Here is a 69,794-nt window from a genome sequence, read left to right as displayed (position 1 = left end):
TCGGGGGAGGTTATAGTGTTTCTTCCAGCTCCTTGCTGACTGCCCCTGGACAGGGTCCCCACCCAGGCATCAGTGTTCACCTGGGTGATTCTAATAATATTATCAGGTGATGCATCGTCTCAGCCACTCCCCAGCACGGTCCCCGAGACATTTTTTGGGGAAAGGCTGAGAGCTCTAAACTATTTTCATAACAAGACCGAGTGATCTGCCTTTTTCACTGGGCTCCCGTGGCACAGACGGTGCAAAAGCCCCAGTGTGTAAAGCTGTTGGCTCCTCAGCAAGGATCCCGGTGTCGCCACGGGGCAGGGCCCCCCGTCTTCCTCACCACACACTCCCAAGGAAAGAAGCGCTTTCAGCAAACGTTCCTAATTTAACTGACTTCAGTCTGGGCCCTGGCGCGTGAGGAGTCGGGTGGCGCGAGCGTCCCGCTGCGCTGGGCTCGAGCGACGGGCGAGGGGTGAGAACCACTGACCGACGGGCCGTGGTTGTTCACACCGGGGTTCTTGGCAGACGTTTTCTCCAAAACGAGAAAAACAGCGGACAGTCTTTGTTGCCACGGTAAACTCGAGCTCTCCAGTGGGAATGAGAATTTTGGAACCTGCCAGCATCAGCAAGACAGCTTCCCGACCTGAAGGCCTTTCTCCAAGCTTGTGATGTAGGTGTGAGTTCCACGTGGACACGGAATGGGAGACTCTGAACCAGTGTTTTCCAAACGACCGATGCGCGATGTTACAGCATCACGGCGGCCAGAGACCCGTCCACGGGGCGAGATGGACCGAGGGTCCCCGGGGCCCCAGTGAGCCGTGCACGGGGTGGGCTCCCGGTCCAGACTGCAGCCGCCCCGAGAGACGCCACGTGCCGGGGTTTGGTGTCGGAGCAGAGGAGAAAGTCCGCGAGGATCCCAAAAGGCTGTTCACGTGCTCCTGCCTTTCCAGCTGCAAGTCTGGGCGAGGCCGGATTTTCTCCGGATGCTTTGACCAAGACGACATTTCCTAACTGACCGAAGGCAGACGTGGTGACGACGTCCAGCTGCCGCTGAGAAGCCTGATGTCAGGGAGATTCGCAGAAACGTGTATTCATGCCACTCTTCTTACTGAATTTTTTTTTTTTTGAAAATATAGTTTCGGGGGGTAAAAATGTTATTTATGTTAGCATGTAGTGTATTTATTTTTAACTGAAATAAACATTTAAAAAATTTCTCAGTTTTATTGCCTAACATGGCAAATATCGAGAGATAGCACCCTCATAAACCAAAGCTCTTTGGGGGCTCTCAATGCTTTTTAAGGTGTAAAGGGGTCTTCAGGTGGAGGAGCTCGTCCTGTCCTGCTGGGGACCCCCTTCTTGCCAACCACAATGCATGCTCCTTCTTGGGGGGGGGGTCTCTGACCTTGGGGGGTGGCAATGTTGCCCCCATGCAGAGGTGCTGACCCAGCCGGAGCGCCCCACGATAGACCTGCCCCTGCTCTGGGCCCCTCCCTGAGGGGTCCCAACTGGGGGCTGCTTCCCTGACCTGCATTTATTTATTTATTACTTCAAATAAATTTTCTCTCTCTTTTGAAAAAATTGTTTTTTTATTTTGGTAAAGTACACGTAACGTAAAATTTACAATTTTAGCCATGTTTAAGTGCACAGCTCAGGGGCGTGAAGCACATTCGCGTTGTTCTGCGACCATCACCACCATCCACCTCCAGAAGTTGTTCATCCTCCCAAACCGAAACCCTGTCCCCATGAAACACTCACTCCCCTCCCCTCCCCCAGCCCCGGCTCCACCGTCTACTTCCTGTCTCTATGGATCTGACTCCTCCAGCGACCTCCTGTGGGTGGAATCAAACAGGATTTGTCCTTCTGTTTCTGGCTTATTTCACTGAGTGTAATGTCCCCGAGATTCATCCACATTTACAGTACGTGTCAAAATTTCCTTCTTTTGTGTACCCATTCGTCCGTCAGTGGACACTTGGGTTGCTTCCATGTTTTAGCTGCTGTGAACACGGGTGTGCAAGTATCTGAGTCCCTGTTTTCACTTCTTCTGGGGACGTACCCAGAAGTGGGATTGCCGGATCAAATGGCAGATCTGTTTTAAATTTTTTGAGGACCCTCCGTACCGTTCCCACAGCAGCTGCACCAGTTTACATTCCCACCAACAGCGCACGGGGTTCTGGTTTCTCCATGTTCTCGTCTGCACTTGTTATTGTCTGTTTTCTGGACAATGGGCAGCCTGGTGGGTGTGGTGCCCTGGCCTCTAGCTTGAGGTCCATCCTTGGCGGGCCCCAGGGCTCAGACCAGGCCCCTTTGCCACCTGCCAGACGCTCCCGCCCGGGCTCCCGCGCCCCTCTCTTGCTGCCTCCTCTTCCCTGGGGAGCCCCTGTCCTTGGTGCCTGTCTGCTCAGAGGCCCAGGGGTTCTGCCAGGATAGGGTGTCCCGGGGTCTCCTGCCCCTAGAAGGGCCTGCAGAGCTTCCCCCGGGGCCCAGGTGTCTGTGTGTCTTGAGTCTCAGAACCGAGGCCTGGAGAGCAGCTGGGATTCAGGCCCAGGCCTCCCTGTCCTGTCAGGGAGGGCCCCAGCCCCCAGCCCGGGGGGGCAGGATGCTGGATGTGGGCCTGGGGACTGACGTTTGCCTGTCTTTCCGGTGTCCTATCTTTACTGCTCTGTGATTGCGTCAGGAGGTCCCCGAGGGGCAGGAAGCAGGCGTTTAATGGCCTTGGGCGAGCCTGGCCTTGGCGTCTCTGTGAGTGGTGTGACGTCACCCTGCCCACACCCACGTGGCAGGGGTTTGGAGAGACGCCAGACACACTGCTCCTTTCTGAGCGCCGGCCCTGCTCCATCAGCCCAGGAGCTGGACGCGCAGACCGCCGTCCTGGCCCTGATGGCCTCCCTCCCAGCTCTTCCGTGCAGCTCCTGGAGCCGTTTCTGTGTCTGAACATCTTGGGGACAATTTGTACCCAGTTCTCTTTACTAAGTAACATTAACTTCTCTGAACAGTCAGCGGCCTGGGGGTCCCATCCCGGCCCCTACAGAGGGGCCACACCCCGGCTCCCCTGCCCCTGCCTCAGGGCCCTGAGCCCCCGGTCCCAGGAGGCAAGGGTTCCCGCGCCTGTGTTTCCCTTGCAGTGAGCGTGGATCAAGAGTGACTGCTAGCCGCCCACGGACACCCCCACCAGCTGGAGGCCACAGGGTTCCTCAGCAAGGAGCGCCCACCGCCCGGCCAAGGGGCTGCGGGCCAGGGTCGCCCGCCTGGCCCAGGGGCAGCTGGTGGGCGGGCTGACGGGGACCTTCGTCCTGGAGGAATATGGCGGGTCTGCGGGGCTGGCGACACCCTTGCTGGGTGTGGTGAGCCTTCAGGGGTGTTGGTGGGTCTCCTCATGCCCCGGCCCGCTGGGCGCTCCCCCCTTTCCCTGGCTGTCACCTTAGACTGTTTTATGACCTCGTTCTCCCAACAGTATATCGGGGAAATGAAATCAAACATTAGATATTTGCTGCGAACTTGATTTTTAACGGCTGTGGGCTGTCCTGGGGTCCAGCCTCACGGCCCTTAATCCATCCAGGCCCGGTGCAGGACAGCAGGCCTTGGTTCCTGATGGTGGACGCTTAGGGGGGACGCTTATTATCTGACGTCACACAATGCTGCTCTAGGTCATCTCAATGTTCTTGCCCAGAAGCTCGGCTACTCCTCCAAGGAGCCCCGGTTCCTTTTATTGGAGGGTGGTGTTGAGAACACAGACCTGGGCTTTGGGTGTGGTCACTGCTTGTGAGGTGTCCTGTTTGCAGGCCCTCTCGGGGGACAGCACTAGAAAGACACCAACTGCATACACGTCTGTCACCCATCTATCACCCATCTGTCTATCTATCTATCTCCCATCTGTCTGTCTGTTATCTATCTATCACCTATCTATCACCCATCTGTCTATCTATCTATCTATCTCCCATCTGTCTGTCTGTTATCTATCTATCACCTATCTATTATTATTATTACTATTATTATCTATTACCTATCACCTTTCTACCTATATCCATCTATCTATCTATCTATCATCTATCTATCATCTATCTGTCACCTATCTAGCTATTATTATTATAATGATTATTATTATCTATTATCTATCACCTATCTATCTATCATCTATATATCTATGTATCTATCATCTATCCTGTGTTTATGGTTTGAACACGCTGGATTTGAGGTGCTGTGCTGTGGGTGATGGCTGATTTATACCTGTGGCTGGGACTTTGCAAGTTGTGTTTCTGGACTCCCTGGCCGGCTGGCTCCCTGGAAAGCACCATTGGTGGGTGGGGAGGGGAGAGAGAGGAGGAACTCCCGTCTCCTTTCTGGCTTCTTTTGGAGTCCCTGCCGTCCCAGAGGGTGGCTCTTGGGCGGTCCCACCACCAGCTGCGCCCTAGCCCCAGGAGGCCCCTCCTCTCTGCTCCCCCAGCCCTGGGGGTGGAAGCCACTTCTTGCCGCTCCTCCAAGGCCTCCTTTTGTCCTCACAACCTCCAGCACTTGCGTAACCAGCTCTGTGCTGAATCTCGTCTGTTTGAAATACCTTCTGTGGTTTCATTTTTCTGATGGGACAGTAAGTGGTACCGGGTGGATTTCCGAGGTCAGTCCAGGGTCCAAAGTCAGGAAAGAGACTGGAGGGCAGATGGGCACCCTAGAGACAGAGCCCCAGGGAGGAGGGGAGGCTGTGAAGGCAGTGTTTGGGGGACCTGTCAGGCACGAAGCAGCTGCGATAGACAAGAGGAACGAAAGGTCGCATATCAATGCCTCAGACTCCACCTTCAGAAATTAGAAAAGAAAAGGAGCAAATTAAATCCAAAGTAAGTGGAAGAAAGGAATATCATTAATAAGATGAAACAGCAAACAAAGTACTAGAGAAAAAAGCAAGGAACCCAAAAGCTGGGTCTTTGAGAAGATCAATAAAATAGATAAACCTCTAGCCAGACTGATAGAAAAAAAAGAAAGAAGACACAAATTACCATTATTAGGAATGAGAGTGGTGACATCACCACAGATTCTATAGATATTAAAAGGATAATAAGGGAATATTATGAACAATTTTCTGCCAATAAATTTAGCAACTTGGGTGAAATGGACAAATTCCTTGAAAGACATAATTCACTCAAGAAGAAGAAATAACTGAAGAGCCTTATATATTCAAGAAATAGAAAACAAAACAAAACCAAAAGCCTCCCCACAGAGAAAGCTCCAGACCCAGACTGCTTCAGTGGTGAATTCCATCAAGCACTTAAGGAAGAAATAATACCAAATCTGCAGAGACTCTTCCAGAAAGACTGAAAAAGAAGAAATATTTTTTTTTAAAAATTATTTATTTATTTACTTATTTACTTTTGGCTGTGTTGGGTCTTCATTGCTGCATGCGGGCTTTCTCTAATTGTGGCGAGCGGGGGCTACTCTTCCTTGCGGTGTGCGGGCTTCTCATTGCGGTGGCCTCTCTTGTTGTGGAGCACAGGCTCTGGGCGCATAGACTTCAGCAGTTGTGTTTCGCGTGTTCTAGAGCACAGACTCAGTAGTTGTGGTGCACGGGCTTGGTTGCTCCGCAGCATGTGGGATCTTCCTGGACCAGGGATCAAACCCGTGTCCCCTGCATTGGCAGGTGGATTCTTAACCACTGCACCACCAGGGAAGCCCCAGAAGGAATATTTTCAACTCTTTCTATGAGGCCAGTATTACCCTGATGCCAAAACCACACAAAGACACCCCAAGGGGGAAAAAAACTGTAGAGCATCTCCCCCATGAACATAGATGCAAAAAGTCTAAACAAAATTTTAGCAAATCAAATCCAGCAACATATGAAAATCATGACTAAGTTTTTTTTTCCCAGGAATACAGGGTGGGTTTAACATTCATGAATCACTATAATTCACAATATTACCAGACTAAAGAAGAAAAATTATAGGATCAGCTCAATAGATGCAGAAAAAGGCATTTAACAGATTTCAACACCACTTCCAGATAAAATCCGTCAGCAAACTGAAAATAGAAGAGAACTTCCTCAACCTGATAAAGAGCATCTTCAAAAAGCCTACAGCTGGAGTCATACATACAGACTGAATGCTTTTCCCTGGAATCAGGAACAAGATTAGGATACCTGCTCTTATCGCTTCTAATCAACATTGTGTTGGGAATCATTGCCAGTACAACCAGGAAGAGAAAGAAAAAAAAAAGAACTAGACTGGAAAGGAAGAAGTAAAACTGCCTTTAGTTACAGGTAACATGATCTTCTATGTAGAAAACCTGAACTATACAAAAAAGCTACTATAATTAGTGGGTGAGTTTATCAAGGTTGTAGGTACCACAAAAATCAACTGTATTTTTATATATTAGGAACAATCAGAGATTGACAGAAAAAGACCATTTACCATATGATAAAAAACATGAAATACTTAGACAAAAATCTGACAAAAGAAACGAAAGACCCATACATTGAAAACTATAAAACATTGCTGAGAGAAATTAAAGATCTAAATAAATGGAGAGTTGTACCTTGTTCATGGGTTGGAGGACCCAGTATTGCTAAGATTTAATTCTTCCCAAACTGGTCTATATATTCAATGCAATCTCAGTCACTACTAGCAGGCTTCTTCTTCGTAGAAATTGACAAATTGATTCTAAAATTCAGATGGAAATGCGGAGGACAGAGAATAGCCAAACAAAACAAAACAAAACAAAACCCACAATTCTGGAAAAGAAAAACAAAATCAGAGGGTGAGCATTAGGTGATATTAGAATTATTGCAAAGCTACAGTGATCAGAACAGTGTGGTATTAGCACAAAGACAGACAAATAGATCAGTGTGACAGAAGAGAGAGTCCAGAAATAAACTCACATGTATAAAAAACTAAATTTTTACACAGGAGCAACACAGGGAAGCAAGGATAGCCTTGTCCAGAAAGAGATGGAACAACTGGGAAAGGAAAGGAAACTTCAGGCCATGCCTCACACCATATGCAAAAATAATCTCAAAATGCATTGTGTAAAACCTAAAGGTATAATACTTCTAGAGGAAAATGCAGGAGAAAATATTGGTGACCTTGGGTTGGGCAAAGCTTTCTTACCGATACCCTATCATCCCGAAGGCACCATCCATAAAAGAGTAAATGGATAAACTGGACCTCATCAAAATGAAAACCTTCTACTCTTCCAAAGGCACTGTTAAGAGACTGAACAAAACAAGCCACAGAGAGGAAGAAGAATATTTGCAAAGAGTATCTCTAGTACCGAACTGGTATCTCGAATGGATAAACCACTCTTAGAACTCAGTTAAAAAAATCCACCCAAATAACCCAATAAAAAATTGGCAAAAGATTTGAGCAGACAGTTTACCAAAGAAGATAGGTAGGTAGCAGGTAAGCACACGGAAATGTTCTCAACTTCATTAGTGAATAGAAATGCAAATTCGAACCAGGATGAGATACCACCATGCACCTATTAGAACAGCCAAAATGGAAAAGACCAAAGGCATGGCTGGGACGGGGTCAGGGAGGTCTCATCCACCGCTGCGGGGATGTGATGCGCAACCCCTTTGGAAACAGCCTGGCCGTTTTGGAGAAAGTGGAACATGCACATGCTGTGTGGTCCAGACACTCCGCTCCCAGGTCAGTGCAAAGACGCCTGTGCACACGTTCATGGCAGTGTGATCTGTGATGGTCCCAAACTGGAAACAGCCCAAAGGCCATCAGCAGCTGAAGAAATGAACAGAATTTCCACCCAAAAGAAAAGAAAGAATTTCCACCCAAAAGAAAGCCACTCAGTAATAAAAAGGAATGAACCATCCATGCAAGCAACATTGTGGGTGCATCTCAAAATAATTATGCTGATTCTGTGAAGAGCTGGCGGCAATAACGGCAAACAGAGGAAGTAGCCAGAGACCAGAAGCCGGAAAATCAGAATAAAAACCAGTTGATGGGGACTTCCCTGGCTGTCCAGTGGTTAGGACTCCGTGCTTCAACTGCAGGGGGCCCGGGTTTGATTCCTGGTCGGGCAATTAAAATCCAGCAAGCCGTGCAGCGTGGCCAAAAAATAGGGGAAAAAAAAAAAAAAACAGTCGATGATCCCCTGAGAAACTGACCACCCATGTTCAGAAAGCAGATCCCCACAAAGTAAGTTTTCTCTTCCCCACCAACGTGTGTGAGGAATACGGGCTGACCCAATGAATGGAAATAAGAGGGAAAATAATTCAAAGTTTAGACAAAAGTACAGAAGAGACCTCAGAATTTATAATAGTCAAAAGATATGGATATATCCGGAAAATAGGCCAGGGTTTCAAAGGCTTTTGCTCCACTGATTTGGAAGTGGTGCTTTCCTAAGGGTGATTGTCTGTTTCTATAACCTCTCCAAAATAAAAGTCACCTTTTTTTGGAAAAAAAAAATTATGCTGAGTGAAAGAAGCCAAAACCAAAAACAGTACCTGGGTATGGATCTATTTACATAAAATTCTAGAAGATGCAAGCTAACCCTTGGGGCCAGGAAGCAGTTCGTGGGGAAGGGGTATGAGATTTCCTGGGCGACTGGTGTACATACATTGACTGTCCTGATGGTGGCGATGGCTTCAGGTGTGTATTTATGTCAAAACTGATCAAATCAACACTTTATTGTATATCAATTTCACCTCCGTAAAACTTCGAAAAAATATTTCAGATTGGTTCTGTTAGACAAAACTTTGTCCTGAGTTTTCCAGACCAGTGAATCCTAAGTGTTTTCCTTCTTGCAACAGAAAATCATAGCCATAATTTATAATGGCTGCATGACGTTCTAGAATTATTTTAGCGGTTAGAGATCTAAAATTAATCATAAAAATATATTCAAGCCAAAACTATAGCGATGGTGAAAAAGATCAATGCTTGCAGGGGTTTTGGTGGGGAGGGTTTAGGAGGTGAAGGGAGATTTGATACATAATGGGGGTGCATGACACTATGTATTTGTCAAAACCCATAGAACGCTGCAGCACAAATAGTGAACCTTAATGCATGCAAAATACAAGAGCTAATTAGGAGGTTGGGGGATCCCAGGATGGCGTGCAGAAATGTGACAAAGCCATCTAACTGTATTGCAAATGGATGAATCAGCTTCACTGGTGGGGGGTGCAGGAAAAGCGGGGGGGGGGGGCGGTGCTCTGTTCTTGGGGCACCACTCCAGGAAGGCAGGAGAAGCAGATTTCTCCCCTGGGGCTATGACACCTCCCAGGAACCGGATTTTCTGTTACTCATACTGGTTTCCGCAAAGAGCAACAGTCAACCTTCTTGAAAAATGGCCACACAATTGCCAAGTGGTGGACAGCGTGGGCTGGGGGCGGAGAGGACCACTGTGAGTGGCCTCTGGCTGGGCGAGCTCGGGGGGCTCTTTCACCTTCTCCGATCGTTGGTTTCCTTGTCTCTAGAATGAAGCAGTGTGAGCGCCTGCCTCCCAAGGTTGTGGAGGACTTTAATGGTAAGGGAATCAGAGATTCCTGATCCACCCACCTACCCACCCGGAAGCAAAGTCACTGAGTGTCTACTGTGACGCTCGCCCACACAGGCTGCTGCCCTCAAGGTGCTCACAGCCTGCAGGCCAGCAGTGGTCACGCAGTGCAGCCAGGGTGGTGAGGCCAATGGTCAGTGTAAGGGCCAGGTCTCGAGGCGGGGATGACTGCTGGGAGGTGACTGGTCTCCTGAGGTGCAGCGGCCCTTTACCCCCAGGGAGGCCGGGCCCGTGCCGTGGGTGGAGGAGCAGAGCCCGCTGACCTGGCCCTGCCCCACTTGCATGGGAACAAACACCTTTGTGTGTTAACCCGCCTACTCTTCAAGCATGGCGGGGGCAGATAGGTAGTGTCCTATTGTAAACCCTTGCAGGCCAGGGGAGGTGGTGTGGGGCCTGGGCCTGCACACCCCCAGGTCTTTCAGATCCTCTGAGGGTGCTGGCCAGGTCTGAGTTACCCTTTCCAATGTCTCGGGGAGCACATGGGGAGGGGGTGGGCATGGCTGGTATTTTGTTTACCTGCCTCTGAGTCCTCAAACGCTTACCCACCGGGGACTCTGTCCGGTGGCTGGCTGGGGCTGTGGGCTCCCTTGGGTGTCCAGAGGGCTAGGAAGCCACGGCTTCCCTGGGCACACCCTCCATCTGCCCACCGTGGCCGGACCACCGGAGCCGAGGGCCCGGGGTTGGGCCCAGGGTCTGAGAAGGGTCTACACATATAGATCCTTGTTCTTTTATAGACCCCCTCCGCCCCTCCTCCCTCCCACTCCCTGATGAGTCGTCCTCCCCCCCCACCCCTGCCCCCGTTCCCCACCCTTCCACTTCCTGATGAGGCAGAGTTTGTGGACAGACCGCAGTGGACAGTTGTTTTAGGCTGCGTTTCGTGATGTCTCTGTGGCCTCCTCCCTGTGGTCAAGACTGTGATTCCAGAGACTGTAGTCCTGGGAACAGTGTGCTGTTGGGATAAACACTGCTGGGTGTGGGACCTGGCGGGGGGAGGCCCGGGGCTGCCCAGGCCGGCGTGCGTGTGTGTGTCGGGGCGGGTCTGTGCCCCGGGCGGGTCCACCTGACTGGTGGGCAGGCAGTCAGCCCCCTCAGCAGCCCCCGGCTGTGGCTGGCCAGAGTAGTGTCCTGGTGGCCTTTGGGCGTCACAGCCTTGTCACAGAGGGACCCTGGGCAGTTTCCTCAACTCTGCCTCAGCGAGGGGTGGGGGTCCCAGTAGGGCGGGAACGGGGCTCCCGCATAGTGAGTGGAGCGTCGCAGGCCGAGGGGCCTCTTCCTGCATCCACAGGAGTTAGCGTGACGGACGGATGGACGTGTCTAAGCACCCAGGTGTCCTATTCAGGGACTTTCCAGGGACTTACCTGCTAGGGACCCGCCATGACTGAGTTTGCCCAGCGGCCGGGAGACTGACCAGAGGTCCCATGGGGGCACCAAGCCCTCTCCACCTCCTCCCGCCAGCTCCGTCCCTCCTGCCCTCTCCACGCCCACCCCAGTCCGCACGCCTGATGGCACTGCTCATGGGTCCCACCCGAGAACCTGCGTCTGTGCCAAGAGGGGTGTGGACCTTGGGACACCTGCTTCCCCACCCAGAGGGTCCATGGGGTCGGCCTTCTCAGACCCAGGGAGGACCCGACCCCACCTTCTCAGACCCAGGACCCCACCTTCTCAGACCCAGGGGGGACCCAACCCCACCTTCTCAGACCAAGGGGGACCCTACCTTCTCAGACCCCGGGGAGGACCCCACCTTCTCAGACTCGGGGCTGTGCTGCGTGTCCTGTCTCTGGCCGGCCAGGCATCTCTGATTCCCACCAGGGCAGCGGGAGCCTGGCATGGAAAATCACTGCCCCTGGGGGCCGCGGAGGGGGCCCTGTCCTTGGGTTTCGCCAGGGCTCGGTGCCAGCCCACGCAAGCTCCACGGGGAAGTGGCACAACGGGCCTGACGGTCCAGCTGCTCTGGTTTCCTCATCCCTGATCCTCCCGGTTCGAGCCAAACGCTGTCCCCCACGTGCCTGGGTCCCTGGGCCCCTGGGCCTGGGGCTGGCAGCACAGCAGGACAGGACGAGGGGCTTTACCTCAGGCCCCCAGGAGGGTTAGGCCTGGGGACCATGGCTCCCAGTCACCCTCTCTGACCCTGGGGGTACCGGTCCTTTGATGTCTTGGCTCTGCGGGGACCCCGGGGATCGTCAGGTGCTGTGAGCAGAGCTCGTGGCCCTGGGTGCTGTTGCTGTGGTGTGGAGGGCCTGTCTGCAGAGGAAGGGCCCCCGGGAGGTGCCAGGCCAAGGCCCCGGCTTCTGGTCACTGCCTCTGCGGGGGCGCCGGACTCAGGGAAGCAGGGCTCAGGGTCCCACGGCCCCCACCACTGGGTAGCCCCCTTGTCCAGAGTAACAGCTGAGATGAACCTCTCCCACTCGCCCCTGAAACTCGGGGACCCCGAGGTTGGAGACCGAGGCCCCCCCTGACCATCTGAGCTGTTGTCCACAATTGTGCTGGCCAAAGTCAAAAGCCGAATTCAAGATGCACGTTTGTTTTCAGAATGGAGGAATGCAGGGAGGGGAGGCCCCGACCTCGATTTACCCACCAGCGACATGGGTGCCCACCCAGAGGTTGCTAAGGTTTGGGGCCAGCGCAGCTCAAATGCCACGTCCTCAAGGCATTTCCAGACATGCTCGGGCTCACTTGGACGGTGTGAGATGCCCTGGAGGCCATAGCTCCTCTCTGGGGCAGGACCCTCTTCCCACCAGAGGCCCGGCCCAGGAGCACCTGCGTGGCCGCCCTGCCCTCCGCCCTGGTTCTCCCCACCATCCTGGGGAGGCTGCAGGGCCGGGCCTGTAGCCGTGCCATGTCCTGCCAGGCCGTGTCCATGTCCGGCCCTGGCCCCATTCCCCTTGGGGATGGCCACTCTCAGCCTCGAGCCAGATGCCCTGTGTCCCAGAGGATGTGATTCTGTTAAAGCATCCCCTGGCTGGGCTCCCCAAGTTCCAATTACATGTAATTACAGAGGCTGGCTTGGCCTGGGAAAGGAGGGGATTAGAGGGTGGGCCGGAGCCAGGGGCCCCTGACCAAGCTCAACAAGCTACGGGAAGGAATCGGTGCCGAAATGGGGCGCCCCCTGGACCCCACAGGAGCCCATGCCCTCCCTGCCTCGGCAGCGGGGTTCAGGGAGGGCAGGGGCCCCCTTACCCTGACCTGGAGCTCAGGCTCCTGGTTGGGGAGGCTGAGGTCCAGGATGTCTCCGACAGGCCCCCAGAGTGGGAGCCCACACCGGGCAGTGGTCCGTCGGGGCCCCTTGGGAGGCACCCCATTTGACATTCGCCGTTCCAGAGATGCTGGATGGGTGGGGTGGGGGCCTTGGGGAGCCTGCTGGCTGCCAGGACATGCTTCCGGACGTCCCTGGTGGCGCAGTGGTTGAGAGTCCGCCTGCCAACGCAGGGGACACGGGTTCAAGCCCTGGTCCGGGAATATCCCACATGCCGCGGAGCAACTAAGCCCGTGCGCCACAACTACTGAGCCTGTGCTCTAGAGCTCATGGGCCACAACTACTGAAGCCTGCGTGCCTAGAGCCTGTGCTCCGCAACAAGAGAGGCCACCGCAACGAGAAACCTGCGCACCGCAACCAAGAGTAGCCCCCGCTCGCTGCAACTAGAGAAAGCCCGCATGTAGCAACGAAGACCCAACGCAGCCAAAAAAAAAAAAAAAAATTAGATTCCACATAAAAAGAACAGGGGACCAGGTCCTCCCTGCCCCGGGCCTGGTCCCGCTAGTGGCTGGGAGGGACGGAGGTCCGCCTTGGGTGTGTGTTGGAATCGGGTAATTGGGGCTGCCGCATCCTGGGCAGAGCCAGCTCTACCCCGGGAGCAATAAAAAATAAACCTCAGATAACCTGAATCAATATTTCCCCACCAGGGCCCTCGGAGCCCCCACAGCTGCTTTCCTGACAACCTGGCAGGTGCCCCACCCACCCCTCGCCCCTCCCCAGCCCTCCCCACCCTCTGACGGCTCCACGGGGCCATATAAGGCCCAGACCCCTGACCCGGTCGCTCTCCCACACCACACTTCTGGCCACCATGGGGCTGCCACTAGCCCGCCTGGTGGCCCTCTGCCTGACTCTGACCTGGGCCGGGGGCTCAGAGCTCCGGAGAGGTGAGAGGGTGCGGGCAGGAAGGCTGGGCGGCCCAGGGCACATGGTCCTGCCTGGGGTTGAGGTGTCTCCCTCGGCCCGGGCTTCTGGGTGGACGGCCTGTGCCGGGCCTCCTGCAGCCCCACCGCTGCTGACTTTGGGTGGAGGGATGGAAGGAAGGAAGGAGGGGAAGGAGGGAGGAAGGAAGGGAGGAAGGGAGGAAGGAAGGAAGGAAGGAAGGAAGGAAGGAAGGGGGACTTGGGTTCCCACCATGCTTCTGAAGTGATCGCCTGGCCAGAGTGTGTATCCAGGGGACGGTCCCAGGTGGACGCACCGGTCTGGGTGGCTGTCCGTGGGCCTGGGGGAGGCAGGGGCCTGCCAGGAGGGGCCAGGCCAGGGGAGGCCCCCAGTCCCGGTATCAGGATCCCTGATACCGGGACTGGGGGTCAAGACCAAGCTGGGCCCTTCAGCAGAGCCAGCTGTTTGGGTGTCTGCTCAAGGGGTGGCTTCAGCCAGAGAAGACCATGCAGACGTAGGATGGGGACATCTCTGTCCCAGCAGGGCATTTGGGGACAGGGCGGTGGCGGGGCTGGGGGGAGGGGGAGCTGGCCCCACATGGATGAACATCATGCAGGCTCCCTCTGAGGGGTCTGGCACAGCTCTTCTGCTGGACGCGGGGCGGCTGGAGCGGCGGTGGGGTGCTGGCTGGGGCGTCGATGGACGGAGTGTGGTGGAGACTGGGGTGGGGAGCCGGGCCAGGCTGACAGGGCGCCAGGGAACCCGACAGCCCCTCTGGCCCTGCTCCCCGCTCAGCACACGGCCACATCGCCCGCAGGGTCAGGGTGGGAGGGCGCGGCAGCTGGAGACGCCCTTGCAGGGGGCTGAGACCGCGTGGGTGGGGTGGCCAACGCCCAGCAGAGGCCCCCCCCGCAGGACGACCCTCCCTGGGGCCTGGGCCGAGACCCCGACGGGCTCCGAGCTGCCGCGGGGCGCCTCTGGGGGGTCCTCAGAGGGCCGCTGCCAGGCCGCAGCCTCGGGCGGAGAGGCTTCCTGGCGACGTGGGCTGCTCACGCGCCCGCCCGCTGCGCCCCAGAAGGCAGGACCCGGAACCACGGCCACAGCGTCTGCAGCACATGGGGCGACTCCCACTACAAGACCTTCGACGGAGACATCTTCCGCTTCCCCGGGCTGTGCGACTACAACTTCGCCTCTGACTGCCGGGACGCCTACCAGGAGTTCGCTGTGCACCTGAAACGGGGCCCCGGCCGCAGTGGGGGCCACCCCCAGGTCGAGTACATCCTGCTGACCATCAAGGATGACACCATCTACCTCACCAGCCAGATCACTGTGGTGAACGGTGCCATGTGAGTGGGCAGGCAGTGTCCCTTCCCACGTCCTGTGAGCAAGTGCGACCCGGCTGGTGACCCCCCCTTGCCCTCCCTTCCCCCACTCCCCCCCCCCCCCGCCGGCTAAGAAGGAGAGTGTTGGGGAGGGGGCTTTACTAAACTAGTGAGTCTCCTCCAGCCCCTCTGCTGGCAGTCCAGGCTAGGGTTACAGGAGCCCACGGGAGGCCTGTTCCTCCTCCCCCCACGTTGTCCCGCATTGTCTCAGGAACAATGGGGCTCTGAGCTCATTCCTGCCCTGGGTGGGGGGGGGTGGGGTGCAGGGGGGTCCCCACCTGCAGGGTTTGCCCTTCCCCTGCTGCAGGGGATTTTGATTCCCTGGAGCGCAGGCTCAGAGTAGGGGGTGTGCACAGGGCCCACAGAGGCAGTGTGGCGTGGGCACAGCGCCTGCCCTGGGCGATGGGGCGGGTGGGGCTTCTCCAGCCCGGTCCTCCCGCCTCCCAGGGCTTTTACGGGCTCCCTGGGGGCGCTGCCCAGAACGGAGCCCAGGGAGGGGGTGTGGAGAGGGCGTTGGGCAGGTGGGTGTGGCTCGGCCCAGAGGACCTAGCCAGGCACGTGGACAGGGGTCGGCCGGGGCTCGAGCGCCCCCAGAGGGAGGCCACGCTGCTTCTGGCTCCCGGACGGGAGCTGGCCACCCCACCCACGCCCACAGCCTCAGCCCCTCTGCCACGTGGGTGCTGCGTGGGCCAGCGTGACCCCGCGTGACCCCGGTGCCCATCCCCCAGGGTCAGCAGCCCGCACTACAGCTCGGGGCTGCTCATCGAGAAGAGTGACGCCTACACCAAGGTCTATTCCCGTGCTGGCCTCACGCTCATGTGGAACCGGGAGGACTCGGTCATGGTGTGTCACGGGCCTCGGGGACCCCAGGGGGGCCAAGAGGGGGTCCGGGTGGGCTGGGGCGCTGTGTGGCCTTTGGGCGGGCGGAGAGGCTGGTGGCAGAGCGGGGGTCAGGCGGTCCACCCTGCGAGTGGACCCCCTGGCCCGGGGTGGTGGGCTGGCCCTCCTGGTCCTCAGCGCGGCCAGGGCTCCCCCCCGCCCCCCTCCCCCCAGCTAAGCCCAGCTCTCCCACCACGGCTGACACCCGTGCAGGCAGGGCTCTGAGGCTGACCTGGCTGCCCCGGGGCCTCGCGGTCCTGCTGCCCCACGGCCTGCTCACTTGTCCCCCTTCCCCGGACAGCTGGAGCTGGACAGTATGTTCCGGAACCACACGTGTGGCCTCTGCGGTGACTACAACGGTCTGCAGACCTACTCTGAGTTCCTCTCCGATGGTGAGGGCCTCGTCGGGCCTTGGTGGGTGGGCCGTGGGCAGGCTCCCCGCCCGGCCCCGCTGAACGGCTGTGGCCCCCAGGCGTGCGCTTCAGTCCCATCGAGTTTGGGAACATGCAGAAGATCGACAAGCCCGAGGAGGTGTGCGATGGCCCCCAGGAGGTGCCGACCCCCCCGTCCTGCTCTGAGCACGTGAGTCGCTGGCCATGGGGGGGGGGAGGGGGCTGTGGGAGCAGAGCCCGCACCTCCCCCCAGAGCTGTGCCCGCTGGCCTCCGCCGGGGACCCCGCCCCCGCCCTGGGGGGCGGAGGGGAGGAGGCCGTGAGCAGCCCCGCCTGTTGCCCGCCAGCGCGCCGAGTGCGAGAGGCTGCTGACGGACGCGGCCTTCGAGGACTGCCGGGACCTGGTGCCGCTGGAGCTGCACGTGCAGGCCTGCATGCAGGACCGCTGCCAGTGCCCGCATGGCACCTCCTGCGTCTGCAGCACCATCGCCGAGTTCTCCCGCCAGTGTTCCCACGCCGGGGGCAGGCCGCGGAACTGGAGGACCGCCTCGCTCTGCCGTAAGTGCCGCGCGGCCGGGAGCCGGGGGCACGCGGGGGCTGACCCACGGGGAGCGCAGTGCCCTTCGCGCCCTGGGCTGGGAGCCAGGCCGCGCCCACCGCAGCCGGGGCGCGAGGCCGGCACGGATCCTTCGTGGCGCCCGCCGCGCTCTGCTCCTCGGCTCAGGGGCCTGCCTGTGCCTGTCCAGCTAAGAGCTGCCCCGCGACCATGGTTTACCTGGAGAGCGGCTCGCCCTGCATGGACACCTGCTCACACCTGGAGGTCAGCAGCCTGTGCGAGGAGCATCGCATGGACGGCTGTTTCTGCCCAGAAGGTGAGCGCTGAGGACGCAGGCAGGCGGCCAGAGCGGGGGCCGCTGCCCTGAGGCGCCGCCCGCCGCCCGCGCCTGGGGGGACGGCCGCCTCGCTGCCTGGGCCTCGGCTTGCAGCCGTGCTGCGGGACGGCGACAGCTTGGGCCCCGCAGGGAAATCAGGGGACAAGGTCCAGGTAGGAGGAACACAAGTGCTGAAGACGCCCCAGCATACACACCGTAGTGTCACCTTCCTGCTCATCGCCCCGCGGACAGACCTTCTCCTGCCTGGCCCGTGGCTCCGAGCCTGGAAGCAGGTCCCTCAGATACAGTGCGGGGACCACCGTTGTCCCCCAAAGGACCATAGGTGTCTGTGGGTGGGAGGCCTGGCTGGCAGCGCCCCTCCAGGGAGGCCGGCCCCTGGCTGTGGCCCTGGGAACGGCAGCCCCGCCGGGGGGACTCTGGCACTGTTTGGGGCCGGCTGAATGGAACATGTCCCGCGCTGTCCCAGGCACGGTGTACGATGACATCAAGGGTGGCGGCTGCATCCCCGTGAACCAGTGTCACTGCAAGCTGCACGGACACCTGTACGCGCCTGGCCAACAGATCACCAACAACTGCGAGCAGTGGTGGGTCCCGGGGCTGGGGGTCCCGACGGGCTGGGGTCCAGGGGGGCTGGGGGTCCCAGTGGGCCGGGGTGGCGGTCGAGCCTGACCCTGGCCCTGTTGCCCGACAGTGTCTGCAACGCCAGTCGCTGGGTGTGCCAGGACCTGCAGTGCCCCAGGACCTGTGCCCTGGAGGGCGGCGCCCACATCACCACCTTCGACGGGAGGAAGTACACGTTCCACGGGGACTGCTACTACGTGCTGACCAAGGTGGCCGGCACCCGGGTGGGCATGTGGGTGGAGCCGGACCCCCGGCCCACCCGCCGTGTGGCTGCAACGCCCCCTGCCCTCCCCGCAGGGCGCCCACAACGACTCCTATGCCATCCTGGGCGAGCTGACCCCCTGCGGCTCCACCGACAAGCAGACCTGCCTGAAGACGGTGGTGCTGCTGGCTGACAACAAGAAGAACGTGGGTGCCCCTGCCCCCTGCCCTCCCAGCACCCCCGGGGCCCCCAAGGCCCTTCTCAGCCCCCGGGTACACTCGGCCTTGCCCACAGGTGGTGGCCTTCAAGTTGGACGGCACCGTCCTGCTGAATGAGCTGCAGGTGAACCTGCCCCACGTGACGGGTGAGTCCTGCTCCAAGGCGCCCATGCCGGGGAGGGGGTGGGGCGGGGGAGGAGGGGGGAGGGAGATGGGAGAGGGGGTGGGGCGGGGGGAGGAGGGGGGAGGGAGACGGGGGGAGGGCGACGGGGAAGGAGGGCAGCCCTCCCCCGAGCCCTCCACGGCCCCTCACCGCCCCTGCCTTGCCTTCCCTTGCAGCGAGCTTCTCCATCTTTCAACCGTCCTCCCACCACCTCGTCGTGACCACCGCCTTCGGCCTCAGGCTGCAGGTCCAGCTGGTGCCGGTCATGCAGCTCTTCGTGACGCTGGACCATGCCGCCCAGGGGCTGGTGCAGGGTGAGTGGCCCCGGCCGGCTCCCCCCCCACGCAGGCCACCCTTGGGCCTGCGCACTCTGACCCCCGACCCTTCCCAACCCTGTCCTGGCCCCTCAGGCCTCTGCGGGAACTACAACGGCCTCGAAGGTGACGACTTCAAGACGGCAGGTGGGCTGGTGGAGGCCACGGGTGCCGGCTTCGCCAACACCTGGAAGGCGCAGTCGAGCTGCCACGACAAGCTGGACTGGCTGGATGACCCCTGCTCCCTGAACATCGAGAGCGGTGAGGCTCGGCCGCTGCGGAGCCGGCCCTGCGCAGACGGGGCTCCCGGTGGGGCCCACGTGGCGGGTGGGGGTGGCGCGGAGACAACAGAGCCAGCCGTCCACCCGCTGCCGTCTGCCTTGCGGCTGGTTTATGGTGGCCCACGGTGGCAGCCTGCGCAGTGACATGGCAGAGGGGCTGGGGCTACTAATCACTGGCTGGTGGCCCTCGTCCGGGGGCTGGCCTGGCGCCTTGACCGGACACCCTAACACCTGCCAGGTCACCTGCCACGTCCACGAAGTGGAGAGAGGAGAGGGGTGGGAGCCCTTGCCTTACAAAGGGGCACCGTCCTGTGCTGACCTGCCCTGAAGGGAGGGGCCTGGGTTCGGTCCACCGAGGGGCCAGTGTCTGCTCCAGCCTGGGCGGTTGGGCAGCCTGACCTGGGGGACTTGCTGGGGGGGCCGTCCCCACTGAGGGGCTGAATCCTCTCCAGCCAACTACGCTGAGCACTGGTGCTCCCTGCTGAAGAAGGCGGAGACCCCGTTCGGCAAGTGCCACTCCGCCGTGGACCCAGCCGAGTACTACAAGGTGGGTGGGCCACCCGGGCACTCCCCTCCCCGCTGCCTGCGAGGCTCCTGTGGGAAACCGCTGCGTGTGTGTGCAGAGCACATGTGTATAGCTGGGTGTGTGAGCACAGCACATGTGTATAGCCGGGTGTGTGAGCACAGCACATGTGTATAGCTGGGTGTGTGAGCGCAGCACATGTGTATAGCTGGGTGTCTGTGCACACACCCAGTGCAAGGGTGGGTGTGTGCACGTGCGTAAGTGCTGCGTGTCTGAGTGCTCACATGGGCGTGATGTCCCCCAGCCAGCTCTCCCCGCTCACTGCCCTGTTTGCCCCCACAGAGGTGCAAATACGACACGTGCAACTGCCAGAGCACGGAGAACTGCATGTGCGCGGCCCTGTCCTCCTACGCCCGCGCCTGCGCCATCAAGGGCGTCATGCTGTGGGGCTGGCGGGAGCGCGTCTGCAGTGAGTGCCAGGTGTCCTGGGCTTGGGCCGGCCTTCCGGTCACTGCTGTCCCAGGTGGCAGCTCACCGTGGCCGTCGAGGGTCGAGGGTGCAGGGGGGCGACATTGCTCCCAGCTTCCTCGGCCAGGAAGCAGCAGGAAACCAGCGCTGGGCCACTCTGCTTGCAGGGAGGGGCCTGGAACTGTGGCCACGATACGTTAGCCCAGAAGGGGAGGTGCGTGGGGCTGGGGCACCTGTGTGGCCAGGGTGGTCCCGGAGTGACTGCCCTCGTTGGCCCCTTGGCTGGGTGGGTGTCCTGGCCAGAGGTGGGGCTCGGGGCTGGCTTTCGGGGAAGGGAGTTGGGGGCCGTCCTCCCGCCCCTCAGGCCGGCCCCTCCGCTCTGCAGACAAGGACGTGGACTCCTGCCCCAGGTCGCAAGTCTTCCTGTACAACCTGACCACCTGCCAGAAGACCTGCCGCTCGCTGTCCGAGCCTGACACCCGCTGTCTCAAGGGCTTCGCGCCCGTGGACGGCTGCGGCTGCCCCGACCACACCTTCCTGGACCAGAAGGGCCGCTGCGTGCCCCTGGCCGAGTGCTCCTGCTACCACAGTGGCCTCTACCTGGAGGCGGGCAAGGTCATCCTGAGGCAGGAGGAGCGATGGTGTGTGGCCTGGGGCCGGGGAGGGAGGGCCAGCTCTGCTGGGGGGCCCACACCGCTGCGCAGTCCCACAGAGCCACTGGGCCTGCCCCCCGAAGGGCCCCATTCACCCGCCGCCTCTCCCTCACAGCGTTTGCCGAAACGGGAGGCTGCACTGCCTGCAGGTCAAGCTGCTCGGCCAGCGTAAGTGGCTGCTGCCCCGTGCACGGCCTCCCGCCCCCCAGCCTGCTCCCCCGCCCCCTCCCCTGCCTGCACGAGCCCCCCACCCAGCTTCACCTGAGCTGAGGTGGCCCCTTCGGCCCCGCAGGCTGTACGGCCCCGAAGATCCACGTCGACTGCAACAACCTGACGGCGCTGGCCATCCGGAACCCCAGGCCCGTCAGCTGCCAGACGCTGGCTGCCGGCTACGTGCGTGCTGGGGGGGCGGCGCGGTGGGCCGGGTGCAGACAGGCTCCCGTACGGCCGGTCCTGAGGCTCCGCGCCCTAGGTCCTCTGGACACACGCGCTTCGCGGGCCCTCCCCATTCCTCGGGGGAGGTGGCCGCCTGTGGGTCCCCACCCAGCCCGCTGAGGGCACAGGGGCCAGTGTAGGGGCCCCTGGCAGGCTGCTGTCCCCCGTCTCCCAGCCCAGTGGTGAGCCCGAGGGCCGGGCTCCGGAGGCTGGACCAGGGAGAGACGTCAAGCGTCGGAGGGTGGGGGGGCCGGAGCACGAGGGGGTGTCTGCAGCATCAGAAGAGGGGCCAGCCATCCTGGGCCCGGCACCTGATCCCCGAACCCCACTCTCCAACCGCCCCCCAGTACCGGACGGAGTGCGTCAGCGGCTGCGTGTGCCCCGAGGGGCTGGTTGACGATGGCCGGGGCGGCTGCGTGGTGGAGGAGGCGTGCCCGTGTGTGCACAACAACGATCTGTACTCCCCCGGCGACAAGATCAGGGTGGATTGCAACACCTGGTGAGCACCCCGGCCCCCGGCCCCCAGCGCTCTGTGGGGGTCTCCTCCGTGGGGCCGGCTGGGGTCTGCAGGGCCCTGGCCTGGGTGGGGGCTGGGATAGGAGGGCCTGGAGGTGTGGTCTGTGAGCTGCTGGGGGGCTTTCCGCACAGCGCCGGGGTACACGCTGAGCAGGGGTGGGGGACCTGGGCCCCTGCAGCCCCTCCAGGCCCCCATCTCGCTCTCCTCAGCACCTGCCAGAAAGGGCGCTGGGCCTGCACCCAGTCCGTGTGCCACGGCACCTGTGCCATCTATGGGAACAGCCACTACATCACCTTCGATGGGAAGTACTATGACTTCGACGGACACTGCTCCTACGTGGCCGTTCAGGTGAGGCCGAAGGCAGGGCCAGGGCCTGCCTCTGCTTCGTGGTCCCTGCCCTGCTGGCCCTGGGCTGCTCCCAGCCCGGTTAGGAGGCTCCGAGTGGAGGGGGTCTGGGGTGGGAGGGGAGCCCTTCCTTGGCCCTCCCATTCCATGACCCTCCCGTGGGTTTCGGGGGTGGGGGGTGCACAGGGGCATGTGTGTTTGGGGGTTGAAGGCCCCTCTCAACAGATGAGGGGCTGAGGCTTGACCAGGCCCAGCTGGGGTGGGGTGCCCAGGACCCTCATGGCCGGGCCAGTCTGGCTCACGTGCCCGCGGGCCCCCAGGACTACTGTGGCCAGAACTCCTCACTGGGGTCCTTCAGCATCATCACCGAGAAGGTCCCCTGTGGCACCACGGGCGTCACCTGCTCCAAGGCCATCAAGATCTTCATAGGGGTGAGTGCTGCCTGCCCCTGGGCACGCACGGTCCCTTGGGGACCCTCAGACCCGGCCAGTGACGGGGCCTCTCCCCTGGGCACAGCGGACGGAGCTAAAGCTGGAGGACAAACACCGCATGGTGATACAGCGTGACGCGGGCCGCCACGTGGCCTACACCACGCGGGAAGTGGGCCAGTACCTGGTGGTGGAGGCCAGCGTCGGCATCATCGTCATCTGGGACAAGAGGACCACCATCTTCATCAAGCTCGCCCCCTCCTACAAGGTGCGCAGCCGCCCTGCCTGTCAGCCAGCGCACGCCTGTGCGCCCACCTGGGCCTCCCAGGCTCGTGAGCCGCCAGCCCCCACCCCGCACCCCGCGAGCCCCCGGCGAAGCCCCTGGCCGGCTTGTCTCCGCAGGGCACTGTGTGTGGCCTGTGTGGGAACTTTGACCAGCGATCCAGCAACGACTTCACCACGCGGGACCACATGGTGGCGGAGGGTGGGCTGGACTTCGGGAACAGCTGGAAGGCGGCCCCCACCTGTCCGGACGTGAACACCATCCCCGAGCCGTGCACCCTGAAGCCGCACCGCCGCTCCTGGGCCGAGAAGCAGTGCAGTATCATCAAGGGCCCAGTCTTCGGGGTCTGCCACAGCAAGGTGGGCGGGGCGTGCGCAGGCCCGGGGCGAGGCCGCCTCCCGGCTGCGTGACCTTGTGCCGTCTGTCCTCCGGCTTCAGCTCCATCTTCTGTGTCCTTTGGACACATGACCAGAGGTCCAGCCTTCCCTCTGAGACCCCTGGTGGGACCCCCAGCCTCTGTCCCTTCCAGGGAGGGAGAAAGGACACAACCCCCTAAGGCCCAGATGGCCCTTAGCTCCCGGCGGTGGTGGGGGGGTGGGCAGGGTTGGGCAACCGTCGCGGGACCTCCCCCGCCAGCCCCACTGGAGCCCTGGGGGGACTGGGGCTGGGTCACCGTACCCTGTCCCGGGGGCAGAGTCGGCCTCGGGGTCCTGAGCTTCTTGGGCCGCGGGGGGAGGCCTGGCCACCTGAGGGCGGTGTGGGCACCGGGCACACGGAGGCTCCTCCCCCAGGTGGACCCCAAGCCCTTCTACGAGGCCTGCGTCCACGACACGTGCTCCTGCGACACGGGCGGAGACTGTGAGTGCTTGTGCTCTGCCGTGGCCGCCTACGCCCAGGAGTGCACCAAGGAGGGGGCCTGCGTGTTCTGGAGGAGGCCCGACCTGTGCCGTGAGTGCCCGCCGGTCCTGGGCCTGGGGTGCCAGTGTGGCGGGTTGCAGGCTGCCGCACCGGGGGGTGGGGTGCTTGTGGTCCCCCCTCCCCCCGCCCCCGGCCCTCCCCGAGCCTGACCCCCCCCCTCCCCCCGCCCCCGGCCCTCCCCGAGCCTGACACCCCCTCCCCCCGCCCCCGGCCCTCCCCGAGCCTGACCCCCCCCTCCCCCCCGCCCCCGGCCCTCCCCGAGCCTGACCCCCCCTCCCCCCGCCCCCGGCCCTCCCCGAGCCTGACCACCCCCCTCCCCCCCGCCCCCGGCCCTCCCCGAGCCTGACCACCCCCCTCCCCCGCCCCCAGCCATATTCTGTGACTACTACAACCCCCCGGACGAGTGTCAGTGGCATTACGAGCCCTGCGGGAACCGCAGCTTCGAGACGTGCAGGACGGTCAGCGGCATCCACTCCAACATCTCCGTGTCCTACCTGGAGGGTGAGGGCCCTGTGGGACCCGGGACCCTGCGCTCCAGGGTGGGCCAGGCTCGTCGCGCTGCAGTTCGTTCATCAGACAGTGGGCTGGGAGCCTGAGCCGAGCCCCCGCCCTAGAGGAGAGAGGCAGCAAAGGGGCAGCGTGACACGCCACGTGAGGTCGGGAGACCACGTGAGGTCAGGAGCGACGCTGCTGTGGGGAAAGAGCAGAAGAGGGCGAGGTGGGGGCTCGGGAGGCCTCTGCAGCGTCTGTGAGCTGAGAGCACGCGAGAGATCTGGGGAGGGCGCGGTGGGCGTGCCCCCCAGGAGGCTGGCCGGGGCCTGGCTGTCCCTTTGGCCACATGGCAGTGTCAGGGCCCCAGGAAGGGGGGGAGTCCAGGCCCCTGCCTTCCCAGAGGACATCTGGAGAAGAGGACCTGCCAGGGTGAGGAGGATGGGTAGGGTCTGGTGGATGTGGGGTCCTCTGTGCCGGTCCAAGCCCAGTGCCCTGTGCCCACCAGGCTGCTACCCCCGGTGCCCTAAGGAAAGTCCCATCTACAACGAGGACCTGAAGAAGTGTGTCACACGGGACCAATGTGGTTGCTACATCGGGGACATTCACTACCCACCTGGAACGTCTGTGCCCACGGAGCAGATCTGCCACTCTTGGTATCTAAGCTCGCGTTGCAGGGGCCCGGGGGAGATCAGCGCACACGTACGCACGCACCCACATCCACGCACACACACTGGCACACAGTGTTCATGTACACACATGTGGACACACGGCCGCACGCACACAGGAACCAGGGGGAGGGGAGAAGTGGGCCCTCCTTCCTTCTGCCCCCCTTGCCTCGCCCCCTCCCTGCCCACAGTGGGAACCCAGGCGGGGGCTCCTGGACCCAGCCTTTGGGGTAGCGCCCTGAGGCTTTGGGCCGGTAGCAGAGGCGCGGGCTGGAGGGCAGAGGCCGGCTGGGAGAGGCCAGCATTTCCTCGGGCCTGCAGCCGTGCCCTTGCTTTTCAGCGTGTGTGACAACTCCTCGCAAGTTGTCTGCCGGCCAAAAAACGGTAAGCTGCCCGCCCCTGGCCTGTCCTCCTGGGCTGTGGTGGGCTCATCCTGCCCCTCCCCCTCCCCCTCCCCCTCTTCTTCCGTGTGGCTTCCCTGGGGCCCTCCCAGCTCAGATGTGCCTCTGATTTGCAGCAGCCCCTAGGGCTCACCTGAAATGTTTGTATTTCTCGTGATGGGGAGCAGATGCCCCGTCTGTGATGTAGCTTCTGTGTTCTGATGGGCACCCCTTAGGATTCTGGGAATGGGGTCCTGACGGGCGCTGGTTTGCCATTGGTTGGAGGTGGGGGAAACCAGTCTTCTCCTTATTAGGACAGGCTGAGGGGGGCCTTGTGAGTCTCTGTCTTGTTCCTGACGTGTCGACGTCGGCTTCCCCCCAGGGACGATTCTCAACAAAACCGAGGACAGCCCCTTCTGCTACTGGGAAATCTGTGACGTCAACGGGACGGTGCAGAAGCACTTCAACATCTGCGTGTACACCCCACCACCCTCGTCCCCCTCAACGCCCGCCACCACCGCCTCTGTCACCCCCATCACGCCCTCCACCACCACGAGCACCACTCCGACCACCAGTACAGGTAAGGTCTTGCCCTGATCCCAGCAGGGCGGCCTTTCTAGGTAGATGGGGGTGGTGCTGACGTGCCTCTCAACTCAGGGAGTGCCCCCTGCCTCCCAGCACCTTGACCACATCCCTGAGCCCAGACCGCAGTGACGGCGACTCGGGGCCGTCTCCCCAGACCCGCAGGAAACTGCCCCTAAGGGTTAGAGGAGGCAGAGAGACACCCTCAAGTCCCTGTGCGTTTGCTCGGGCTGAAATTGCAGCTACTGCTGAACGAGCCGCCAGGCGTATGACAGCCACCGGGACAAGAAACCGGTAAAATTAAAAGGTTTGAAAAACCTCAAAGCTATAGAATGACATTCTCTTTTTCCCCCATTTTACTGCAGTGTCATCTCCCTCGTCAGCAGCTCAGAGTAAGTCACGTTGACGGCGTTCCCAATGATACAGGGCGAGGAGCTGCAGAAAGCTGCTGGGCGCCTCCCTCAAGACCCAGACACGGGGCTGGGCTGGGTGGGCTGGACCACCGGCTCAGGGACCGAAGATGGTGTATTTTGGTGACTTGATTCCCGATTTGCTGAGCCCAGGGACTCGTGCAGGGGACTTGGCCAGCTCAGGGTGAAAACATTGGTCAAGAGTCCAGACCAAGTCCCTGCCGGCGCACTTCTTCGCTAGACTGGGTGGCCCTTTCCTTATTTGTTTGTTCGGCATAAGGATTTGAAAGTAGCTGAGGAAGGGGTGCTAGGCTGGCGCTCTGAGGCCTGGGTCTGTCACTGGCATGGCATGGGGGTCTTGGGTTTTTAGTTGCAGAAGGAGGGGAGAAGTGGAGGGTGGAAGTTAGGGCTCAGCTTAAAGTCTCAGAGCCAACACTGGGCCCTTTGGTGAGGATGGGGAGAGCTGGTCACGGGGGTCTCGGTTCTCCGAGTCCCACTGATCGCCCGAAAGGCGCGCCCCAGCCTGGCTGACCAACGCTGGGTCTTGCTTGTCTAGGGCTATGCTGCTTCTGGTCCGACTGGATCAACGACGACCATCCCAGGATCGGCAGTGACGGTGGAGACCGAGAGACGTTCAACCGTGTCTGCAGGGCCCCCAAGGATATCGAGTGCAGGGTGGCCGTAGAGCCCCACCTCAGCTGGCAGGAGCTGGGCCAGGAGGCTCAGTGCAATGTCTCCTTCGGGTTCATCTGCAAGAACGAAGACCAGTTTCGAAATGGACCTTTTGGAGTCTGCTATGACTACGAGATACGAGTCTATTGTTGCCTGCTGATGGATGAGTGTCCCACGACCCCGGTCACGATCCCCACCACCACCCCGTCAACCACCCCACCCATCACCACCCCCACCACCACCCCACCCACCACCCCATCCACCCCACCCACCACCACCCCGTCAACCACCCCACCCACCACCACCCCCACCACCACCCCCACCACCACCCCACACACCACCCCACCCACGCCACCCACCACCACCCCCACCACCCCACACACCACCACCCCCACCACAACCCCAGCCACCACCACCCCCACCACAATAGGGACTCCAACTCCAACCACTCCAGAGACCCCAACCACAACACCCACCACCACTTCAACTGGGACTCCAACGTCCACCACTCCAGAGACCCCAACCACAACACCCAGCACCACTTCAACTGGGACTCCAACTCCGACCCCCACCACAACCTCAACAGAGACTCCAACTCCAACCACTCCAGAGACCCCAACCACAACACCCACCACCACTTCAGCTGGAACTCCAACTCCGACCCCCACCACAACCTCAACAGAGACTCCAACTCCAACCACTCCAGAGACCCCAACCACAACACCCAGCACCACTTCAACTGGAACTCCAACTTCCACCACTCCAGAGACCCCAACCACAACACCCACCACCACTTCAACTGGAACTCCAACTCCGACCCCCACCACAACCTCAACAGAGACTCCAACCACTCCAGAGATCCCAACCACAACACCCAGCACCACTTCAACTGGGACTCCAACTTCCACCGCTCCAGAGACCCCAACCACAACACCCACCACCATTTCAACTGGAACTCCAACTCCGACCCCCACCACAACCTCAACAGAGACTCCAACTCCAACCACTCCAGAGACCCCAACCACAACACCCACCACCACTTCAACTGGAACTCCAACTCCGACCCCCACCACAACCTCAACAGAGACTCCAACTCCAACCACTCCAGAGACCCCAACCACAACACCCACCACCACTTCAACTGGAACTCCAACTCCGACCCCCACCACAACCTCAACAGAGACTCGAACCACTCCAGAGACCCCAACCACAACACCCACCACCACTTCAACTGGGACTCCAACTCCCACCCCCACCACAACCTCAACAGAGACACCAACCCCGACCACTACAGAGATCCCAACCACAACACCCACCACCACTTCAACTGGAACTCCAACTTCCACCACTCCAGAGACCCCAACCACAACACCCACCACCACTTCAACTGGGACTCCAACTCCGACCCCCACCACAACCTCAACAGGGACTCCAACTCCAACCACCTCAGAGACACCAACCACAACACCCAGCACCACTTCAACTGGGACTCCAACTCCGACCCCCAGCACAACCTCAACAGAGACTCTGACTCCAACCACTCCAGAGACCCCAACCACAACACCCACCACCACTTCAACTGGAACTCCAACTTCCACCACTCCAGAGACCCCAACCACAACACCCAGCACCACTTCAACTGGAACTCCAACTTCCACCACTCCAGAGACCCCAACCACAACACCCAGCACCACTTCAACTGGAACTCCAACTTCCACCACTCCAGAGACCCCAACCACAACACCCACCACCACTTCAACTGGAACTCCAACTCCGACCCCCACCACAACCTCAACAGAGACTCCAACCACTCCAGAGACCCCAACCACAACACCCACCACCACTTCAACTGGGACTCCAACTCCCACCCCCACCACAACCTCAACAGAGACACCAACCCCGACCACTACAGAGATCCCAACCACAACACCCACCACCACTTCAACTGGAACTCCAACTTCCACCACTCCAGAGACCCCAACCACAACACCCACCACCACTTCAACTGGGACTCCAACTCCGACCCCCACCACAACCTCAACAGGGACTCCAACTCCAACCACCTCAGAGACCCCAACCACAACACCCAGCACCACTTCAACTGGGACTCCAACTCCGACCCCCAGCACAACCTCAACAGAGACTCCGACTCCAACCACTCCAGAGACCCCAACCACAACACCCACCACCACTTCAACTGGAACTCCAACTTCCACCACTCCAGAGACCCCAACCACAACACCCAGCACCACTTCAACTGGAACTCCAACTTCCACCACTCCAGAGACCCCAACCACAACACCCACCACCATTTCAACTGGGACTCCAACTCCCACCCCCACCACAACCTCAACAGAGACTCCAACTCCAACCACTCCAGAGACCCCAACCACAACACCCACCACCACACCCACCACCACCACCACCACAACCCCAACCACCACCACCTTCACCACCCCACCCACCCACACACACACCGCCCCACCCACCACCACCCCCAGCACCCCGCCCACCACCACACTGACAACCTCCACAGAGCCAGTATCCACTGAGTGTTTGCCACACTGCCAATGGACTGGCTGGGAGGATTCTAGAAAACCAAACTTTACCAGAGAAGGTGGAGACGTTGAGTCCCTTGAGAACTTCTGTAATTTGGGCAGGGTGACCAACATCTCCTGCAGGGCCACCATGTTTCCCAAAGTTCCCCTCCAAGAGCTTGGACAAAACGTGGTGTGTAACACCTCTGTTGGGCTCATGTGCAAAAACCAAGACCAGAAGCCAGGGGGAGCCATCTCCACAACTTACTGCCTCAACTATGAGATCAATGTCTACTGCTGCGCTCTTCCATTTAACTGTGTCCCCAGAACTTCGACCACCACCACAGAGACCCCAACTACGACCCCCACCGCTACTTCAACAGAGAGTCCAACCACGACGCCCACCACCACCGAGACCACAACCCCCACCACTACCACACCTACAACCACAGAGACCTCAACACCAACACACACCACCATGGTGACCCCAACACCGCCACCGACCACAACCTCAACAGAGACTCCAACCACGACCCCTACCGCGACTTCAACAGAGACCCTAACACCAACACCAACCACCACTTCAACTGGGACTCCATCTCCGACCCCCAGGACAACCACAAGAGAGACTCCAACCACTCCAGAAACCCCAACCACAACACCCACCACCACTTCAACTGGAACTCCAACTTCCACCACTCCAGAGACCCCAACCACGACACCCAGCACCACTTCAACTGGAACTCCAACTTCCACCACTCCAGAGACCCCAACCACAACACCCACCACCACTTCAACTGGGACTCCAACTCCCACCCCCACCACAACCTCAACAGAGACTCCAACCCAGACCACTACAGAGATCCCAACCACAACCCCCAGCACCACTTCAACTGGAACTCCAACTTCCACCACTCCAGAGACCCCAACCACAACACCCACCACCACTTCAACTGGGACTCCAACTCCGACCCCCACCACAACCTCAACAGAGACTCCAACTCCAACCACTCCAGAGACCCCAACCACAACACCCACCACCACTTCAACTGGGACTCCAACTCTGACCCCCAGCACAACCTCAACAGAGACTCCAACTCCAACCACTCCAGAGACCCCAACCACAACACCCAGCACCACTTCAACTGGAACTCCAACTTCCACCACTCCAGAGACCCCAACCACAACACCCAGCACCACTTCAACTGGAACTCCAACTTCCACCACTCCAGAGACCCCAACCACAACACCCACCACCACTTCAACTGGGACTCCAACTCCCACCCCAACCACAACCTCAACAGAGACTCCAACCCCGACCACTACAGAGATCCCAACCACAACACCCACCACCACTTCAACTGGAACTCCAACTTCCACCACTCCAGAGACCCCAACCACAACACCCACCACCACTTCAACTGGAACTCCAACTCCGACCCCCACCACAACCTCAACAGAGACTCCAACTCCAACCACTCCAGAGACCCCAACCACAACACCCACCACCACTTCAACTGGAACTCCAACTCCGACCCACACCACAACCTCAACAGAGATGCCAACCACTCCAGAGACCCCAACCACAACACCCAGCACCACTTCAACTGGAACTCCAACTTCCACCACTCCAGAGACCCCAACCACAACACCCAGCACCACTTCAACTGGAACTCCAACTTCCACCACTCCAGAGACCCCAACCACAACACCCAGCACCACTTCAACTGGACCTCCAACTTCCACCACTCCAGAGACCCCAACCACAACACCCACCACCATTTCAACTGGGACTCCAACTCCCACCCCCACCACAACCTCAACAGAGACTCCAACTCCAACCACTCCAGAGACCCCAACCACAACATCCACTACCACTTCAACTGGAACTCCAACTTCCACCACTCCACAGACCCCAACCACAACACCCACCACCACTTCAACTGGGACTCCAACTCCGACCCCCACCACAACCTCAACAGAGACTCCAACTCCAACCACTCCAGAGACCCCAACCACAACACCCACCACCACTTCAACTGGAACTCCAACTCTGACCCCCACCACAACCTCAACAGAGACTCCAACTCCAACCACTCCAGAGACCCCAACCACAACACCCACCACCACTTCAACTGGAACTCCAACTCCGACCCCCACCACAACCTCAACAGAGACTCCAACTCCAACCACTCCAGAGACCCCAACCACAACACCCAGCACCACTTCAACTGGAACTCCAACTTCCACCACTCCAGAGACCCCAACCACAACACCCACCACCACTTCAACTGGAACTCCAACTTCCACCACTCCAGAGACCCCAACCACAACACCCAGCACCACTTCAACTGGACCTCCAACTTCCACCACTCCAGAGACCCCAACCACAACACCCACCACCATTTCAACTGGGACTCCAACTCCCACCCCCACCACAACCTCAACAGAGACTCCAACTCCAACCACTCCAGAGATCCCAATCACAACACCCACCACCACTTCAACTGGAACTCCAACTCCGACCCCCACCACAACCTCAACAGAGACTCCAACTCCAACCACTCCAGAGACCCCAACCACAATACCCACCACCACTTCAACTGGAACTCCAACTCCGACCCACACCACAACCTCAACAGAGACTCCAACTCCCACCACTCCAGAGACCCCAACCACAACACCCACCACCACTTCAACTGGAACTCCAACTCCGACCCCCACCACAACCTCAACAGAGACTCCAACTCCAACCACTACAGAGACCCCAACCACAACACCCACCACCACTTCAACTGGGACTCCAACTCCTACCCCCAGCACAACCTCAACAGAGACTCCAACTTCCACCACTCCAGAGACCCCAACCACAACACCCAGCACCACTTCATCTGGAACTCCAACTTCCACCACTCCAGAGACCCCAACCACAACACCCACCACCACTTCAACTGGAACTCCAACTTCCACCACTCCAGAGACCCCAACCACAACACCCAGCACCACTTCAATTGGAACTGCAACTTCCACCACTCCAGAGACCCCAACCACAACACCCACCACCACTTCAACTGGGACTCCAACTCCGACCCCCACCACAACCTCAACAGAGACACCAACCCCGACCACTACAGAGATCCCAACCACAACACCCACCACCACTTCAACTGGAACTCCAACTTCCACCATTCCAGAGACCCCAACCACAACACCCACCACCACTTTAACTGGAACTCCAACTCCGACCCCCAGCACAACCTCAACAGAGACTCCAACTTCCACCACTCCAGAGACCCCAACCACAACACCCACCACCACTTCAACTGGGACTCCAACTCCCACCCCCACCACAACCTCAACAGAGACTCCAACTCCAACCACTCCGGAGACCGCAACCACAACACCCACCACCACACCCACCACCACCACACCCACCAGCACCACCACCACAACCCCAGCCACCACCACCCCCACCACCCCACACACCACCCCATCCACCCCCACACACACCGCCCCACCCACCACCACCCCCAGCACCCCGCCCACCACCACACTGACAACCTCCACAGAGCCAGTATCCACTGAGTGTTTGCCACACTGCCAATGGACTGGCTGGGAGGATTCTAGAAAACCAAACTTTACCAGAGAAGGTGGAGACGTTGAGTCCCTTGAGAACTTCTGTAATTTGGGCAGGGTGACCAACATCTCCTGCAGGGCCACCATGTTTCCCAAAGTTCCCCTCCAAGAGCTTGGACAAAACGTGGTGTGTAACACCTCTGTTGGGCTCATGTGCAAAAACCAAGACCAGAAGCCAGGGGGAGCCATCTCCACAACTTACTGCCTCAACTATGAGATCAATGTCTACTGCTGCGCTCTTCCATTTAACTGTGTCCCCAGAACTTCGACCACCACCACAGAGACCCCAACTACGACCCCCACCGCTACTTCAACAGAGACTCCAACCACGACGCCCACCACCACCGAGACCACAACCCCCACCACTACCACACCTACAACCACAGAGACCCCAACACCAACACACACCACCATGGTGACCCCAACACCGCCACCGACCACAACAACAGAGACTCCAACCACGACCCCTACCACGACTTCAACAGAGACCCTAACACCAACACCCACCACCACTTCAACTGGGACTCCAACTCCGACCCCCAGCACAACCCCAACAGAGACTCCAACCACTACAGAGACCCCAACCACAACACCCACCATGACCACAACAGGGCCTCCAACTCCGACCACTACAGAGACCCCAACCACAACACCCAGCACCACTTCAACTGGAACTCCAACTTCCACCACTCCAGAGACCCCAACCACAACACCCACCACCACTTCAACTGGGACTCCAACTCCCACCCCCACCACAACCTCAACAGAGACTCCAACTCCAACCACTACAGAGACCCCAACCACAACACCCACCACCACTTCAACTGGGACTCCAACTCCGACCCCCAGCACCACCTCAACAGAGACTCCAAGTCCGACCACTACAGAGACCCCAACCACAACACCCACTACCACCTCAACAGAGACTCCAACTCCGACCACTACAGAGACCCCAACCACAACACCCACCACCACTTCAACTGGAACTCCAACTCCGACCGCCACCACCACAGAGACAATCCCCACCGCTGCCAGAACCACAGAGACCCCAACACCAATAACCACCACCACAGTGATCCCAACACCACCACTGACCACCACCTCCACAGCGACTCCAACTCCGACCCTCACTATTAGCACCACCTCCACAGAGACTCCAACACCTACACCCACCATAACAGAGACCCCAACTCCAGCCTCCACCACCACAGAAACCCCCTCCCCCACCACTACCACAACCACAGAGACTCCAACCCCACCTCCCAACATTAGCACTACCAGCAGCACATCACAATCTCTTCCTACGTCCTCCCCTCCAACCTCCCAGTCCACCTCTCCCTCTTCCACGGAATCTACCACGCTTGTGACCACCACCCCAACAACTGAGGAGACATACAGCACACCACAGACCCTAGCATCGACAGAACCAGCCATCAGTACAACAGGAGGCACCACGCCCTCTCCACCTACACCTGGCACCACCCCTCCAGGTACACAGAGACCATGGAACTTACGTGGTTATTGGTGATGCGCTTACGGTTCCTTCTCACACCAGAGGAGCTTTACAGCTCTTGGGACTTGAGACAGGTGCCCCCCACTCTACCCAGTGAGAGCGTTCCCCAAGAAGGCTCCAGGAGGGCTCGCCTGCCTCTCCTGCCCCAAAGTCCCGCTGCTGAGCATTCAGGGAGCTGCTGACCCCGCAGTACGTCTTTCCTCGGGCATGGCTGCCTGTGGCCACGATGGGCTACGTAGACAAAGCCATCCTGAGGGGAGACCACCGAGGCATGTGTGGCCTCATGGGGAGTAGAGGCTGCCAGTCAGGTGCCCTGGGAGACACCCCCCCCCCTCTGTCCCCCCTCTTCCAGCTGCACTTCCCCCCTGGGGCTTCGGAGGGCAGCTGGCCAGCCTGTCTTGATGGACCACTGTCCTGTGGCTCTGGTGCTGCCTGGAACTGGTGCCTCACCCCCGTGGCCTCCCTATTACCTACACCATAGACTGTGGGCCCTGACACTCTGCCCAACCCTGAGACTAAGAGCTGGGGAAATGGATGTGAGGCCTCCCATGCCAGGTACCACGTACCTCGAGTGAGCTGCCCACACGCACTTGCCGCCAGGCCGCCTGTGCATCTACGATGGGTGGACGCCCTCAGCCCTCACTGCACCCTCCATTCTTACAGGCTCGCCAACCTCGGGTCCCACCTCCTCGAAGACCACTCCCACCCACGGAACCACGACTGGGCCCCCTTCATCCACCACAGGGCCCCCTTCCACACCCACACCCACTCCCAAGACTGTGTCAACGACTTCCACGGGAACTTCCACACCAATAGGACACTCGTCGACCATGCCACCCACGCCACAGACCACCAGCACCTTGACCTCCAGTGTGACCACCCCCACGGTGATCCCATTAACCTCACCCAACATCACCACGAGCGTCTCAGTCTCCACCGCCACCCAGAGGATATGCTGCTATTTGAATGACACGTATTATGCCCCAGGTACCCAAGCTTTTCATTCTGACTCAGGCAATGCAGGCTGGCGGGACTTTGCTTTCCCAGTGCCTAGGGGTCAGTTGAAGGTCTAAACTGGGGGCTTGCTTGGGAAGCTGGATGCCAGCACGGGTGGATGTCTCCGTGGCCAGCCCCATGTGCTGCCACCACAAATCGGGGAAGTGAGGGTGGTGTGGACTTCTCTCCCATGGCCTCTGTGGGGACCCACCTGGGTACTCTGGTGGCCAGCCCTGTGTGGACGGGGTAAGGACTGGGTCTTTCCCCTTGCAGGTGAGCTGGTGTACAACAGCACACAAGGAGACACCTGCTACTACGTGAACTGCTCGCTGGAGTGCACCCTCGAGATCTTCAACTGGTCCTGCCCATCCACACCCTCCCCAACTCCCAGCCCATCCATACCCACCACTCGGCCATCCATGGCATCCAGTGTGCCGTCCACCACCAAGCCCCCTGCATGCCTGGACTTCGATCCTCCCAGACAGGTCTGTGTCTGTGGGTGGCTTTTGTCCCCTCGGGCACACACACCCACTATCTGGGCATTCAAAGCCCCAGGCGCTACCTTTCTGCTGGTCATGCCCCTGCCCCTATGCCCCACATCCCCAGTCGGGCCAAGGCTTTAGGCAGCTTCCTGGGCTCAGGGTCTGCTGCGGCCCTCCTACCTTCTCTCCCACGCGCCCCTTGCTGTAGTGAGGTGGCTGGCGGGTTGCCCTTCACCTTCAGCCTCCTGGGCAGGGCTCTTAGGTGCTCACCTGGGGCCACCCCTCCTGTGTGAGCCTGGGTGCCAGGCTGGTGCCGCTGACCCTGTGCCCTCCCCGCCTGCAGGAGAACGAGGCCTGGTGGCTGTGTAACTGCACCATGGCCATCTGCAAGTACAACAACACCGTGGAGCTCGTGGAGGTGAAGTGCGACCCCCCACCCATGCCCACCTGCTCCAACGGCCTCATGCCAGTGCGCGTCGAGGACCCCGACAAGTGCTGCTGGCACTGGGAGTGTGACTGTAAGCCCGGCGCCGCAGAGACCCTCCCCACCTGCTCCCCACTGTGTGTGTGTGTTGGGGGGGGGCTGCAGACCCCAGGGGGTCGTGATGGCTGAGCATCCACGGAGAGTCAGGCCCACGTTTGGAGCAATTTCTCACGCCTCCTGCTTATTCCCCATCTCAGACCAGGGGTCCGGGGGGAGGGAGGGGTTTGCCTGGTGGAGCGTGGCCACCGCCGAGGGGCCTGGGGCGGGGGTGGGGGGGCAGAGCTGGAGTTGGAACCGAGGCCTGGCCGCTGCCAGCTGAGTGCGGAGGGCACTCTTGGGGCCCAGATGTCCCACGTGCCCCAGGAACCAGACTTCGGGGCTTCCCTCAGTGTCTGCTTGCCCTTCCCACCTGACCCTTGACCCTTGGTCCCTGTCCTTGACCCTGTCCCTGTCCCAGCCCCCAGCCCATGGCTCGGCACTGGCTCACCCCAGCTCCCTCTGCAGGCTACTGCACGGGCTGGGGGGACACGCACTACGCCACCTTCGATGGGCTCTACTACAGCTACCAGGGCAACTGCACGTACGTGCTGGTGGAGGAGATCACCCCCACCATAGACAACTTCGGGGTCTACGTCGACAACTACCACTGTGACGTCAGCAGCCAAGTGTCCTGCCCCCGCGCGCTCATCGTGCGCCACGAGACCCAGGAGGTGCTGATCAAGACCGTGCACACGATGCCCATGAGGGCGCAGGTGTGTTGGCTGGGGAGGGGTGTCCACGGCGGGGCGCACTGGTGAAGGCCCCCTCAGCCGGTGGGAGGCTGGGCTTCCTCCCCCAGAGCCAGGCTTGGAGAGGGCAGGGCGGCGCTCAGCAGACACATTTCTGTGTCTGGCCCTCTGGAGGCGTTCAGGGACCCCTTGACCTCCCCCTCTCATGCCCCTGCCACCCACCCTGGGCACAGGTCTCTGTGGCAGAAGCCCCCTCCCTGAGGACAGGGGTGAATGGGGAGGGGCTCTGAACACACTGCATAGGGTTGTTGGTTCCCGTGGCCTGGGGAGTCCTACCCCCTGCATGAGGGCCCCCAGGTCTCCGGGGGATTCTGAGGACAGCGGCTCTGCCACCTTGCCCCTGAGACGAGTCAGGACAAGGATCTGGCCCAGCGCGATGGAAAGGAAGAGGGGAAGGGGGAGTGGGGCGGGCAGAGATCCCCCCACTAAGCACTCAGCCTTAGGACAGGTGGGGGTGGGGTGACCCCAGGTGCTCTCTGGAGGCACAGCTCGTCCCGCCCTGCTGGCCTTCCCTGACCCCAGATGTCTCGGCCACAGGTGCAGGTCAACAGGCAGGCTGTGGCGCTGCCCTATAAGAAGTACGGGCTGCAGGTGTACCAGTCAGGCATCAAGTACGTGGTGGACATCCCTGAGCTGGGCGCCCTCATCTCCTACGACAGCCTTTCCTTCTCCATCCGGCTGCCCTACCACCGGTTCAGCAACAACACGAAGGGCCGGTGTGGTGAGCCTCTCGGCCCCTGTGCCCTGCCCCAGGGAGGGTGTCCGGGCTGCGGCTGGCCGTGGGCACCTGCCCCCCGCAGCTGTGGTTCTCAGCGCTGTGCAGGCCCCCACCGCCTTATCTGGGTTTGGCCCCTGTGGGAAGCCAATAGGAGCCTAGTCTAGTCTGTGCCCTCGGCCCCGGCCAGCCGGCCACCAGGGACCTGGGCTGGGAGGTGGGGGGTGGTCCCGGGGGCTTGCCCAGCCTACTGGATGGCTGGGCTCGGCTCAGGGACACGTGGCCTTCCCGCCGACACAGGCACGTGCACCAACAACACCTCAGATGACTGCATGCTGCCCAGCGGGGAGGTCGTCGCCAGCTGTGAGGTTGCGGCTGACCACTGGGTGGTGAATGACCCCTCGGAGCCGCACTGTCCCCACAGGGGCTTCACCACCGAGCGACCGGCCACCTGGCCGTCGGTGGGCAGCAGCACGACCACCAGGACGGGCTCTCCGTCTCCACTCTGCGAGCTCATCAAGGACAGGTGATCCTGCCCTGGGCCCAGCTGCACCCCCGCTGGTCTGCAGAGAAGAGGCCACAGGGGCTGAGCCTGGGGCTGGGAAGGCAGAGGAGGCCACAGTGGGACCCAGGACTCGGGCTTCTGATTTCCATGGGGCTGAGTGGCCCGTAAGGTGTCCCTGTGCCCTTTGTGACCTCCCCCCATCTCTCCTGCCTTCTGGGCTGGTGCAGGGGCGGCTGAGCTTGAATCCTGGGTAGACCAGTTGACCCGGGACAGAGTTCGCATCCAAGACTGATGTTGGGGAGGGGTATTTGGGCTTAGACAGAGAGGGGGCGCTCCCAAAGCTGGCATCCCGGGGAGCTCGTCCCCAGAGGTGGGTGAGTCGGGGCTGGGAGGCCCCCTGCTGGCATTGCTGGAGGGGGGATCTTGGCACCCCGTGGCTGTTTAGACACGAAGCTTCCATCTCGGGGCCCGAGCACAGCGCCTCCTCCTCAGGCCACAGTGCTGGTCCCCCTACCCCAAGGCCAGCCCCGCGCTCTGCTCCCACCCTCAGCCCAGGGCACCTGTCTGGTGGTGCAGGCTGAGCCGGGCCCCGGGGGACAGCCCAGGTGGGGGCGCTGGGCAGGGGGTAGTGTGGGAGAGGCAGGGGCGCCGGCCGGACCATGACCTGCCGCCCTCCACCCGCAGCTTGTTCGCCCCGTGCCACGCTGTGGCATCCCCCAAGCACTACTACGAAGCCTGCATATCCGACAGCTTCACTGTGCCCGACTCAAGCCTGGAGTGTGCCAGCCTGCAGACCTACGCAGCCCTCTGTGCCCAGGAGGGCATCTGTGTCGACTGGCGGAGCCACACTGGCGGAGCCTGCCGTGAGTGCCTGCCCGCCCCGTCCCGGGCTCTGCTGGGCGCTGTGCCGGAGGACGGACTGGGGTGGGGGGCCCGGCCACCAGAAGAGCAGCCTTGCTCAGCACCCGGCGGGCTGGGCCCCCTCCTCGTGGCTCGGGACAGCATGGGGGGCTGAGCCCACGCTCAGCCCCTGCGGGTGGGTGGGGTCCCGTTTGGGAGGGGTTGGGCAGGATGTCACTTGGGGGTAGGGTGGGGGACACAGGCTTCCCCCCTCTGACTCTGGGCCCTCGGTTCCTGCCCCCTCCCCACAGTGGTGACGTGCCCGGAGCACCGAGAGTACCGGGCCTGTGGTCCCGTGGAGGAGCCCACCTGCAAGTCCAGGTCAGTCACCGTGGATGCGTCGGGGCGGCGGGCTGGCCCTCTGACCGTGCTCCTGGGCAGTGTGTCTGGGCTGGTCGTCCAGTCTGTCCCCTCGCCGTCTCACGATGCTCTCCCCCGTAGCCACACCCAGGCAAAGAGCCCACGCCTGGTGGAAGGCTGCTTCTGTCCCAAGGGCACCACCAGCTACGCGTCCGGCTTCGACGTCTGCGTGGGCCTGTGCGGTAGGCTGCCTGCCAAAGGCTGCTCCTCCTCCCTGGGGCTGAGGCCAGCTCCCACGTGTTGGGGCTGTGCTCACGGGGCTGTGCTCACGGGGCTGTGCTCACGGGGCTGTGCTCACGGGGCCTGTCTCCTTCCTTCCTAGGCTGCGTGGGGCCCGACAACTTGCCCAGAGAGGTAGGCCAACACCCTTGGTGCTGGGACTGGACGCTCCCACGAGCCCTGCATTTTGGGAGGTGGGATGGGCTGGAATGAGAACCTGGGACCCTTGGAGGCCATAATGAGCGATGAGTGATTTAAGCCCTGGAAGGCTGAGCTAGCAGGGGGGTCCACCCACTAGCCATTTGACGCTCTGTCTACACCTGTGGCGGCGTCTGCAGTGTTGAGCGTGTCTCCTGCACGTGGTTGGTTCTTTAGCTCCACGCTGTGTGAGCCCCACAGAGACGTGTGGTGCGTCTGCCACGCGCCAGGCCTGTGTGTGCACACGCTGGTGAGCAGGGCTCGGTTGTGGTGTGAGTGTCCTGGCCCAGAACCTGCCCTGTGCGCTCAGAGCAGGGAGGGCGCGGGCTTTCCCGCAGGCCGCCCGGTGCAGTGCTGCCTCGGGCTGACTGGCGCCCTCTCTCCCCCTGTTCCCCCCTCCTCCCTGCAGTTTGGGGAGCACTTCGAGTTCGACTGCAAGGACTGCATCTGCCTGGAGGGGGGCAGCGGCATCATCTGCAGGCCCAAGACATGCCGCCCGGTACCCTTTGTGGAGTGCAAGGAGGACGGCACCTACACTGTCACAGAGGTCGACCCCGCCAACACCTGCTGCAACATCACCTCCTGCGGTAAGGCGCCCGCGGGGCAGGGAGCGGGCCTGGCCCCGCTGCCGCATGGTTTCTGGAGGTGGGGGCCTCAGGGCGTGTCCGCAGGAGAGTGGGCGTCGGTGGGGCCATGGGGGTCCCGGCCCCGGGTCCCTCTGCTGCGGGACCCAGCCCTGCGCGGGGTGGCGTCGGGGCTCGGACAGCGAGGGGCCGAGCTCACTGGGGCGTCTCCCCCGCCTTCAGCCTGCAACCCCAGCCTGTGTAGGGGGAAGCCCCCGCTGTGCCCGCTGGGCTTCGAGGTGAAGAGCGAGATGGTCCCTGGGAGGTGCTGCCCCTTCTACTCGTGTGGTAGGTGGGCCGGGGTGGGGGAGGAAGGAGGTCTAGGCCCGGCAGCCGGGCCGGGGCTGGGCGGCGCTGTGATGGGGGAATGGGGAGGTGGGGGGTGGGGCTGAAGTGGCTCCTGCCTGGGGGCTCAAGTTCTGCCCGGCGGAGGCACCCAGCCCAGTCCGCTGGCTCTGCGTCCACGTGGGCTCAGGCAGGACAGTCTGACCTTCGTTCCCGTTCTTCCTCCCAAGTGCCCAAGGGCGTGTGTGTTTTCAGGGACGCTGAGTACCAGGTGAGCCCTGACGGGCTGCGGGGAGCGGGGCGGGGTGCACAGGGGGCTTCGGGGCGTGGGGTTTGACAGGCTCTTGGCTGGCCCGGTGAGGGGTCCTGCTCTGGGGGCTCTCGGCACCCGGGGCACCCAGCTCCCCTGCCGGTGACGGGGGCGGTGCCCTGGAGGAGGGGAGGTGCCTTGGAGGCCCCGCCTCACCCACCCGCCCTGTGCCCGAAGCCCGGTTCTGCAGTCTTCTCCTCCAAGTGCGAGAACTGCATGTGCACCAAACACAGACACAACGCCACGCAGCTCAACAACATCTCCTGCACCCACGTGCCTTGCAACACCTCCTGCAACCGCGTAAGCAGCCCCTGCCCAGACAGGTGTGGCCCGCCCACCGCCGTCCCCGCGCAGCCCTTCCTCTGTCGACGCCGACCCGCCCGGTGTCCTGCAGGGCTTTGAGCTGGTGGACGTCCCCGGCGAGTGTTGCAAGAAGTGCCAGCAGACCCAGTGCATCATCGTCATCGACCGGCCCGGCAGCCAGAACCTGGTCCTGAAGGTGCACACGCCTGTCCTTCCCCGCCCGGGGCAAGGCTGAGTCTCCCCCCCGGGGCCGCAAGGCTGTACACGTCCTGTCTCTTATCAGGACACCTGCCATGGGATTTTGGCCCCCTCTCCCTCCCCCACGCCCTGGGTAATCCAGGATGGTCTCACCTTGAGATCTTTAACTCAGCTCCCTCTGAAAGACACCTTTTCCAGATCAGGTCACCTCTGTGGGATGCGGGGGTTAGGATGTGGACCCGTCTGTGGACTACAGGCCGGTAGTCCCTGGGCCCCTCCTGGGTGCCGCCGGCCTGGTGGCCCTGGGCCTGTGGGCTGCACTTGGCAGGGTGGTCGGGGAGCTGCCAGGTGTCTCCAGTTGCCTTTCCGGGTGGGACTCCTGCCAGGCCTCACACAGACCCTCCTCTGCCCCACAGCCCGGGGACATGAAGAGAGACCCCCTGAACAACTGTACCTTCTTCAGCTGCATGAAGATACATGGCCAGTTCATCTCATCCGTCTCCAAAATCACCTGCCCCGACTTTGACCCCAGCACCTGCCTCCCGGTGAGCGGGCCCGTCACTGCTGGGAGTGGGGGTCCCCGACGTTCCTGAGCGGCTGGGCCTCCAGCCTGGAGGGTCTGCTGCGGGCCCTCATGCGGGCACGGCCGCTTCCGCCCCCGTGGCAAGAGGGGGGCTGTCACTGCTGGGGGAGGCCTGTGAGTCCCAGCCGTTTCTCCTTCCCGCCAGGGCTCCATCACACTCATGCCCAATGGCTGCTGCAGGAAATGTGAGTTCGGGCGGGCGGCTCCTGGGGCACGGGCGCGGCGGCCTGGCAGTGGGTTCCACCCGGGCCCCTTGAAGGGAGGAGAGCACAAGGGGATGGTGCCCCGGGAATCTTGTCCCCTCTGTGCCACTCTCAGCTGGACGCTGAGTTCGAGGGCATCACCTGGGGTGCCCAGGAAGCCTGAATCCCTTCCTGAGGAGAAGCAGGACAGAGCTCAGCTTGCTTGAGGGCGGCCGAGGTGGGGTGCTTGGGGAGGGGAGAGGAAGCAGTGAGGGGGAGTGGGAGGGCCCTGGATGGTGGAGACCTCCCGAGCCTCTGCCCCCTCTCCCCAGGCCTCCCTCGCAATGAGACCAGGATCTTCTGCTCCACCGTCCCCGTCGTCAGGGAGATTTCGCACAACGGCTGTACCAAGTTGGTCACCATGAACGATTGCTCCGGGTCCTGCGAGACCTTCGCCATGTGAGTCTCAGGCCGCGAGTGGCCCTGGTGGGGACAGCGGGGGGGGGGGGGGGGGGGGAGGCTGCGTCCCCACCAGCAGGCGGTGACCCACTCACCCCGGCTGCTCTGCAGGTACTCGGCCAAGGCCCAGTCCCTGGACCACAGCTGCTCCTGCTGCAAGGAGCAGAGCACCAGCCAGAGGGAGGTGATGCTGCAGTGCCCGGGCGGGGGCTTGCTCCGTCACACCTACACCCACATCGACAGCTGTCTGTGCCAGGACACCGTGTGCGAGCTGCCCCCCCAGCGCAGGGCCCGGCGCTCTGGCCCCAGGGACCTGGGCCCGGGGCGGGGGTGAGTGGGGGGCGCTCGGCCACCTGTGCCCCGCCTCCACCGTCCGTACACCCCCTCCCACTGACCCTCTGAGCTTCCTCGCCTCCTAAGCTGACCTTCTCTCTGCGGATATTTATTTTCCAAGCCTTTGTTCGATTCTTTGCTTTCCAAAATAAACTCGGGCAGAGACACCGTGCTGCTGTGCTTCGGCAGAGGCCGGGCGTCTGGGTGATCCCTGGGGAGTGAGTGGGGTCCGGCCACCAGGCTCTGCACACAGGATCGGGGGAACACAGTGCACAGGTGCCTGGCCTGGCTTTGGCAAACCCCGGAAGGCACTGTCCTGCCCTATCCTGCCCTTGGCGTGCATGAAGCCCTGGCTGGGCCACCAAGATGCAGGTGGCCCCCCCCCACCCCGCAGGAAGCCCTCTGAGCCCAAATTTGTGAAAAAGGACTCAGTCCCTTTCGCAGCCATTACGCTGCATGTGCACCTGTTTGTGTGCATGTGAGTGTGTGTTTGCATATGTGACCTGCATGTGAATGTGCACACGTTTGCATGTGTGTGTGAAATGCGCCTCCCCCTGGGGAAAATAGAGAAGGTCCTGGTCCACAGATGGGGACAGCATGTCGATGTCTGCTGCAAACAATGACAAAAAGTGACCTTACGGGTCCTCCTGGGCTGCTGTAAAGCAACTGGCAGGGCCGTCAGACCCTCCAGACAGGCTCGCAGAGCCTCCGGCTGGCTCTGGGTACTGGGCCGGGAACGGCCCTGTGTGCATGTGTGTGTCCATGTGTCCACATGCCCACGTGTGTCTGGGGAGCTGCTTTGTGAACTGGCTGAGATACCAGAATGGGAATTCTAGGGAACGGACCCTCTGGTCCTTTTACGGTAGAGCGAGGCTGGCGGCCGTGGAGACCCACGAGGTTGGGAGGGGAGCAGTTGCTTCTCTCTGACCAGGTGGTGAGGGAGTGGGAGCCCTGGGTTCCTGGGCTGAGGACCCCCAGGTGTAGTAATCCAACCTGTGAGCGTCCTTGGAGACCTAAGGGGAGGGCACTCTCCCCCCAGGGCCCAGGTACAGTCTGCTGTCACATTTACACCTGATACCTGTCTGCCACATGTACACCTGGCTGTTGGGTGCTGGATGAAGCTGCCCAGGGCCCAACCGGGCTTGCACAGGGCGGACCCAGGCCCCCTACCTCCCCTCCACCCACTGCCTCCTGCCAAGCGGGGCTGAGGCCACTGCCCTCCCCTCAGCCACCTGACTCCCTCCCCCACTTGACCCCCACCTGACACCAGGTCAGGACACCCCAGCACAGCAACACCATCCTGGATCCCGGGCTCCTGGTGACTTCAGGAGCTCACACTGCCCCTGGCCCAGCCCGTGGACTCCTAGGTGGTCAGTTGGCCTGGGCTGGCCTTGGAGCCACCAAGTCCCCTCTTAAAGCAGAAGGTTTGTTAAGGGGACAGAGGGGTTGCCCACCCCTGCTTGGTGGCCACGTGGGGTCCTGGGTGCCTCAGAACCAGCCCTGCCGGTAAGCGGTCACTGAGCCCACCCCAGGCTCTCAGCTGTTCCTCTGTCCCGCCTGGGCCATGAACCGTTCGCTCAGTGTGTGTCCTGTTGCCTGGACCTGGACCTGAGCCCCAGGCCCGGCAGCTCCAGCACCAGCTGCAGAACCTGTAGGACGGGACCGGGGGGAGGGCGCCGGGGCCGGCGCCGGGTCAGGGAGAGGTGTCAGGCTCTGGCCAGCGTCCTCCTTGGCCTCCCAGGCCCACAGCTGTGAAACGGGGGCTCCCGCGTGACCAGGGGTGGGCAAGGGTGGGTTGCGCCCCCAGGTCTGCTGATTTAAGCAGAACGGCCCTGGCTTTTTTCTCTTGGACACGGGGTTTCCATGAGGTTTTGCTTGGAAAGAGGTTTTTGGCTTAAAAATAGTTTGACAGTGACTTGCCTGGTGGTCCAGTGGCTAAGACTCTGCGTTCCCAGTGCAGGGGGCCCGGCTCCCATCCCTGGTCAGGGAACGAGATCCCGCACACCGCAGCTGAGTCAGAATGTTGCAGCTAAGACCCGGTGCAGCCAAATAAATAAATTTTAAAAGAAAATAGTTTGACAGTCATCGGCAGATGGTGGGAGGCCGCAGCCCTGTCCCCCGAGAGGAACCCGTGGGCGCCTCCCGCCCTCCCCGCACGCGGAGCGCTCACGGGCGAATGACGCAGGGAACGCAGGAGCGGAGGAGCCATCCCCACGCCAGCCTCCGCGACCCCAGGCCCACGAAGACCCAGGCGGGGGGGGGGCGGGGGGAGGTACTGATTCACTGTTTTGCTTCCGTCAGGCCAACCGTTCCTGCCCCACCCCACGTTTTAGATGCGGGCTCTGAGGGGTCTGCCGTCTGCCGGGGCACCTGTACGGTGGGTGGCAAGCCGGCCCTGTGCTCGGAGAGCAACCGCCTGGGCCCTGCCCCTCCCTCCGCGCTCCCGGCCCAGCCCCTCCCCCGCGTCAGCCTTCCCATCCTGCGGAGCCGCCACAGGTGCTCCTCGCCTGCCCCAGACCTGGTTTCTAGCTGGGGAGGGGTCCCCATGGAGACCCCAGGCCGGGCCCACACCGCCGATGAATGCAAAGCCCGGATGACAGGCGGTTTCCTGCTCCCCAGTCCGGGGCCCCTCCCCTGGCCCGGGTCTCTGGGCTGAGCTCCCATTTCCACTGACGCCTCTGGGGCTGATCTCTCCTCTGACCAGAGGCAGAGAGGCCTCCACCTGCCTCCACCTCTGCCCCCCCCCAGGCTCTCGGGCACAGCTGTGCCAAGGCAGAGGCGGCAGATGTTCCCAGCCACCTGGGGGCCCCGGGGGACACCTTCTGTAAATGGGGACTTCCCGGCAGGAGCTTGGCAGAACAGGTGCATCCCTGTCCCGACAGCGCCCCCCCCGCCAACCCGCACACGGCCCACCCAGGTCTCAGAGGTGTTGGAGGGTTGGGGTGTGGGGCAGGGAGGGAGCAGGGCGGGCGGCCTGCAGCCCCCTCCTCTCTCCAGCTGCTCCCTCTTCTCCCTCACCTGGCTCACCACCCAGAGCTGTGCCCTCCTAGGGCTCCCTAGGGGTACGCACCTGGAGCCATGGCCATCTGCTTCTCCCACGGCCCATGGTGGGCTGTCCCCTGGCTGGGGTGCCCCCAGGGCACAGGAGACAAGGACCAGGTCAGCCAGGTGGGCGGCCCTGCCCCAGCGACCGGGAAGCTGGGCTACAAGGTCTCCGACACTGTCTTGGGTGCCGTGGGAACAGGGCCAGGCTTGGGACAAAACAACTGCCCCTCTCCATGCTGCTCCTCTGACCCCCACCAGCCCTGGGTCATCAAAGCTCCTCCCCCCCTCCCCCCAGCCTGCCCACCTCTGCCCCTGGCCAGGAGGCTACGTAAGAATAAAGCACCTCACTGTTAGCTAAGTGCCTGTTTTTCCTGCTGCCCCCGTGGACCTTCACCCTACAAGGGCCCAGACACAGGGTTCACTCCAACCCCGTTTTCAGTGGGAAAACTGAAGCCTGGAGGGCAAGGGGCTCCCAAGGCCACCAAGTGGGCCCCAAGGCAGAGTTGGTCAGGCCGTGGGTCCTTCTGCTGCATGCCGCCTTCCCCACCCCGCCCCACCCCAGCAGGTGCCCCCCCGCCATTGCCTCGAGCTCACTGATGCTGGACCGGCCCCAGGGCAGGGCCCATGAGTGCCCACCAGGCCTCATGGTACTGCAGCTCAGCTACGCTTGACCCCTGGGGATGCCGGCTGGCCCACGCTGTCCAGGGTGGCGGGCCTGCAGCGTGGCCTTCAGGGGTGCCCGTGGCCATGGTGCCCACTCAGGCTCCAGCTGTGCAGGCCTCCTCCGTGCCTGCTGTGCCCCTCCAGGCCCTCACTTTGCAGCGGCATTGTGACCATAACAGCCAACAGGTAGTGCCTGGCTTGCTGCCGCCCAGGCCTTCCAGAGGCTACGCTCACCCCCAGGCACTTGCCCCCCACCACAGGGGAAGGTGGCAGAGCCAAGACCCCTGCCTGGGCCCTGGGAGGGATGGGGTCTCCCAGGCACCCTGCAGGGTTGCAGGTCGCCAACCCTGGTGCAACACTTCTCGGGCTCTGTGGGGCTCCACCGGTGAGGGGAGCCCTGGGCCCACAGCCTGGCCCTCGATCGCAGGGCTGCGGTGGAGACCCCAGTGGTGAGAACACAACCCCATTCTGAGATGCTGCCCGGGCCTCCCACGGTGTGATAGCCCTGCCCACACCCAGAGCCTGGACATCAGATTGGGATTCCCATCACAAGTTCCCACCTTGCTTTTCCCGGGGCACCTTTTATTTTATTTATTTATTTTAAAATATTTAATTAATTAATTAATTAATTTTTTTTTTTGGCTGCGTCGGGTCTTAGTTGAGGCATGCGGGATCTTTCGTTGTGATGCTCGGGCTTCTCTCTATTTGTGGCATGCAGGGTTTTCTCTCTCTAGTGTGGTTGCGTGGGCTCCAGAGCGCGTGGGCTCTGTACTTTGTGGCACGCAGGCTCTCTCGTGGCACGTGAGCTTTAGTTGCCCATAGCATGTGGGATCTTTGTTCCGCAACCAGGGATCGAACCCGCGTCCCCCTGCATTGGAAGGCGGATTCTTTACCACTGGACCACCAGGGAAATCCCTCTCGGGGCACCTTTCTTTCTTTCGTTTTTCTTTCTTTCTTCTTTTCGTTTCTTTCTTTCTTCTTTCTTTCTTTCTTCTTTTTCTTCTTCTTTTCTTTCTTTCTCTTTCTTTCTTTCTTTCTTTTTTCTTTCTTTCTTTCTTCTTTCTTTTCCTCCTTCCTTCCTTCCTTCCTTCCTTCTCTTTCTTTCTTTCTCTAACATCACCTCTTATCACATCAATGCTAGCTGAATCAAATATCACAAAGTAAACCCCAAAGGCTCTCAAAAATCTATTTACACAATATTTTACAATATACGGAAATGCTTATTCTACAGTAAGTTTTTAAATACTAATTTGATCTGATGTCATATGCAAAAAAGTATGCATAGAAAAAAAAATAACATATGTATATATGTGCATAGAAAAAAACAGAAGAAAATACACCGAAATGCTAGTAGCAGTGGTTGTCTGGGTGGTGGGATGCCGCCAGGGCAGCCTCTTTATCTGGGAGCCGCATGGAGGGGCCCTGCCACATCCTGCCCTGGATTTCTCTGCACAATCCGAGTGTTCTACCATGAGCATGCATTCTATCAGCAGAAATTCTTTTAAAAATCACTGAAGATATGGGAATTCCCTGGCAGTCCAGGTTAGGACTCCTCGCTTTCACTGCCCGGGCCCGGGTTCAATCCCTGGTCAGGGAACTAAGATCCGCAAGCTGCACATGTGCCAAAAAAAAAAAAAAAAAAATCACTGAAGATAGAAATCTCTTATCTTCAACCTCTGCCTTGGTTGGGATGGTTACACGTGTGTTGACATTGGTCATGACCCCTCAAACCACGCAGTTAAAGTCTGTGCATTTATTATGTCAAGTATGCCTCGATCTTAAACTGTAGCAGGACAAAACCAGCCACCGTGGAGCAGGGCTGGTTCGCATCCACACACTCTGGAGCAGACGCCTTCCCCACCTGCGCCTGTTTCCCCTCCATCCCGACTTCAGGAAGCATCCTCGTTCTGAACAGGACTCCGGGTAACTTAGGAAACTGCTCTCAATACGGCATTTTAAAGTTGAAGAAATTGACAGGAAAGGAAATCAGTGGGAATATCGAGGTAGTAACGGGATAAGTTAGCACACAAAGGAGGCACAGTCGTGTCACCACGGCCAAAGTGGGGGCAGAGCGGGGGCCTTGTGGCCACAGGCCATCACAGGGCTGTGTGTCCCTTTCGGGCTCCAGGCACAGGGTCACAGTACCTCGGGGAGGAGCAGCCCAGCCTTCTCCGTCCTCCCCGACAGGTGTCTGGGGTGCAGAGATTCTGGCCCCTGAGCTCTCCGGAGTTGGAAGTTCCCTGGGCCCCTGGGTGGGCATGGCGGGGCCAGTACTGGCAGGAGTGGGGTTTTCCTTAGACAAGGTTCATGGAATGAAGGAAGTGAACAAACGAACCAAGGCGCTTTGCCCCAGACACCTGGGCCTTGTCCCAGGCAGAGCCATTGCCTTTGAGAAACCATCAAGGCCACCTGCCAACAGCCAAGAGCTGAGTCTCCTGGCTGACTCTGGCCCTCCCCAGGCCTCCCTGCTCATTCCGGGGCACCTTTGAAAACGACCACTCAGAGCTGAGCCTGTGAAAGTTAGTGACCTCTGCCCCAACAGCCTTATGAGTACTAGATGCTCAACTGTGACCTGGGACAGACGACCCTGTGCACCAGCCGCCCCTTGTTTCTGGGGTCTGTAGGTAATAAATCTTGGGACTTTACTTCCTTTGTGGGAGTGTGTTGAAACTGCGCCTGCAATCGAAATGGCCCTGGGGTTTTCCCTTCCCCAAAGCGGGAGTTCAATGCTGAGGGGGCGGGGTGGCTCCCTCCTTCAGCAGTTACTGCTCTGCATATTCTTAATATACCAGTTCCTGGCTTTCCAGCTGGAACTCCAGAAAAGAACCTTCTCTGAGAAGCAGCTCTGGGCAGGTAGGGAGGGGGTCTGGGGAGGGCTGCTCCGTTCTCAGGGGACTCCAAGTCCCTCCATGGCTGTCTCTTCGCTTCTCTTTCCAGGGAAACACTTCCCGGTGTCTTAAATTGGAAACGAGCCTGATTGACATAGAATATTCCACCTGACACAGCAGAAAGCACATTCTTTTTAAGTGCACGTGGACCATTCACAAAGATGGGCCACACTCCAGTCACAAAACAAAAGGAAACATGTTTAAAATAGTAAAAATCATACAAAGTATGTTACACACATGGAACACATGGAATTAAACTAAAAATCAACAACAGAGAGATAGCTATCTGGAAAATTCCAAATATTTAGAAATTAAGACACACTTCTAACTAACTCAGGAATGACAGAGGAGGCCACAAGAAATCAGGAAATATTTTAAATAGAATACAGATGAAAACAAAACCTATCAAAAATTGTGAAATGTAGCTAAAGCATGTCTTAGATGGACTTTTATGCATTTAATGTTTGTATTAGTGAAAAGGAAGCTCAAAGCAAATAGAAAGAAGCAAATAATAAAGAGCATAAATAAACAAAATTTAAAACAAAACAAACAGCAAAACCAAAAATCCAGTGGAGATTGTCAATGAAAAAAAAAAACTGGCTCTTTGAAGAGATTAAAAATAAAACTGACAAATCTCTAGTGGATCATGAAAAAAAGGGCAAAGACATGAATGATTAATATCAAGATAAAAAAGGGACATAACTACAAATCCTACAGACATTAAAAGGATAGTAAGGGAATATTATGAGCTACTTCATGTTAATACATTTGATAATTTAGATTAAGTAGACAAATGTCTTGAAGGAAACAAGTTAACAAAGTTTGTTCAAGAAGAAATTGAAAAGTTGAACAGCCCTATGTTGATTCTAGAAACCTAAAACTCAAAAACTTTTCCACAAAGTTCAGGTTCAGGTGGTTTCACTGGTGAGTTCTATCAGATATTTAAAGAAAAAACAATATTGATCTTACATAAATTCTTTCAGGAAATAAAGAAGGAGGGGACACTTCTCAACTCATTTTATGGGGCTAGTATTTATGTTGATTTCAGAACCAAAGATACCATAAGTAAAGCGAATCACAGATCAATTCTTCTCATGAAAATAGGTGCAAAAATCCATAACAAAATATTAGCAAGTCAAATCCAACAATACATACACAGGCTAATACCAAGTGAGGTTTACCCCAAGAATGCAAGATTGGTATAACATATGAAAATCAATCAGTGTAATTCCCCATGTTCATAAAATAAAGGAGAAAAACAAACGATCATATTATATACAGAAAAAGTGTTTGAAAAATATCACAACACTTTAATGATAAAAACTCTCAGAGAGCTAGGAAAAAAAGAGAACCTCTTCAACCTGACTGGGGACATTTACAAAAATCTGAAGCTAACATCACACTCAGAGATTAAAGCCTATTCCAAGATCAGGTAGGAGAGTAGGCTGTGTGCTCTCACCACTTCTGTTTAGCATTGTACTAGAGGTCCTTGCCAGTGCAACAAGACTAGTAAAAGAAATGAAAGATGTTCAGGTTGGAAAGATCTGAATGGTATATTTTATAAAGATGTCTATATTTGCAGATGATATATTTATGTATGGCGATAACCCTAAGGAAACTACAAAATATCTACTAGAAAGAATAAATGAATTTATCAACATTGAAGGATATAAGGTAATGTACAAAAACCAATGGCATTTCTATATAGTATAAATGCACAATTAGAAATGAAATTAAAGAAAACAGCTCAATTTACAATAGCATCATAAATAAAATACTTAGGAATAGATTTAACAAAAGTCATATGAGATGTGTACAGTAAAAACTACAAAATAGTACAAAGCAAAACATAAAGGCTGAAGTAAATGGAAAACTATACCATGCTCATGGTGGAGGATTTAATATTGGGAACATGGCTGCCCTTCCCAAATTTATCTAAAGATTCAATGCAATACCAATCAAGTCCCTAATAGGCCTTGTCGAAGAAATTGACAAGATGATTTAAAATTCATATGGAAAGGCAATCTGGTATAGTCAAAACAATTCTGAAGAACAAAGTTGGAGGGCTAGCATTACCTGATTGCAGGAAAATGTTATATAAATATAGTTTTATATTATTTATTATTTATATTATATTAATTATATTATTATAAAGATATAGCCTATATAATTAATAGTGTTCTATTGGCATAAAGATAGACACACAGATCAATGCAGCAAGACAGAGAGTCCAAGAATACACAAAGGTAATTAATAGGATAAAGGTAGTCTTTTTTAACAAATAATACCGAATGTCTATCTGTGTGGAAAAGAAATAAACCTTGACCCTTAGCTAACACCATATACAAATATAACCTAAGTGCAAGAGCAAGAACTACTAAATTTATAGAAGAAATACAGAAGAAAATATTTATGACATTGGAATAGGCAAAGATTTCTCAAACCAGACATAAAAAACACAAAATATAGAAGAAAAAACCAATAAAATAGACTTCATTATGATTAAAAACTTTTGCTTTTTGAAAGACATGGTTACCAAATTTTTGCAAAACATATGTCTGAAAAGGAACTTACATCCAGAATATATAGAACAACTCTTACAACTCAATAAAATAAGTTAACTCAATAAAAATAAGTTAACTCAATTAAAAATAGGCAAAAGATTTATAGGATCCCTCACAAAATATGATATAGGATTGGCCAGTAGGCATATGAAAGGATGTTCAACATTACTGGTCCTCCAATAAATGCACAAACTACAAAGATGTGTCGGTCTCCACACACGGACAATACAAAATGTTGGCAAGAACATGGAGTAACTGGAACTCTCAGAAGTTGCTGGAAGGAATGTGAAATTGTACAGCCTTTTGGAAAACAAAACGTTACCAAGTTAAATGTATACTTACTATGTGACTCACCAGTTGCACTTGTAGATGTTTACCCAAGACAAAAGAAATCACATGGTCGCAAGAAGACGTATGTGAATGTTTGAAGCACCATCATTCAAGATTTCTGAAAACGAGAAGTGATATACTTGCCCGTGCACTGGTGAATGGAGAGACAAATGGAAATATTGGGTTGGCCAAAAAGTTCGTTCGGGTTTTTCTAGACCATGAAAACCCCGAACGAACTTTTTGGCCAATCCAATATATCCGTATGCTGAGATACTGCTCTCCTATAAAAATGGACAAATATCGCTGTATACAACTGGGATGAGTATCAAAATCATTGTGTTAATTGAAAGTAGTCAGGTATAAAAGACTGCAGGATTTTGTACCACGGAATTCTAAAAATGACAAAACTGGGGGAATGGAAAGCACAGTGGTGGTTTCCTGGGACCAAGGATGTGGAAAGGGACCAGCCTCAAAATGGCACAAATAAACTTTTTGAGTTCCTGCATCTTGATTTTGGTGGTGGGTACATGGTGGGTCTGCAGGACTGACATGGCCGGAGTAGCTTGGGTCACTGGCGCCTGTATCCATAAGTCCCTCCTTCTCCAGAAGAAGGTGGCTATTCCCATGGCGGTCACTGTTCTCAAGAGCCACGAGAGACCCCAGGGCACAAGCTCTTTTCATGCCTCCACATGTGTCGGATTTACTGCTGTTCCAGTGGCCAAAACTAGCCATGGACACAGCAAGCCCAGATCAGTGAGGATGGGATACAGGGGTGTGAACAGCTGGGCCTTTGACCACATCTTGTCACACAGACTTTCCCAGAAGGCAGAAAAAGCGGGAAGCTTAGGCCTCTCCTTTCTGAAACTAGGATAACGGTGATACCAAAATCTCTCAAGAGCAGCCCAAGGAAAGGAAATTGCAGACACCCTGAAGAATTTATTAGTCCCTGTGGGGCTTGCCTTTTTCTCCGTGGCCACATCTCTTTCCATGAGGAGCTGGTCCTTCTGTTCCTGCCCCTTTGTCCTTCACGTCCTCCATCTCTGGGAGAGCACAGTGGCTTAAAGGCTTAATCCACACCCGAAAAGAGAAACAGGGCGTGGGCATCCCTCCTCTCTTCTCTTCCTTCCTCCCGGGCCTGACCTGTTCTCCTTTGCTTCTCCAAGGAGGGGGCTTGTCTGGGCCAGCGCTGCCGGCCATTGGAGGGTTGTCTGTTTAATTCCAAGGGTCAGAGTAAGGAAGCCAACTTACCCACAAGGGCGATCCATGGTCTCCGGCCAAGAAGTTAAAATTTACGCAACTAGGCTTGGTTCTGCACGCGCCAGCTCCCCTTCCTTCCTTTTCAATTGGTTCAAGCCTTCAGGTGGGGAGGGCTGTGTATGAAGCTCCCCTAAGATCCCAAAGACCGTGAGCAAGGAGGCTTATCCAGCAAGTCAAGTATTGTTCAACAGCAGAAAATCTACTAACGCAATGTCTCGGTCAGGATGGCTCTGCTGTGTTGCAGTAACAAGAGCCCCCCGATCTTGGTGGCCTGTGACAACAGAGGTTTCCAGGCACCCTGGACTTGTGCTCTGCTCCCATTTTCTCTCCAGGACCTCGGGTGATGGAGCAGCTGTCACCTCAGAGATCACATCTGTCACATGGAGCATCCTGCCCGGTGTCTAAACCCTCAGAACAAAGGGTCACCTTGTTGCTGGCAGCTGCCAGGGCTGGGATGTGAGATACGGCTTTGCCAACAGGAGGGGAGCCAGCAATGTTTGGCGATTAAAGGAGAAAAACCCTTAAGAGATGCAGAAGAAGCACCCCGTGAAAGTAAACAGCTTGTCTTCATTTTTTTTTTAAAGCAAACTAAGACTAGAAGGAAACATTCCTCATCTGTTAGTGTGTATCAGTCAAAAAATGGCAGCAAACATCAGATTTAGTGCTAGAGCTTTAGAATCATTCCATGAAAGTCAGGGAACGTGGAGGTTGTCTACAATGACTACTTTCTTTTTTAAAAAACATTTTATTGATGTATAGTTGATATACAATGTTGTGTTAATTTATGCTATACAGTAAAGTGACCCAGTTATACATATATATTCTTTCTCATATTCTTTTACCATCAGTCTATGGGGTCTAGAAGTTCTTGCCAAAGCAACAAAACAAGAAAAAATAAAACAGTATCAGGATTGGAAAAAAATAAAACTGTCCTGATTTAAAGATACTGTGATTATCAAGATGGAAAAGCCAATTAGAACTCAGTAACATTGTTGGATACAAGGTTAATGAAAACAAATACACAAAACCAGTAGCATTTATTTATGCCAGTAAAAACCAAGTAGAAAAAATAATAATTAACGCAGCCACAAACCCACGCAGATTCCTAAGAATAAATCAAACAGAATATGTCCCAGGCTATTAAGAGAAAATTACTATAGTTACTGGAAGGCAAATAGGAAGACCTTATTCAATGGAGAGAGATGCCCTGCTCACGAATGATAAGATTCAATTTTGAAAAATAAAACCAATTCTTGGCAAACAGCTGTATAAACCTAACAAAATGCCTTTCACGATCCCAGTAGAGTTTTTCACGGACTTGTCAGGCTGCTCAAACAGCCCATGTGAGAGCAAAGAATCAAGAAGAGCTGAGAGTTTTCAAAGAAGCACGAGGTGGGAAGGCTGGTCTTTTCTCACAAAGCAGTGTGGGCTTGCGCAGGGATAGGCAAGTGGGCAGGTGGAACAGACCACACGCCCAGACGATGACTGAGGTGGGAGGGACTCCTCATATGCAGGGAGGGGGGACCTTCAGTAGAAGCTGCTGGGACAGTGTTCTCTCAGTGGGGAAGTAGGAATGAGGTCTCCACCTCACGCCCCAAACTAAGATCAGATACCAAGTGGCTTAAATAGCTAAATGTGAAAAGCAAAACTTTTATTAAACTTTCAGGAGAAATTAAAGGCGTAATGTTTATGACCTCAGGGGAGGGGAGGATTTCTTAACCAAGTCAGTAAAATCACAAGCCTTCGATGTTGCAATGGAGACACTTGATAATCCTGTTTGAAAAAAGACAACCTAACAAGGTGAAAATACAGACCAAAGAGTGAAGGAAGCTTCCATGAGGATGACTCATGACGACCAGTGTCCAAAGAGCTAAGGAATGCCCGTGACGTCCGCCACCTGCAGGACCCTGAGGGGGTGAGGGGAGGAGGAGGAAAGGGGGAGGGGAGGACGGGGAGGGGGAGAAGGAAGGGGGAGGAGAAGGAAGGGGGAGGGGTGAGGAGGGGAGGGGGAGGGGGGCTGAGCCCATCCACGGCCTAGACGGAGAGTCCAGGGCCCCCACTTGCTGCCTTGGGGCAGAGGGCAGCTCACCTCCTTTCAGGCACAGATGACAAAAATAAGCAACAAGCAAAGAAGCTTGACCACAGGGATCCAGGAAACGTAAGAGAAACCCCCCTTGGGACCTGCATTAGCCCACCGGCGCTTCTGCCTGGGCCGTCCTCCCACTAGCCGAGCCAGGTGTGCACAGCCCTCTCGCAGGAGTGAGACCCCCACCCTCCCCCGGAATGCAACACGGCAGTTAATCCTGCAGGAACCGGAACCACAGCAGACTCACGCAGACCCTGATGCCGTCACTGGGGATTCACGCGTTATCCCTGCTTTATAACTTGCGCATTTACAAATGTAGTAAAACTATAAAAACCTTTGAGAACCATGGAATTCAGGATTGTGGCCACTTCTGGGGAGGGGGTGGGTGGGGAGAGGCACCCGGTTCTATCCGTAATATTTTATTTCTCGACGGAAAACATATCTGAGCACAAAGGTCAAGGAGCTAATGTTAGTTGAAGCTGGACGGCGGGTACACGGTGCCCACGTGTCAGTCTGTTCTCGATAGTATGTTTGAAATCTTTCCTGGTGAGGAGAATGGGAGCTGGTGAGTGGGCCCTGCAACGCCCAGCACAGCCCCCGGGCCCACGGCAGGAGCACAGGAACATGCCGCGGTGCGGGGAGGGCGTCCCAGGTCTCAGGTTGCTGAGGGCATCAGCGGTGCGGTCAGTCCCTCCCTGCCCAAGCCAGCCAGGCCGAGCCCACAGCCTGCGACCTGGAGGCCAGAGCAGGGGCCCACGGATGTCACCGGGCTCTGAGAACCGCATGGCGCCCTCAGACCCTCAGGAGAAGCTCCGCCAGGGTTTGCTGATGGCATCAAATCAGATCCAGTCTGTTTAGGGTTCTGCTGGCCGCTCCCTGAACCCCACCTGCCTGCCGGTCCCTTAAAGGAGCCAGGGATTGTCTCCCTGTGCGGTGAGCTTTGACTCACTCTCTCCCCTTTTGTTCTTATAGGTTGTCGTGGGCTGAACTGTGTCCCCCTAATTCATACATAGGGGTCCTGATTCCCCAGCACCCCAGAATGTGACTATTTGGAGATGAGGTCTTTAAAGAGGTGGAAAGTAAAATGAGGTCACGAGGGTGGGCCCTGGCCCAGTGTGACTGGGGTCCTTATAAGAAGAGGAGGTCAGGACACAGACACACACAGAGGGACGACCCCGTGAGGACACAGGGAGAAGACGGCTGTCTACAGGCCGAGGAGAGAGGCCTCAGGAGGACCCAGCCCTGCCCACACCTGGATCTGGGATTCCAGCCTCCAGGACTGGAGACAAAAAACAAAGAACAATGTTGTTGCAGTCACCCCAGGAAACACACCCTGATCAACCCTGCGGCTACACGGAGGGAGGACCCAGGTGGGCAGGACGGGCGCTCAGAGAGGACGTAGGGCTTTCGGGCCATCACCTGCTGGCGTTCCCCCTGAGAGTGCACCCCCTGCCAAGCTGGGGGAGTGACAGGGGAGGTGCCATCGGCTCAGTGCTCCCGGCTGAGGGCGAAGCAGCTTCATCTAGGGGACAATCTTGGTGGGGGATCGACTATCACTTCATTTAACAGACGGCAAAACCGGCCGAGGTGGGCCAGCGACCCTGGGGGTCACGCAGCTGGGGTAGGCAGCACCTCACCACGCTGATCCCCCGGAGACCCCGGTCGGGCTGGGTGAGGGAGGGGGCCCTGGGGACAAGGCCAGGGCCTCCCCAGCTCCCCTCCCGGCCTGGTCATGCCGCAGAAAGCGCCTGCTCTGTCCTGGCTGGAAGTGCTTCCGAGCCCCGAATTCCCGCTCTTCCCGTGGTCGGGATGCCACCCGCCCGCTGCAGAGCTGGGACCCGAGGCCACCCTTGCACCACGTGGCTGAGAAACAGGTACCCGGGCCCTGCAGCCAGGCCACCTCCTCCTGCGCTATGGGGTGGGGGGTAGCTGGGCATTTTCCGTCCCCAACCTCCTCGGCGTCAGCGGGCCTGTTAACAAGGCCCCAGGGAGATCGGGGACGTCGCCACCTGGCATTGGAGGCCTGCGCCCCACCGGTGGCATGGGGCCAGCGGTGTCCTCTCTCCTCGGCTGTCCCTGGGCTGCCCCGAGGACCAGGAAGCGGCCGTCGCCGGTGACGCAGCATCTCCAGGGCAGTGAGCGAGCCGGTCATCTTCCCGCTTCCTGCTCGGGGGGCAGGGGCTCTGGGCCAGGCTGCAGGGCAGGCTGTGGCTCCAGTGCCCGGCCAGACCCGCCCCCCCCAGGGAGCCTGGACGCCGCCCGCCCCCCAGCACTGCCTGGGCTGCCCTCTACCGCCTCTGCTTGAAGATGGGGCCCCCCACGGAGAACTTGCAGCGGGAGCCCCACAGAGTGGGCCCCCGGTGCGCCCTGCTTAGTGGCAGCTTTCAGGACCCTTCCTGCGAACGACGCCTGGACAGGGGTCTCGGGGGAGGCGTCCTGTAAGGACACCAGCGTTCACAGCGGCCTCCCGTCTGTGAAATCGGGGCTCACACAAGCCCAGCCCCCAAACAGCAGCTCTTGGCCAAACCGCAGGCATCTCAGAGCCCTTTGGCCTGTTGGTCAGAGATGGGCCAGGCGCCAGGCCACGGAAGTTTACCCAGGGGCGGGGAGTATTCTGCCTCTCCTTCTGGCAGTGAAGCGTTGCCATATTTTACTGATAGGCCCGACAGAGGCTCGCCGGGAGGGCCAGTGCCGACTGCACCTTTGAACCTGAGGGCCAGCGCTCGGTTGGGTGGGGGACGGCTGTCTCCTCTGTCGCTTCCCCCAGGTGGCTGTGCCGGGGGCAGCTCCAGCCACTGCCCAGAGCCCGTCGGGCGTCCAGGGGTGGTGATGGGTGAGGGCCCCTAGGGCAGCACAGCGCGGCCACGGGTGGAGGTGCCCCAAGCGGCCCGCTGGCCACGAAGCTCAAGTGTCTGGAGTTCCAGTCGCAGCTCACGTGAGTCTAGATCTTCCTTGCGTTTGACTGCGGTGTCCAGGATGGCGGTGAGCGCTTCCGGACACCCCCCACCCCTCACGCTGGCTCTCAGCACCCACACGTCTGCAGCGAGCTCTCCCAGGACCCCCGAAGCCGAGGGCCCTTTAATGCCCTCGAGTTGGAGCAACAATTGGCTCAAATATCAAATAAAGTTCAGCATTTAAACATATCACTCCTTGGTCCCGTAACCAGTGCGCATGGAGAAGTTCAAGGTCGACCCCATCTCTCTCAGAATCCTACCGTCTTCTACCCGCCCCGCACCCTGGTAGTTGAGGTGTGACGGAGGCTCGGTAACAAGAGGCCTGAGGAATTTGCCGTCCCCCGACCCAGGACCCAGAGCCCCTCGGGTGCCCTGCAGGGTCCTTCTGGTTTCTCTCACCGTCTCCCCTGTTCTTACGATTCACACCAACAGAATTGTAAGTAGGTACCCTTTGTCCGTGAGATTTATGCGTGTTGTGAGTAGCAGAAATGAATTCTTTTTATTACTGAGTGGTACTGAGTTGCAGCTTTACCACAATTATTTATTCATCTTACTATTGGTGGACATCTGGTTACTCCCAGTGCCATGGGGTGAACTGTATCCCCCCCCAAATTCATATGTCAGCGTCCGAACACCAAGTACCTTGGAATGTGACTTGTTTGGAAATAGGGTCTTTCTGGAGGTGATTGAGTTAAAATGAGGTCATTTGGCTGGACCCTAATCCTGTACGGTTGGTGCTTATTAAAAGGGGAGATTTGTAGACAGACACACACCAGGGAAGATGGGTGCCACGTGAAGATGAAGGCAGAGATCGGGGTGATGCTTCCAAACGCCAAGCATACCAAAGATTGGAGCAAGCCCCCCAGAGCTGAGGGGGAGAGCGCGACAGAACCCCTCAGAGCCTCGGGGCGTGGGCCAGCCCGGCACGCCCCTTAATCTGGGACTTCCCGCCTCCAGGACAGAGGGAATGAACTTCTGTTGATCAAGCCACTTGTGCGCGGCGCCTGTCCAGGCAGTCAGGGGTCGCGGCCGTACCCAGTTTTTGGCTACTGTCAATAAAGGTGCAATAATCATTCGCGCGGTGTTTTGGGTGGTGTAGTCACCATCTGTCTTGCAACTGCTTCGTCCTGCGTCAGGCAAACAGTTTCCCAAGTGGTCCTGGCGATGGGCATCCTCTCAGCCTGGATGGGGGCTCCACTGGCTCGGCGCTGGGCCGGCGCCTGGAATGGTCCGTCTCCACCAGCAGCCCTCCTGAGGGAGTTCGTTTTGTCCTGACGTTTCACTGTATCGTGTCCAGGGACTGTTTTCCGTTTCTCTCTTGTTGGGCTGCCTTTGAATCCCTTCCTTCTGAGGCCTTTTGTTTTCCACTGTGGGAAAAATGTTCCATTATTACTCTAACACTTTTCCTCTCCATAAAAAAAATTTTTAAAAATTATTTATTTATGGCTGCATTGGGTCTTCGTTGCTGCGTGCAGACTTTCTCTAGTTGCCGCGAGCGGGGGCTACTCTTCGTGGTCGTACGCGGGCTTCTCATTGCGGTGGCTTCTCTTGTTGCAGAGCACGGGCTCCAGGTGCGCAGGCTTCAGTAGTTGCGGCTTGTGGGCTCTAGAGCACAGGCTCAGTAGTTGTGGTGCACGGGCTTAGTTGCTCTGCGGCATGTGGGATCTTCCCGGACCAGGGCTCGAACTCGTGTCCCCTGCATTGGCAGGCGGATTCTTAACCACTGCGCCCCCAGGGAATCCCTCTCCATTAAAATTTTAAAAAATTTTTATTTGTGGTAAGAAACATATAATGTAGAATTTACCATCTTGCCATGTCTAAGTGCACAGTTCAGGGGCATAAAGCACATTCGCGTTGTTCTGCGACCATCACCACCATCCACCTCCAGAAGTTGTTCATCCTCCCAAACCGAAACCCTGTCCCCATGAAACACTCACTCCCCTCCCCTCCCCCAGCCCTGGCTCCACCGTCTACTTCCTGTCTCTATGGATGTGACTCCTGCAGGGACCTCCTGGGAGTGGAATCAGACAGGATTTGTCCTTCTGTGTCTGGATTATTTCACCGAGCATCATGTCCTCAAGGTTCACCCAGGATGTAGTCTGTGTCAGGATATCCTTCCTGTTAAGGCTGACATCCATTTATGGATGGACCACATTTTGTGTATCTATCCGCTCACCCTTCGACGGGCACTTGGGTTACCTCTGTCTCTGGGCTGCTGTGAACATGGTGTATGAGTGCTTGGGTGCCTGCTGTCAGTTGCTTTGGGATCCTCCAGGGTCTTCCTGAGGAGAAAGTGGGGATGGGCCCAGACCCTCAGATGCACCTTGACGCGTTCCCCTTGACCAGACCCCTCCTGGTCAGACCCTCACCTGAACCCTCTGGGGGAGGAGGCTTTACAGGCTTGACCGGCCAGCCCAGGTGCTTGGAGGAGAGGGAAGGAGGAGAGATTCTGGGTGGGCTGGTCCACGGCCCTGCCCGCCATTGCCATTACGATACCCGTCTTTCCCCTAGGCCGACTGGGACACTGCTGCCAGCCTCTGACTCCGACCTCACGGCCCAGGAACCTGCTGAGGGCTGAGACCAGAGAGCGGCCAGAAGGCCTTCACCCCCCACGGCCTCCTACTGCCCCCTCCCTGCCCACCCAACCCCCCACCTAGCAAGGCAGCCTCGAGCTCTCCCTCCCAGCATCTCTGTGTCTCTGTCTCTCTCTCCCTGTCCCTCTCTGTCTCTCTCACTCTCTCTGTCTCCCGCTCTGGGTGCTGACCAGTGACTGCGTCATTAGACAGGACTTAATTAAAACCCCATAAATCTCAAAGCTAAATAAGGCAGCCGGGCCAGCCCTGTGTGCAAACAAGAAGCATCCGTGTGGCCTCCGCCCCACTGCTGGGGAGGGCGGGACAGACCCCATCGTTCTGACACTTTCCCTCCAAACCTGCCAACACCTCCTGGCTCAGAGGCCTTGCGAAGCGCAAGGGGGCAGCGGCTGTGTGGTGATTCACACAGAGGAGGGGCCAACCCTGGGTTGGGGAGCCCCGAGAAGGAGTGAGTCTTGGGGAGTCACTGAGGTCACACACTGGGGGGCAGAGGGGCCGGCCTCTCAGAGGCAGCCTCTGCATCTCTGTCCCGGATTCCGAGTCCGTTTGGAGCCTGGAACCTGGCCATCCTGCTCCCGCCGGGCTGTGCAGACGCGGAGGGCCTGCTCGGGACGCCGGCGGGTTGCTGGAGCGGAGTCCGTATGTGGCAGCCGCGTGGGTTGCGGGACGGCAGGACAAGGACCAGGTGCCTGGAAATCACCCCCCTGCGCCCAGCATCCACGTGTGATTCCAAGTCCAGGGTCTTGTGTGCAGGGGGGCTGGTGGTCGAGCACTCAGCCGCCTCCCTCCCCCAGAAGGGCCACGAGGCCTGTCCTGCCGGCCTGCCCCTGGCCTGGCCGGGTGTGGATACTGGGGGGGAGTGGCTTCGTGGCCCACGCTGACCCTCAAGGAGCACGTCCTTGAGGTGTCCGAGCTTCCCTTTATGATGATGCCTTTTTCAGAAAAGCACAGACACTTATCAGAGCCAGGGAGCTACCCCATTTCTGTCCACCATGAGCTGCCCGCTGCCCACTGGGGTGTTCGGCCATGGGCATGGCCATTGTGCGTCCACGTCCACCCTCCATCCTTGATACTTGGGCGGGAACGTGTTCAGGGCCGCTGGGAACAATGTGCCTTGCCCTGACCTTGATCTGTCCCTGCACGTCTCCTTCCCTCCCGCAGATGGGCCGGGCAGGGCCAACCCCACCACATTCCAGGGGCCGCTCAGCCTCACGGCTTGCTGGGAAGGGCCGGGCGCCAGGAGGAAGGGTCACAGTGCCACGTCACCCCGTCAACTGACCTGCGGAGCCCTCCTGCAAGGCCACAAGGCGGGGAGGGTGCAGACAGGAGGGACCATTCCTCTGAGAGGACCTCCCGGCCTCAGCAGGTCTGCTCGCACCCCCCCTCCCCTGGGACCCTGAGGAGGTGATCTGACCTCAGAGGGCACGCAGCTTTTGGACCTGAAGTGACCCGCGGTGCTCCCAGTGGGGCTCAGGCACAGCCAGTTGGGTGTACAAACCCTTCGCTCAGCCCTCATGCAAACTGCACACCCCCATCTTGCAACCTCCGGCCTCCCTGCCTCCGGCTGTCCCGCCAATGCTGCGTCCTTGAGGGTGATGGGGGGCTGGAGAGGTCCTGTCCTCTGAGGCCCTACCTGTGGGCCTTGTCATGGGAGGCCCTGGGAGGGCAGGCATGTTGCCTGCGGGGTGGACTGACGGCCACCCTCCTGCCCCACAGGTGTCTCGAAGGCAAAGAGGGAGCAAAGCCGCGGGGGGCCGATCCCCCATTCACAGGCACCCACTCCGGGTGGGCCCGCCAGGCGGCTGTTGGAAGTGCTTGGGGGCTGCAGGACCACTACCCTGAGCCCAGCGTCCCACCGGCACCGGGCGGCTGTAATCTGAGACTCTGTGCTGACCGCTCTGGTCACCACCTGCTTGCCGTGAGGTCTGGGAGGGCAGGCCGTGCCCATCTCGTGGCCCCCGAGCCCCACCCGCAAGCATGTGCTGTGGGACAGGACGAAGGTGTCCCCTTGGGGCAGCGGGCCAGGCACAGGGTCTCCGAGGCCCTCAGAAGTGGGGGCCTCAGGCAGCTGGGGGAGGCCGCGTCCCCAGCTTGCAGGTGGTTGTCACCCTGTCCTCTGGTGCCTGGGCCGCCATCGCTAACTGACAGGGCTCCCTCCTGCCCGCACAGGCCTGGAAGTGGCCTTGGAACCCTGAAGAACACCCTGTGCCGGGCAGCCCCGCACCCAGGGCTGGTGCATAAGGAGCACCCCTACCGTCTGGGAAGCCTGGCTTCCTCGCTTGACGCGGGAGCTGCTGCCCAGAGAGCCTGGTTTGCCAGGAGGGGTCTTTAAGAGTGGGGCACCTAGAGGCCCCCAACCCAGCTGTTCCTCCCCCCTGCCAGCAGCAGGCCCTTGCAGGGCGGGAGCAGTGGCTGCAGAGACGTCTGGTTGACCCGCAGGCGGCCTGGTGCTTGGCCGCGTTCTGAGCCGTGTTTCCCTCCTTTCTCTCCTGCCTGGGGCCTTTGATTTACCGGGGAGGAGGGGACCCGAATGGATCTCTTCCTTTCCTGTGAATAGACTGGCCTTTCACTGCCACCGAGCCAAGCGCATGGCTCTCTGGCCCGTGAACCCCATGGGAGGCTGCCTGACTCAGGCTCCCCAGACAGGAACTGCCGCCCCTGGGCTGAGAGATCCTGGATTAGCCCCAGAGGGCAGGCAGCTGCCTTTGTCAGGGCTGTTCTCAAATTCTCCTTCAGGGAAGCAACACCCCACTAATCCCCGGGGCAGGTCCTCTCCTCCCGGAGTTCCTGCCTGGGCCCCTCCCTGTGCGGCCCTGGGTTGGTCAGCAGGTTTCTGGCAGACAGTGGTATCCTACACACAGTGGGACTTAATAAATGTTTGCTGCAGGAGAAAAGGAAAGAATGGTTCCACCCCCGGTCAGCTGGACGTGGGTCCACTGCAACCCCCAGGAAGGCTTCAGTCCTCCTGGTCTAGAGCCACACGGTCAAGTCCTTCGGTGTGGACGGGGCAAGGTCTGTGCCGGGAGCAGGGCATCGGGACACAGTTCCTTCCTTCCCTCCTTCCCTCCTTCCCTTGCAGGATATTAGTTTCCCGACCAGGGACTGAATCCAGCTACCGCAGTGAAAGTGCAGGGTCCTAACCACTGGACCGCCAGGGAATTCCCCGCTTTCTATAAGTTATTCTGCTCTGGGGGTGGGAGGGGTTGATTTATTTTTAAAATTATTTTTTTGAATTGTGGCAAAATGCACACAACATAAAACTTACCACCTTAACCACTTGTAAGTGAGATTTCAGCAGCACTAAGCACATTCACATTGTTGTGTGACCATCACACCGTCCACCTCCAGAACTTCTTCATCTTCCCAAACGGACGCTCTGTCCCCATGAAACACTCACTCCCCTCCCCTCCCCCACCCCGGGCCCCACCGTCTACTTCCTGTCTCTGTGGATGTGACTCCTCCAGGGACCTCGTGGGAGTGGAATCAGACAGCATTTGCCCTTCTGTGTCTGGATTATCTCACTGAGTGTAGTGTCCCCAGGGTCCATCCTACTGTAGCCTGTGTCAGGATCTCCTTCCTTTCTAAGGCTGAGTAATGTTCCACTATGTGGACGGACCACACTTTGTGGACCCATCACCCACGGATGGATACTGAGTCGCCTCCACCTCTTGGTGGCGGCAGCACTGCCGCGAACACACGTGTGCAAGGGGCCGACGTTCTGTAACGAGCAGGCCGGCGGGATCTAAGGTCACGCGAGAAACACGGAGGGTCCCAGAGCAGCAGGCTTGCAGCCCCCAGTGTGGGCCCAGCTGGAGCTACTGGGGCTCAGCCTGCAAGGGCTGCGTGGGTGTCGGAGCCCCCAGCCCCCCATGTGCTCAGCCCTGCCGGAAGCGCCTTGCCAGATGTTGCTAGGCACCCCAGGGAAGTGGCGGCACAGCCACTTGCAGAGGGTCAGGTCCCTCAGGTGGGGCCACGGCCTGAGACGTCTTGCTGGTTTGGGAAGAGTCCCTGGGGACCCCTGCCTTGCGAAGGTGCTGCCAGCGGGCTCGGGGCGGGCAGCCAGGCGGGGCAGTGAAGAACTGCCCAACGGTCTCGGGACAGGCTTTAGAGTCCCTGAAAACCCCAGGTTCTGCTCTCAGATCAGCAGTGGACCTCGGCCTGACCCCGGGGCTGAAGGCGGCTGAGGCCGAGAGCTGACCAGTGTGCGAGGGGCTGTGTCCAGCCCTGTGTGTCCTCAGAGCCGCCCCAGGCCCGGCTGCTCTCCGTGCCAGGCTGGGCTGGGCTGGGCTGGGGAGACGGCACTGCTTTCTCTCCTACGAGGCCCAGCATCCTCCAGCCCCCCGCTGACCCACCCCCACTCCTAGAGCTCTGATTTCCGCTCTAACCCTCCAGGGCAACTTCCTCAGTTTCCACGAACCCCGCCAGCGGGGAGGAGCGGGGAGGTTGAGTCCTCCCGCTGGACGCTTCCCCCACTGCTTGCCCTCGGGTTGGAATTTCCGAACTCTCTGAGCGGTGATGCCGAGGGGAGCGGGCAGAGGGGCCGGCGAGGCCTGCAGGGGCTTCTCCGTGCAGATGGTGTGATCTGGCCCCATCCCCTCTGGTCCCGGCGTCTGGCCACCCCCACCGGGCTGGGCTGGTGTAATCCTCACCGCTTCCTGGAGGGCAACCGGGACATATGTGTTCCAGGGGTGGGGGACAGCCCTGCCCCAGGGACAGAGGACTTCCCGGCCCTGGAGACCCAGAGTCGTGTCCAAGCAGAGGTGTGAACCCCCTGCTCTCTGACCCAGTGGGGGTCTCGAACTTGGGCTCAAGCCTCTCAGGACTCACCTGAGGCAGGGTCCCTGCTGCCCCTCTGTTCTGACCCCGCATCTCCCCTTCACACTGCTGTGTTATGACCTGTGCACGGTCTGTCCCCCAAATCGCAGTGTGCTCTGGAGGGAGGGGCCCCATAAACACTGCGCAATAAATGGGTGAGAGAAGGTGAGCGAGTGAAGGTGAGCACAGGTGAGCACGGGGGAGCGAGTGGCGTCTGACAAGCAGATGTCTGATGAACCAGCCGCAAGCACACGGCCCTGGCCTTCCTGCAGAGCCTCCTGGTTCCGGTGGGCCTGTCAGTCACGGAAGCTACGGCAGGAGTGTCTCCCGGCCAGGTCTGCCCGCCCTGGGCGATGGGGGCCCCCCGGCACTGGCCTGTGGTAGCACAGGTTGGCTGAGGTGATGGGGGACAGCAAGGGGGGTAGACCGTGGCCAGCTCCCTTGCTGTGTGGCCTTCCGTGGCCTGTCCCCCGTTAGGGTGCCTGCAGCTGCTTTGCACGGGACCACCCCCTCCCGGCCTGTGCACCTGGAGGACGGTGTGCATCCCGGAGGGGCCCGGGCCTGGGAGAGCCCGTGGAGGCCCTCAGGGTCAGAGGTCAGGGAGCCGGAGGCCCCGAGGACGTCGCTCCAGGCCTCTCTCCCAGGCCCGGGGGCTCCGGCGCTGCTGGGCTCGTGGCCACGTCCCTCCCGTCTCTGCTCCCGTCTTCATGGCCACGTCCCCCGCGTGGTCTCTCTCAGATCTCACTGGGACCCTTGCCATTGGAGTTGGAGCCCAGGATGAAGGCCCCTCAAGGTCCTTAACTTAACTACACCTGTGAAGATCCTTTTCCCAAATACACAGACTCATGGCTTCTGGGGGCGGGGGTGTGGGGCATGTATTTTGGGGGCCACCGTTCACCTGGCTTCACCCCAGGACTCACAGCCCAGACAGCACGGTCCCCGGGGCGGGCAGGGCAGGCGGCCCATCCAATCCGACCACCAGGCAGGACGGGGGGGGAACCCCACGCTGGCGGCTCGGCCCCTCGGGCAGCGAGGCTTCACGTTCTGAGGGCCTGCGGGCTCCGCTCCGAGCAGCGCAGGGTATCGCCCAGCGGTGCCCGGCCCGTGGACGCCCCTGAGCCCGGGCCAGGCGGGGTGCACCTGACTCCCAGGTGGGGGATCCTGGCAGCTCCCCGAGGCTGGCACGCGGTGAGCACAGAGATCCACCCCAAGCCGGGCCCTGAGCTGGGTCTGACTCAGGAGGATCCACCCTCCAGGAGAACATCCCACACAGCCTGGTGTGAATAGAGGCCCCCGCTGCCCCAAGGCCTGACCCCGCCAGGTCACCGTCACAGCTCCCCTGGGCCGCTGGGCACTTTCCGCAAAGTCCCCAGGTCCCGCCCCTTTGGGACAGAGACCCTGGGCCGTTGAGCTGTGACAGGTCACTAAGGTCCCTCAAGCACTGGAGACGGAGCCATGTCCCCCGCTCAGCCCCGGCCCCCCTTCACTTCTGCATCTGCAGAGCAGATCCCCGACGGGCGTACCCACAGCCTCTGGGAGGCAGCAGGCCCTGCTCTGGAGAGGGAAGAAGCACGGTCCCCGGAGACCCTCAGATGCCCGTTCTCCAGCCCCCTCTCGGTCCCCCAGACCAGACCCAGGGGCTGAGCAACCCTGGGACTTCCTGGCCATCCGGGGAGGACACTGTCCACGCCTGGTGGCTCTGCCTGTCTAAGCCCTCCCGGCCAGGTGTCTCAGGCCCCGCAGGGCAGCAAAGGCTCTGTGCACGGCCCACCTTCCCGCCCGGCCCGCGTGCTCACCTGGCGCCACCCCCGCCCCCCCCCCCCCGTCAGCTGTGCTGGGGGAGGGGCGTCTGTGGGGACCCGTGCTCATGCCTGGCCCCTGACCTCCGAGCATATGTCCCCTCCCAGAGGCCCTGTGACTGTGCTTCTGAAATCGCCGACCTGCCCCACACCACCCCGGTCCAAATTCTTCATAGAGTTTGTCACCAGCCGACACTGTCCTGGACACTCACCGGTTTGTGGGCTGTCCCCTGCCCCCAGCGTCAGAGTCACGAGGGCGGGGTCTGCTTTGCTCTGTGCTGTGTCCCCGGTGCGGGAACACGCCGGGCCCAGAGCAGGCCCTTGGCCGAAATCCTGAATGAAGGAAACAGAGGCTCATCCACACGCCCTTCCCGCTTCAGCCTCGAAGTAGCCCCCAGGGGTGGCGGTCGGCGTCCTCATGATGTAGGACAGAGTCTGCCCCCCCGGGCAGCCCTGAGTGGGGCTGACCGCTGGCACCCCCAGCCCTGCGTCCTGCCATCTGGGGGAACCTCGGCTGCGCTCGGAGCACCTCTGTTGGCCGTCTGTGCCCGGGTGGGGGTGTTTCAGCCTTGGGCTGGGAGGGTCTCCGGGGGGGCAGTTCCCGGGGACGGATGGCCGAGTCCTTGCAGCCAGCACTCCTAGTGGCCAGGGGCAGGGCGAGAGGGCGTGGTCCTTGAGGGGCCCAGGTGGCACCCCGCAGGCCTCCACACAGGCCTACTGCAGCCACGGGGGTCTGGCTTCTCAAGACCTCTATCCACTTGCACGTAGCCCTCAAGTGCGGCCCTGCTGCCCCCTCGACAGCTGCCCCCAGGACCCTTCCACCTGCCGTTTCAAACCACTTCCGGCCCACCATCCTGCTGGTCCCCACGGGAGGGGCTGGCCCTCAGTCTCCCAGCCCCCTCCACGTGGCAGGCAGCCCTCACTTCTCTGCCTCTGGGTGCCCAGTGGCCATGCCAGCCGGACCTGGCCCCGGGGTGGGGGCGCCTCAGGTGCACCTGCCCCGATGCTCTGTGTGCACCCGGGGCCTGAGGCCAAGTCACCCATGAGCACGCCCCGCCCAGAGCTGCCCAGTGGGGAGGGGCAAAAGCCCGGGCTGTGCGGGCACCGTCCAGCCATACAGGAGGGGGTAGGACGTCCCGAGCCTTCCCTCCCACACACAGGCACTCCCTGGCCCGGGTTCTGGCCACCACCATGGATGGCGGTCACCTCCTGGCCCAGCTGTCCTGCAGGTGGACATGGCCACAGGTGTGGGCGCAGGGAAGGGGGGAGGGGAACATGCTGGACCCTCGGCTCTGGCCTTTGCTGGACAGGATAGCCAAGCTGGGCCAGCGGAGAGAGCCCCTCCCCCTTCCCCATCAGGCCCAGGGGGCTCCTCTCGGGTGTGGCCTGGCGGCCCCCGGGTAAGCAGATTAGCGCTGCGGGCACCAGTGCGCGAGATCAGTAAGGTCAGCCTTATCACGCGGGGATGTTGT

The 69,794-nt window shown here is 59.2% G+C and overlaps 1 protein-coding gene across 1 annotated transcript; it reads left to right on the top strand.

Moving 5' to 3' along the window:
* Positions 1-13,532: 13,532 nt before the first annotated feature.
* MUC2 (mucin 2, oligomeric mucus/gel-forming) lies at positions 13,533-43,450 on the top strand. Its single transcript, XM_036861392.1, has 52 exons — positions 13,533-13,608; positions 14,679-14,949; positions 15,714-15,828; positions 16,166-16,256; positions 16,337-16,446; positions 16,603-16,813; positions 17,002-17,127; positions 17,615-17,732; positions 17,840-17,978; positions 18,067-18,177; positions 18,266-18,335; positions 18,529-18,666; positions 18,763-18,927; positions 19,400-19,494; positions 19,813-19,939; positions 20,324-20,579; positions 20,707-20,759; positions 20,884-20,984; positions 21,374-21,525; positions 21,753-21,891; positions 22,209-22,319; positions 22,405-22,584; positions 22,719-22,958; positions 23,391-23,547; positions 23,887-24,018; positions 24,515-24,662; positions 25,015-25,058; positions 25,437-25,634; positions 25,834-25,845; positions 26,002-26,037; positions 26,603-29,138; positions 29,379-34,381; positions 34,499-34,639; positions 35,068-35,391; positions 35,674-35,885; positions 36,226-36,400; positions 36,871-37,118; positions 37,692-37,875; positions 38,170-38,395; positions 39,059-39,237; positions 39,526-39,595; positions 39,716-39,816; positions 39,957-39,988; positions 40,461-40,638; positions 40,858-40,962; positions 41,190-41,230; positions 41,447-41,569; positions 41,664-41,768; positions 42,187-42,315; positions 42,499-42,538; positions 42,868-42,994; positions 43,106-43,450. Exons 1-52 carry the CDS (start codon positions 13,533-13,535, stop codon positions 43,326-43,328), a joined length of 14,424 nt encoding a protein of 4,807 aa, XP_036717287.1. The 3' UTR covers positions 43,329-43,450.
* Positions 43,451-69,794: the final 26,344 nt, after the last annotated feature.

This window comes from Balaenoptera musculus, chromosome 8 (genome assembly GCF_009873245.2).
Source record: "Balaenoptera musculus isolate JJ_BM4_2016_0621 chromosome 8, mBalMus1.pri.v3, whole genome shotgun sequence".
NCBI classification, from domain to species: Eukaryota; Metazoa; Chordata; class Mammalia; order Artiodactyla; family Balaenopteridae; genus Balaenoptera; species Balaenoptera musculus.
Note: the sequence above shows the minus strand (reverse complement) of the source record. Positions and strands in the feature narration are given on the sequence as shown.

Excerpts from the sequence above, each read along its gene's own strand:
- MUC2 (XM_036861392.1), top strand. The coding sequence starts at position 13,533 with ATGGGGCTGCCACTAGCCCGCCTGGTGGCCCTCTGCCTGACTCTGACC. Across the intron at positions 16,814-17,001 it reads GAGGACCGCCTCGCTCTGCC|CTAAGAGCTGCCCCGCGACC; the intron begins GTAAGTGCCGCG and ends GTGCCTGTCCAG. Across the intron at positions 40,963-41,189 it reads CTGCCCCTTCTACTCGTGTG|TGCCCAAGGGCGTGTGTGTT; the intron begins GTAGGTGGGCCG and ends CTTCCTCCCAAG.